The 67,603-nt window shown below is 47.9% G+C and overlaps 2 protein-coding genes and 2 long non-coding RNA genes across 11 annotated transcripts in view; 2 read left to right on the top strand and 2 right to left on the bottom strand.

The window, feature by feature from the left end:
* Positions 1-760, bottom strand: part of PRDM10 (PR/SET domain 10) — a 40,861-nt gene extending 40,101 nt beyond the window's left edge. The window contains exon 1 of one of the 3 annotated variants that reach the window (XM_021376251.1): positions 680-760. The gene's annotated coding sequence lies outside the window, so the exon portion shown is untranslated. Of the gene's footprint in view, positions 1-181; positions 270-596 lie in introns of those variants that run through there. The other 2 variants (XM_021376249.1, XM_021376256.1) reach the window with 2 other exon arrangements.
* On the top strand, positions 6,276-17,033 carry LOC110387748. Its single transcript, XR_002432701.1, has 3 exons — positions 6,276-14,574; positions 15,242-15,405; positions 15,867-17,033. It is a non-coding gene; the product is annotated as an uncharacterized LOC110387748 (long non-coding RNA).
* On the top strand, positions 19,452-62,943 carry APLP2 (amyloid beta precursor like protein 2). Of its 6 annotated transcripts, none has more exons than XM_021376276.1 (18): positions 19,452-19,630; positions 40,453-40,626; positions 41,787-41,916; positions 44,732-44,844; positions 46,349-46,524; positions 47,041-47,258; positions 48,905-49,072; positions 51,122-51,237; positions 51,451-51,525; positions 52,719-52,877; positions 53,287-53,415; positions 54,748-54,847; positions 55,406-55,576; positions 56,174-56,209; positions 59,022-59,101; positions 59,923-59,997; positions 60,440-60,595; positions 61,389-62,943. In XM_021376276.1, the coding sequence occupies exons 1-18, from the start codon at positions 19,550-19,552 to the stop codon at positions 61,488-61,490; spliced, it is 2,259 nt and encodes a 752-aa protein (XP_021231951.1). In that variant the 5' UTR covers positions 19,452-19,549; the 3' UTR covers positions 61,491-62,943. The 6 variants fall into 6 exon arrangements, with proteins under 6 accessions (XP_021231951.1, XP_021231950.1, XP_021231955.1 ...); XM_021376275.1 differs by having other exon boundaries at positions 59,022-59,104; XM_021376279.1 differs by lacking the exon at positions 19,452-19,630 and adding an exon at positions 31,728-31,748 and having other exon boundaries at positions 59,022-59,104.
* On the bottom strand, positions 21,031-26,907 carry LOC110387749. The gene is made up of 2 exons (XR_002432702.1): positions 24,922-26,907; positions 21,031-24,767 (listed from the first exon to the last, which is right to left on the bottom strand). It is a non-coding gene; the product is annotated as an uncharacterized LOC110387749 (long non-coding RNA).

Here is a 67,603-nt window from a genome sequence, read left to right as displayed (position 1 = left end):
CCCACCTGCCCCGCCGGGGCGCACAACGCGCGCTCAGCCCCAACCACTGAGGCACCGGGGGGAGGCAGGGGCTGCGGCGAAAGGCCGCGCCGAGCGGGCAGAGGAGAGCAGATGGGAAGGCCAGGTGCCTGAGGGACGGGAGCTGAGGCTAAGCACGGGGCGAGGGAAGCGAGCGGCGCACCGTAACGGGGGGCTCAGCGCCCACGGTGCTGGGGGGGGAACAAGATGGCTGCAGCGCACACCCCCCCACCCCCGCCCGTAGTGAGGTGCCGGGGTCCGGACTGTACCATCCGGAGGGGGGGGGCAGCAGTGGGGGCAGCCCCTTTCCCTCCAGCTGGGGCGGGTGGGGGATCCCGGCTGGGGCGGGGAGCGGACCGTACCTCTCCCGCGGGGTGGGGGGGGGAGGGGAGCGATCGCGCCCTTCTCCCCCCCCCCCACTCGCGGGAGTGAACGGTTTATCCCGGCCGCAGCGCTCAGCAGCCGCCAGCTCCGGGCGCCATCTTGGGTGCGACTAAAACAACGCGGCCGAAACCCCCGGCGCGGCCCCGCGGCGCCCCCGCACCGCGCTGCCCTCCCGGACCGTCCCATCGCGTTACCTGAGGGGGTCCCGTGCGGCTGCCGCGTCCCGGCCGCCGCCGCCGGCCCCGCTGCGGCCCCAAACCCCCCCACCTGTCCTCACCTCACAATGGTAGCTGCAGAGCGGGAGGGGGGGCGGCCGCCCAGACCTCATTACCATAATCTGCCTGGCAACAGTCCGCGGCGGCGCGCGCTGATTGGCTGAAACGCCTCCGCCCGCGAAGATGGGGCACAAAAGTCGTCAAGAAAAGACTCAGGAGGCGGCCAGGTCAGGGGGCCGGGGAGCAAAGAGGGGGGGGAGAGGGGGCCGATCCACGGGGAGGGGGGAGACCACTGCCCAGGCCTTCACCGCCCCCCTCTCCCCCCATACCCGCCACCAATCAACGCGCCGCTCTCATCCACACACCGCTCCGCAGAGGTCCTTCCCGCCAATCCGAGCCCTCTTCTTATCGCGGCGCTCCGCCCCCTGCTGGGGAAGGCGGTGTGGGGGAGGCGAGCAGCGCCCCCTGCTGGGAGGGCGGGGGAGGGCGGAGGCGGGCGGGGCGCCCTCTGGCGGCAGGGAGGAGTCGCGCTGACTGACCGCTCTTCGCAGTCGCAGCCCCGTTTCGGTTGTAGAGCTCGAAGGTCGTCAGGCCCAGCCGTTAACCCAGCACCGCCAAACTACCGCTAAAGCACCTCCTCAAGCACCGCTTCTCCACAATACCTCCAGGGATGGCGATTCCCCCACTTCCCTGCGCACTGGAATGCTCCACAACCCTGCCAGGAAATTCTTCCTGATACCCAAGCTAAACCTCCCCCCGGTGCAACGTGAGGCCATTTCCTCTTGTTATTTAAGGGAAGAGACCAAGCAAACCTCACCGCCAGCTCCTCTGAGAGAGCTGGGGAGCGATGAGGCCTCCCCTGAGCCTCCCTTCCCGGGGCTGAACAACAGCAGCTCCCTCAGCCGCTCCCCATAGGAGCTGGTCTCTAGAACAGAGCCAGCTGGCGAGGAAATGCACCCAAAGGCTGCAGGGCCCCGCTCACAGAAGGGCAACAGTCCCCACTGCTGGGGAATTTAGCTCATTGGTCATTCCGGAGGGGTTTATGGCCATGCTTTTGTTGCTGCTCTTCTTCAAGAGGTGTTTGTGTTATGGCGGCATGGAAAAAAATACAGCTTCGTTTAGTCCATGTTTGCAATTAGCATACACTCAGCAAGCTGTCTGAGCTAGCGGCTTAGCAGAGATTTCCTAAATAAGACGATCTGGTGTAGTACCCTTTAGCTTATTCCAGATTGCTCCACACACTGTGTTTTTGCACCAGCACACACACAAACTTGGGGTGTCACGGCCAAGTGACCTGTACCAGAGCAAGGGTAGATTTTGGATAAGGATGAATCACGGCTTCTCCTCATCCTCTGCCTTAGGAGAATGCAGCAGGCGATGCTCTCTGTGCAAGTAAGCCACTTCTCTACAGTCTCTCATCAAGCCCTTTAAACTGAGGCACAGGTGTATGCTGAAACCACCTCCTGTTGCACTGACCTGTCCCTTCCAGGGGCAATTAAGTTAAAAAAAAGTCAGAGACAGAAATTTTCTAACTCACACTCAGTGACTTAAATTGTTAAACAAGAAACATTTTCAGAACTGAAGTGAGCTGAATTACTTACCCAATTTGCTTATATTTTTTCCCTCTCGACTCCTCTGGGCAGCTCCCTCAACATGAAATACAGTAGTTATGGAGTCAGTTTCTTCCCCTATCCTATAAAAACGGTTTCAATTTCATTATACCATGCTGAAATGCTGGGATAACAAATAGCACAGGGAAATACATGACACCAAATAAAATTGCTTTATTTCCCATATTTCTCAACAGCTATCTGTTTCCATTTTAGAAAAATCAAAGCGTTTTCAAGTTGTCCTATTTTATTTGGGATTTCTGAGAGTCTCCCTAACATTTTGAGGGCTTGAAACGTTTTAGCACTGACTCTCGCATACAAGCATGCTATTGTGTCATGTTTCCATGCAACCCTACAGTTGTGCAGCTGAGCACAGAAAAGCGTAGGACGACTTCAGGGCCGTGCTTTCCTGGTACGTGGGTCATGTTCTGAAAGTTCTTCATGGGTATTTTCTTCCCTTAGCTTAGAAAGACCGATTCAGGGCAGGCACAGTGGACGTAACAAGCTGCCAGATGCAGAAAAGGCATGCTGCTCTGATTCATCATCTGCCATATCTGGAATCTGATGTAATGCCCATTGTATTCCCCACATTTAATGCATTCTTTCTGATGCTCCAGGACAGGCTTTGTTTTTCCAATGGCCTCACGCTGTCAGAGTGAGAAAAGCCTTCGTTAGGTTAATTTATTTCTAGTCTTCATAGATAGTCTAAATAATTTCCCTATCTGCCTGTATCATCTGGAAGCCGTTCCCTCCACTGAATCCTCCCTCCTTTCATCTCATGGCCCATCAGGTCTGCATCTCCATCTCTGCACCGTCACATCTGTACACTGCTGTTCCAGCACCGCCTCAGCTGTGCACACTGTCCTGCCTTCCTGCTGTGTCCTCCCCACAGCCACTGCAAGGCGTGTTCTCCTGGACCACAGCAGCAAGAGCTGTGCTCTCCTCCCTGCATCCAGAAGAGGAGCCTGCAGCCCCACCCCATCTCATCTACTCACCCTCCCTGACCCAAGTTACTCTCGACCATCCCCATCCATTCCCTTTGCCCGGTAAAGGCACTGTCACAAGTTTTTGCCTTAGAAGGGAAACCTCCTGCTACCTGGGCCGCTTCTCCCTGAAGCCGCTCGCAACCCCCATCTCCTTCCAGCCTCCTTCAAAGCTTTTCTGAAGATTTGCTTCAGTCTGCATCTCCTGGTCGCTGGTTTTGTTGGGGTTATTTGATTTCTCGTGACGTCCCATTCTGAGAGGCATGTAGATTGAAGTGAGACAAAGAAAAATGCTCGAGTGCTGTAAACTCATTTGAGTTATGTAAGCAGACCGTGCCTCGATGGCCCCATTGACCTCTCCCAACTACATCTGTGCATGATAAGTAGGCACTCACATCCAGATCTGCAAATTAAACTGTGCATGGAATTGGGCTGTGCATTGTAGTATCCACTGAACTTCCCCCTGTGCAAACCTGATTTAAAATACCAATCTAGAAGATGGAGAAAATGTTTGTTAGAACCTTCTGAATTACAATGGGGCTGAAATGTGATTACTTTGCATTCTGCATGGAGAATATGAAACATGGTGAAGGTAACAATATGAGGTTACTGATTTAGAGCAAGCCATGGTAAATGCAATTAAGATTGCCTCACGCAAGACATACAAATATAACGTACAAGTGTAACAAAGTGCTCCTATTGTCATTCCCTTCAGAATGAAAGTTTCTTTCTTTAAATAAACTGAATTATTCTTCGCATTCAGCAAGGAAAAGTTCCACCAAACAAGCTGGGCCGTTCTAATAGCATCTACCTAATAATCTCCACATTGCTTTGACTTCAAAGGTAAATTAAATTTGCACTGTTAAAGAAAGCATTTCATCACATGCATTCACTTGGGCTACCTTGTCTGATCTGTACCCACAGTAACGCCATTCATTCCCCAACATTTAATAAATGCAGGCAGAAAACTAAATCACAAAACAATGTACATGCTCCGTAATATACTTCACTGCGCATTTAGTAGAAATGTGCACTGACTCTTAGGAAAAGGAAGCTTTTCAGTTCACCACGGAAACCTATGTAACAAAGCCATGCTGTGGTATAGAAATTGGGCAGGGATGTTCTGGCTGCCAGCACTCCAGCAGGAAGAGCACAGCTGCTCTGTGGCAGCGCTGGCCCGGCCCCGCTGTAAGGCTGCAGCCTCCAGCACAGATTTCAGAGCTGAGAGTTGAGCAGAGATCCCCAGCCTGCAGGCTGGGCAGCAGCAAACGCCAACACTCGCAGGCCATGGCGAGTACAGCACACCGATGCAGCAGAGATGTCCTTCACTTTTCAATTACTGGAGCATTTCCCAGAAATCTGTGCTGGACAGGTCGAGTTCAACTTCAAATCCAGGTCAACCCCTTCACCTGGGATTACCGAGTCCCCGCGTCCCTCTTTCCTGAGCAGGCACCAGGTGATCAGCCCCACAATGGGGACAGAACGCACCCAGCCCCGCTGCCTGATGGATTCCTCAGGCTCCGGTGTCACCCCTGCCCACGCCTGGTTACGTTGGTGCACTGTCATTAGCAGCAGATAGTTCTGTGCCCACTGGGAAGCAACCAGCAGCTGCTTTCCTTCCCTCCCCGTTAAGCAGGCTGGGATGACTCAAAGCCATTAGTGATGCTTTTTGATATTTCTGAGTCTGCTAGAAGCGACGCTGAACAGAAATAAAAGTCAAATATTTCCTCTTAGAATTAGTACCATAGCTAGGCATCATAACAAGGTCTTTAGATTAAAGAAGATTTAAAGGACTTCTCTTTTCTAGAACATCTCCCCCTGTCCAGCCCTGGACTTAACACATGTCCATCTTACAGCTGCCTTTTGGAGGAGATGCTGAAAGCAGTCTGAGCCAATTCTGCTGGGAAAGTGGAGGTCCCTTGGAGATAACCCTCCTGTTTCCAGGTGTGTGCAGTTGATTGAAAAGAGGCCAGATGGAGAAAGTGGCTAAGTTGCATTTAATGCTTCCAGAGCAGCCACATTTTTCTGAAAGCCACGTTTGATCATCCAGATCCACGTGCTATTTATCCAGGCTTTTTGTTGAGCAGCAAGGAGAAGCACCATGTCAGGGGAAAATCCACTAATCATTTCAATGCGGGTTGAGATAGAAATATCTGCTGAGCAGTTGTTCTTCCTTAAATGGTCAGAAATGAGGACAGCAGATCCTTCATGAGCATGGGAGCCAGAGGGGTTCCCAGCCACTGAGCAGCACCTGAGCAGGCTTCCCATCCCTTGAAATTGACATTCTTGCTCTTGCAGCCTCAGCTGGGAGACTACAAAGCAGCACTGAGGACAAATAAGGATCATTTTTTCAAGGCTCACTTCTGCTTATGTGTTCTTATGCCAAGATTTCTATGTAGCTTGGATAGGGGACTTCTTTTTTTTCCCCTTCTACTGTTTACTCTCCTCATGTATTTATAGGCAGCAGTCATATCCTCGCCTGTAATTTGTTTTTGTTAGGCTGTGCGCATTCCTTTTATCTCCCCTTGTACAGTATGTTCTCTACTTCATCTTACTAGCCCCTCTGCTAGGATACTATAAGAGGCTATTTGAAAATAAGTTTCCCAGTTACATGATTTCTTCTTTAGAAGCAGTTTCAGAAAGTTCTGTTGAGCTTTAAGAGAAAGAAATCCCCCTGTGAAATCATTAGCTAATATAGAACAGGACACACCCCAGAGCTTGCAGAAACACTCAGCAACCACAGCCCCATCCCAAGGAACCCAGACAAAACAAGTCTAACTGCAGATAGCACCCCAAATCTGGATAACCAGATCAGCAAGCAAGGCCTGAAAAACAAAGCAGGTCAGAGGTACAACCACAAAACAATCCCAGAGGCCACAACAGAGCCTGATAAGGATGATCAAGATTAGACAAAGCACAGCACTCACCACCCAACCCAACCACCACAAACCAGACCCATGCTGCTCCAGGATAACCCAGGTGGGGAGTGGTGTCCCAGGGCTCTGCTTAAATAGAGCACCTGGGCCCGTGGGTGGGTGGGGGCCGGGGGCCGGGTTAGGATGCTTGGATTTATAAGTGGCCCCAGGTGAGGGGCACCCTGTGTGCTTCAGTGTTGTAGGTAAGGCCTTGTTTTTGCAGCAGCTTTGGTTTTACGTTGTATGGGCTGCATTTTGGTACAGTATTTCTGTAAAGTGTAGTATTTTGCAATTTACTGAAAGTTCACAGGGATGTTTTGAAATAACTATTTAAGCTTTCAGAAGCAGTTGTGTGCTTTGCTTGTGTTTATTTATTCTGTGCCCTTAGGCTATGGTTTTCATTTACCACATTTTTCAAGTTTTCCCTCAATCTTTTCTCTCCTGGTCAAACAGTTGGAGCTCTGAGAAGGGAACTGCTGCTCGTGCTTTCCCAGAGGGGTTGGGCATTTTGTTGTTCAGTGCAAGGAAAACAACCTTTCCAACACTGGTGGTGTTGCACTACTATCAGCATCACTGCTCCTTGAGACTGCAGTGTCCTGTTAGAACAACTGACCCTGCAGCTAGAGCTGCACAAGCAGGCACCTGCAGCAGTATGGGGCTGTATTGATTTAGATGTCACTTTGGATTATGTTCAGAATATTCTTGCAGAGCAGTTCTTAGCAGGGGGAGATGTCCTTCAAGAGGAGAGCTGTGGCAGGGGAAGGGAAATGTTTGCTTTGGTGACTGATTAGCGTAAAGGAGGGGATGTTTTGAAGCTGAACTGAGTTTGAAAGGTAAGTGTATTCCACCCACACTACAGGCACATACCTGAGCTTCTTGGAAAACAAGTATATTAGAAGAACAGTAGGAATCAAATGAGGTAAATGTCTAACAAGTGCCAAGATTTGTCAGTGAGTTCAATGCTGCCTTATTTCTGAAGCTGACAAAAGAAAAATGGTATCATCTGGAAGGGCCATTAAGCTCCAAGCTGCAGCCTCTGCCCTGGTGCAGATGGCTACAAATGAAAAACTCCTGCTGCCAGCCAGGCAGGAGAAACAGGGCAATGAGCTGCACAGGGGAAGCACAGAGCTGCCCAGAGCGGGCAGTGCTGGCAGGTCCCGGGGTGTGCTTCAAACAAATGAGATTGCAGGAGGAATTTGGATACTGTGCTCTGCAAAGCGGTAATGTATTAATCTGCTCTCCAGAAATCTTTCAGTGTAGTGAACGGAACATAACCCGATTATTTCAACCCTGATTTTTTTTTTCCCCCTGTGGTTTTCCATTGTAGGAAATGCTCCTGGTTGTCAAAGCTTGTGTGATGTTATTCACGTGCACACAATGGTTGTGTATCCCAGGTGTGCCCAGGCACCTGGCCAAACACCAAGCAGGTATTTTCTTCAAAGCAGTGCGTTTACATGGCAAGGCAAGCATTCATTCTTTCAAACAATTATGACAGTGCTTAGCATTTCTCTGTTATTACAGAATTGTTGAACTGTTGCTTTGAACTCCTATAACCTTAGCCTGCATGCAGTGGAAAAATTCAGGATTTGCTCGCTAGAGCATGATGCTGCAGTTCACAATAAAATATTTGCTGTGCATCCAGCTGAGAGCGCTGATGTGTCCTGCATCATGTTGGGTTTGCTCTGCTTTAATTTTGCAGGAGCCCTCCTGGAAATCTGTATTAAGAGTTTTGCTGTCAGAGTAGCGCTGATATTTCACAGTGCTCTAAAATCCATTTGCTCAGGAAGCTGCCTTTAAAGCCAACCAGCTGTGCAGAGAGCTCAGGATGGATCTGCACTGAAAGTTTCATCAAAGGAACCCAGAGTTTGACCCCTAGTTTTCAAAATGATTTGAAATGCTCTGCCTCGTGAATTTGACTGCATAATAAGAGCACCACAGAAACATCAGGGCTATTTCTTGAAGCAGATTCGGGATCATTTTGATCAAGGGACTTGCCAGCTGCGAGCCCATGCAAAGAGCAGCTAATTTCTAAAGTGAGGCGTCTTTTTTGCCCCCATGGTTAGACTGCCCTGAGAGTTACCATTTAAAGTGCTGAGTTACTTAGGAGGATACAGGACAGGAATGCACCGAAGGTGATTAGGTCACTTTACACTTCTGAGATCAGGCTGATTAGGCTGAATTCATCTCCCAGGTAAGTTCTGTTTCATCCAGGAATATCCTATCAAGCTGGATGAGTTGCTTCACAGTCGTGCTGTCTTCCTCAAATGCAAGAGGTGGTAACAAAATGTGTCTGTCTGTGCTAATTTCTGTAACAAATTGCAGAGCCTGGCTCCCCTTCTGGACACTGTCCTCTGCTCACTATTTCTCTGCGCAGCTTTGAGGAAACCTGCTGGTGCTGCCTGTTTTCATTTCTTCCTACCCAAGTTCCTCAAGCCATCCCACCCTACTTTCAAGTGCTAGAAGCTCCCAGCCCCAAAGCTGTTTGCATGCAGAGTTAAGGCTGTGGCTCTTGCTTTTCCAGCCTGTTGTGTAGGTGCAGATAATCACAAAAGTCCACTGCAGGAACCGAGGAGATGAAGCTTTTCTCAGGCATTGCAGGTGAAGCAGGCTGTCCTGCGCTTGGAAGTCCTTTTTCCCAGCTGAAGCGTTTGAAATGGAGGCTAGCTCTGAGCTCAAAGCTTTTTGTTCTTTTTTTACACGTATTTTTGCTCAATAATCTCTGACTGGGGGGAAGAAGTGATGTGCCAAGCTTTCAGAAACCCTTTCCAGGAGCTGGTGGTGGAAGTGCTGCAGCTGCTGGGCATTGGGGTACCTGGGTGAGAGAGGACTTCTTGCTGTGCACCTGGGCAGGGCTCAAAGGAAAGGGCTGAGGAGGAAGGAGCTGCAGTGGGGAGCAGTGTGCTGGAGGTTGTTGCACGGCTGGTTGTGCTGATCTGGATTAGAAGGCTTTAGTGCAGCCCTGGTATTTTTTTTCTCCTGAGATGAATTCCCCCAGGGCGTCTTATGCTACTTGGGCCCTGCAGGCATTGTAATATTGGGTGAATGATTCTTTGTAGCACTGACTGGGTTTTGAGCTCTTGGTTGTGACCTGGAGATGTTGGATGAGTTTAAGTCTTACTCCGCTGTGAACTCCACCTTTTGACAAAGGAGAAAACAATGCACGCCCCATGCCAACGCCAGTCCTAGGTAAGCAGTGTTACTACTGAAGGAGCATTTTTTGACCATGTAAGCAGCAGAGTAAAACTTCTTGCTGACCTCTAAGTTCAGGCATCTCTCCTGCTAATCTGGTGAATACCTGTGCTAATCACAAAGCAGTATCTCCATGCTGCCCCATAGGCTTCCTGCTCCCAAACTGGCTCTGTTACCTCTGTCTCTCCAGTTTGCTGGGCACGGACACAGAATTACTGCATCCAGCTTGGTAGGTACAGGGGGAGTTGTCTGCGGTGGTCAATGAGAGCAGCCTCAGAGGGACTGGAGGTTATCAGAGGTACCATGAGCAAGGTATCCGTGAGTCATCACAAACCCACTGTTCCTCTGTAGGTTAGAAGCAAACAGGGAACTCGCAATAAATGTGTAAAGATGATGCTTGTTTTTAATTTGGGGTTTCGAACTCCCTTACTTGTCCAGTTTCAGGGTTGGGTTTGACTTCCATCCTCAGAGCAAAGTGAAACAGCACCAACTGTGAAATGGAGAAGCAGTTATTTGCCAACTGGATTTGTGCCTTTGCTTAATCTTTTCCTTTGACTCATTCACTTTCTGTTACAGTGGCGGTAGAAAACGTACAAAAAATATTTCACAAGATACTATTTTCTATAAATAGAGCAACTGCAACCCTGCAAAAACACACTGAAGGTGTCATTAAGACTGAAAGACAATTCAGCATTCTTCTTATGCTCTTGAGGATTTATCCCTGTTTCTAGTCTTTCATCAGGTTTTCTTTAACAGCTGACATATGGGTTGATAAAATAAATACAAAATAAAAGTGAATGAAAGAGCCCTCTACTGTACAGAATGCAGGGCTCTTCCTCAATGAGATGCTCAATAGTGAATCGTGCGATTGTTGCAGTGCTATTGGCAAGCGTCGGAGTCGAAGGCGAAAACCCAGACTCAATGTGTGCACTATTTTTTCCTTCCCGGAATTTAAAGAAACATTTTCCCAATGCAGGAACCTCTAAGGAACAGGACAATGTATGTAGCCATAAACTCGTTGCATTGTTTCTCGTTGCTGTGCTTCCTGGGTTCTTTTTTGGTGAATGGTTTCCTGCCCCACGCCAGATGCTGTTTTCCTTCACAATGAAGTAACAGTTCTTTGTTAGTGATATCACACTATTATACCACAGTCCTTGCTGTGGCTTCTCAAATTTAGCGTACTGAAACGCATGCTTTGTTGGTTGTTTGGGTGCTTTTAGATCTGGGGTTTGATTGAAGTCAGTCTGTGCCAAAAAAGAAGGGACGGAGGCCGGGGAACTTGGACAGTATGCAGAGAAACATGGCAACAAAAGAAGGGCAAAAAGAAAAAAGTTGAATATTTGGTATATCCGGTCTCTCCTTGTGTAGATAGAGGAACAACTTGAAGTAATGCTTGTGTAATTCACTGCTGTAGGCATTGAACTGCTGATCCTGCCCGGGGATCCCTCGTGCCAGTGGGATCGGGCTGGGGGACACGGGGCTGCTCCTTCTCCCCACCTGTATGTATGCTTCCTAGCCTGAAATAAAGCAAGAATAACCACATACAAATAATTTCTAGTTCTTTAACTGGATCACAGGGGCTGACCCTTCTGAACAGAGAGCAGAAACTTTGCTGTTCCCCTTTAGACGTGACCTGTGGGTTTCACCTTGTGATGACACAGTTCCATCCTGTGCCGGTGTAAGGTTTACTAAAACTGGTGTGTGTTTGTGCCAGTGTCCGTGTGCATAGCAGGGAGTTCTTCTGAAGGGTTATGTAAAAGTATATTTTCCAGAAGACAGAACAAATACAAGGAAGCCGGTTTAGTTACTTAAGGCCTGATTGTGCAAGGAGCGGAATGTAAAATTAACCTGGGTTTTAAATGCAGGTTCTGGGATGTCACATCCCGTGGGTTTGTGTCAGCTCGGAGGGGTGTGTCCGTATGTACACATGTATATGTATGTCCTGAAGCATAATGGATATGAGGACCTAATCTCATGTTTATTTTTTCCCCTGGAAAGCTAACTGGGAAGAAGGAAATGATAAGTAACTATTGACTTGAAATCTTTCCTGGGAAGACGCCTTCTGGGGCTGCTTTGGGGCCTTTCTGGCCAGCAAAGGAGCTGGCAAACAGGGCTGTCACCCAGTGACGTTTTCAGGGTGTATGGAGGAGGTCTGGTTAGAGCTGTGGAGCAGGGGAGGTGTTTGTAGGACCTGATAGAATGTCGACATATTGAAATGTGCTGATATGGGAAGTTTTATGAAATAGAAAACGCGGGCAAATTTTGCTCACTGTATTCCGCTGGGGCTGCACCAGGTTGGATGATGAGGCTGAATTTTGTCAGAAACAATTCTGAGGGAAATTATTAACATGCAGATAAATGAACGTGGCTGGCTGACCAGAAGAACCTGTACTCATGTAGCAAATGTTACATTACTCCTACTGCAATGCTTTCTGAAGTAGGTTTTCAAATCATCATTCTCCGTTTTAAATTCAGCTCTTAAATCCCAAAAGGGAATTCACTGGCAGCCATTTGCATTTTAAAGCAAAAACTCAAACCTCAATAGAGTGCTCTGCTTAAGACTCCTTTTATATAACTTGGCCAACGAGCTCTGTCCTCATGGAGGCCTTGGGGAGTCAACCAAAGGGCTGAGACAAGACAGAAACACTTGGGAAAAAGCCTGGTAAATTGCTTTGTGTAATGCAGGCCATGCTGGTATCTGAGCAGAGCTCTCCTGTTGTTCTCATGGCCGTGCCTTTGTCGTTGGGTGAAAGGAAGACCTTCAGCCTTTGGCAAACCCTCTGCCTACATCACCGGCTATTCTCTCTTCCGGTGCACGAGGGGAAATCACAGTAGAACTCTGAGTTCAGATTTTGCAAGATGGGGAACTACAGTGGGAAAGTTACAGGAAAAGCGACGTGTTCTCTTGCAACAAAGATTTCTCAGGGGCTGACTCATCTTCTGAGAGCGTATGATTCAGGAGAGAAACGAAGTAGGCTGCTCTGCCCCTCAGGCCATGGGTTTGCAGGTGGAAGTGGTAGGCGGTCCACTCCTTCCCTTGGAGACACTGGATTCATCTTCTGCACAAATGTCCCACTTCCTTTAGCTGAGTCGTGCTCTCTGTTTTTATTCCACCGTAGCAGACTTCAAATACGTACATGACTTTCTTTCTTATTGCCAAGAGATCCAGTATCCTGGCTGCTTCTTGCTGAAGGCGTTTGAAAGCTTTGAAAGTACTGCTAATTATTTTCTTGGGGTCCTCTGAAGAATTGTACATTTCAAATGTTATTAAAAAAAAGTACAGAGTGTGAAGCCACTATTTTAAATAAGTTTATAAATTGGTAGTACTAGAGAGCACTGTCTCTATTTGGGGCGTTTTAAAAACAAAAAAGTATTTGGCTCCAATTGTAGAGCAAGGTCTGCAAATAGGAATCCCTGTGCCTGGGAATTCCAAATCCCACTGATTTTCAGGCCAGCTCAATTGAAGACTAGGCTTAAATTATCACGAGATCCTTCGGCTCCTTTCCAAAACGTGGTCTGGTGGCAGGAGCTGGAAGGCAGAACTTCTGGGTCTTCACTGTGCTTCGTCGCGCGCAGCTCCCTTGTCTCCAGGTTGCACGTTTCAAGAAAGCAAAGTAAATATTCCTGTGTTGACATAAGAATGACTGGGTAGTTGGGAGCCCTGAAGCTTGTAATGATGATTGCAACAGGAAATGTAGCTTAGTATTTGCTTAAACAGAATGATGCAAACTGCAGCCGTCTGTGCTGATACCGAATTGAAGTCGGGGGGGCTTTTTGGTGGAGTCACTTTGCTGTAATGTGCACAGGAGGGGAAAAAAAAGGATTGCAAGTATTGTGCTGCTGGTGGGAAGAAGTTACTAGCAATAAAGCTTTGCTGTATCAGCCACAAAACGTTTGATAGATGTGAAATGTCTCCCAGACTCCTCAAGATTCTTTATTTTCTGTTCCTGTGTCATGTGTTACTCCTTGACACGCCCTGGTGCTTGCAGACTGAGTAACTGTACAAACAAGTGATGGAGCAGAAAGGAGGTGACTTCAGACTGCCACAGAAGAGCTTGTTAGCACAGGTGACTCCGTGATGCTTGGTGAAACATGCTGAATCAGACCTGATTGCAGAAGGAGGGGGAGATTTCTTGTTGTTGAATTGCACTCATCTTCAAAGCTGCTGCAGATGATTCCACGTTTGTTCAGCAGGACAGAGCCCTGAGGTTTTTATATTCTGTGTTGTTTGGTGCCAGTTGTTAAGATGAGTTGGCTTTTAATCCACCAATGAATACTGAATGAAGAATTCAATCATGAATCAGATCTCTTCTTTTGCTTGCTGGTAATACAAGGCATTTTTATTTTCCATTTCAGATTTCTTTTGCTGTACAGGACAAAAATAAATTATGAGAGGAAAGAAGTCAAAATTGTTCCTCTCAAGCAACCCTCCCGCATCAATGCTTAATCTTTCCATTATGTGTGATATCATTAATCATTCTGCTCTGATATTTGACACACGTTTGTGGGGAAAAAATCAGATCTAATATGAAAGATGCAATAATACTGACTTATGTGGATCTGCAGCTAATTATAACATATTTGAATTTTCATCTTTCATGAAAGACCTCTATAAAATGAAGATCCTTTCACACTGCAATGAGTGTCTGAGTGAAACTGGCAAGCAGACAAGGGGAGAGGAAAGAGATGTCCAAGGACAAGGGGAGAAATCTCAGCATCGTAATGAGCCAAAAACTGCAGAAAATATCCTCAGTTGGTGGTGGATTTCTTCATTGTTTTGGCTTCTTTAAGCTCTCTCCTGTGACTTATCCACAGCAAACTGCGCTTCTCGGGTTACTGAAGTTGGAATGGTTTGGTTGCCCTTTGTGATGTAGAATCACAGAGTTGTTGAGGTTGGAAGAGACCTCCAAAATCACTAAGTCCAACCACCAACCTGGCCCATGAGTCCCATCACCAAACCATGTCCTTAGTGCCATGTCCACACATCTCTTATGAACCTCCAGGGTTGGGGATTCCAGCGCTTCCCTGGGCAGCGTGTTACAGCATTTGACCAATGTATGGGCAACTCATCCTACTGTTTTCAGAGACAAAATGATTTTTTTTGTCATAGGTGGACTAGAAGAGAAAAGACAACAGGAAGCCTTCAGCCCATCATGAGGAGATATGATGTCAAAGGGGAAGAATTACTAAATATTTCTTGCAGTTCAACCTCTCCTTCCTTCCTCCCTCCATCTCTTGTGTTTTGGGTTCCATTTGTCAGGTAGAAGTGTTTGTTATAACTTTTTGAAAACGCATTGGGCATTGATCTGCCTCGAGATCCTGCCAGTGTGCAGAGCCTCAGATCCACCAAGAGACAGAAGCTGAGCAGCACAGTACCCTGTTTGCATCTGATGCAAACTGATGTTGACTGAAAAAGTGGTTAGGCTGTCTTCTAGTTTTGCATTGGGGATCCTAAAGCTGCGTGTAGGCTCATCGTTATATCACATACTAGAGATGATTTCCTTTCCTGGATAGTGAATCCTGCAGATGTAGGAATCTGTTCAAAAAAGGATAGCTTGTTTCTTTCAGCTACTGCTTTTGTCTTGAATAGCCCTCCTCTTCAATAACATAGTCCCGTTCAATTCACCGTGATTGCTGATCTTAGCCTCATCTGAAAAATGAGAAGAGCTCATAGACTTGGCACATCTTCCAGGTGCCAAGATTGACATGCAGAGTACCAAAGGAGCAGTGATGTCCTCTAGCAGCCATCTTCTTGCAGTGCTGGGCTTAAGCATCCTCAGCTGATGTATTTTATGTTTTCCGAGGCACTTTTCTGTGCTGACATGCTTCAACAAAGTAGTCATATTTCCAAACCTGAAAGAGGGCTTATTTTGAATTTTGCCGTTATGGGAAAGTGAGTGTTAACGTTATGATTGTTTCCTTAACAGTCTGTTACGTGCTGTGAGCCAGGATCCTGCTGCTTGAGTATAGCACAGCGCAAGCTGCTGTTTAAATCTCTCCACCATAGAGTACCTGCATGGAGTTGCGATGTGAAAGCCAGATTAATGGCACTGTTTTAGGCGCAGAGCAGTTGGAGAAAGGCCATCAAGAGGTAAGGATTCACTGGTATAATAAAAGGTGCTGCTTCTCCCTTCCCTGTCAAGCCATTTTAAAAATGTGTTTGAGGAGAAACAGGTTTGTTGTCCACCATTATTTACTGTACCACGTTCTTGTCACATATTCCTGTGCTGGTTTTCCTCACGGCTGCAGTCACTCTTCTGTTTTTAAGGTATGACTCTTCTTGCAACGCATCTGTTCTTATTTATTCTTCATCCTTTCATTCTTCTAAATTCCACTGTATTCCTGTAGAAATCAACGTTCTTTAAGCTCCTGTCTCTCAAGGCCTAGAAGGTCTCTGTGTCTTTTCTGTTATCCCCTTTCTGTGGAGTATCTTCTTCATCTGTGTGTACCTTACATTTTTAACTCCATTTCTTTTGGTGTCATTTCCTTTTTTTGCATTACTGCTGGAAGTTCTGTGCCTTGTCCTCCACTTGTTGTCCTTCTGACTTTCAGAGGGAAGATGGAGTTGCAAAACTGCAGGAACCTTGGATTTCCACAAAGGAATGTTGCATCCCAATGTAGATGCCCAGTGCTACAGTAGGTTGGCAACCTTCTGATGTTATTTGTGGTTTTCAGAGAAGTGTTGCTTCCCAAAGGCATTTGTGAAGCTGGATGCTGGATCAAGTGTTAGTTCACTAGTAAAAGTTTTGTATTGCTTTATGGCTCTCAAACAGCCTTGTTCGCAGATAGAGGATTTGTCCTAAGTGCAGTGCAGATGATGATGAGTTGTGGCAATTAACAGTATATCATACTTGCAGGTTAATATATTTTTTTCTTGAAGCACTCTTTAGTGTTTCTTCTTGTGCAGAATTGAGCCTGAATAAGGAGTTCTCTTTCCACTCAAGCACACTTGTGTGCTGTAGTTGTTTTCTAAATTCAGTTTGCGATTTGCCTCCTAAAACCAGGGCTGCCTCAGCTCTACCCTTGCAACCTCAGAGTTGCACATATCTGTCATGTGTAGCTAGTACAAGCAATATGATCTGCCATTTAAATCTTCCATCAAGTTTTTTTAATTAAGAGCTGCATAACATTACCGTTCACGGGCTAGATCAATTTTATGCTTTAATTTGTTGAGTCTAAGAGAATGGTGAAAATATTCAAAGGCTTTCTCACTTCTGTGAACTCATTCTCCGGTACTGGCATGATCTCAGCACATCTGTTTGCTGAAGCCTTTACTGCTGTCAGACATTCCTCACTCACTTCTGCTCACCCTTTATAACAAGAGTTTAGCATGCACCATGTGGGGCACATTTTTATGACCCTAACTCAGCTGTGATCTTGCCAGTGATAATGGAGAGATGCTCACTTGAAATGTTACTTAAGGAATAAGCACATGTACTGGAGGATTCTTCTCTCTAGGCCAGCTAAGGCTGAGCATAAGATTTCCAGTGCATCTTTAGCATAGATGCTAAGCCCTGGAACCAGGCATATAAAATAGGGTTCTTGGAAGGAAATGAAAGCTGCCACCTGCCTAATAGGGTTGGCAATAGGAAAGGTGTTGCAGGGAGTACTGCAGAATTGCAGCAGTTCAGTGGTACTGTTGTCACAGGCAACAGAAAAAAAAAAACTACCTATCAGTTCTAATCTGGAATATATCTACAGAGAAAATGGAGCTGTGATCACTGTGTGTGCCAACGTATCGTGCTGTTAGGACGTTGACTAGAACTCACTTGAAAAACAAGCACCACTAAAACTTGTTGTGATCCCTGGAAGTGGTTTTGTGGTGGTTTTGTTTTGTGTTTTTTTTGTTTTAGCTGCTGGAATCACATTTGCATTTTGCTGTGTAAACATGCTGTTGGGCAGCTCTGGACAACCACCTGCATTATGAGGGAGATTGCTCTGATCCCAGAGCAGCCATCCTCACAGCAGAGCCAAATGATGCTCCACCAGCCCACTGCCTGTGAAATCTGCGCTGTGCATTTCTGCTGCACAGTACAGAAACTCAGCACAGATGTATAGAAAGCTCCAGAAGCAATAACTACTGTGCTAAAAACGAGTAAAGAGGCTCCAGGCAACATAAAGTATGTGAGTTATTTGCACTTTCATAGAACCTTTCACCTGGGAATCTTAAAGGGTTTTATGGACATTAATGTAACCTTCCTGTGCCTCGCTGAGCATATATTAAACACTGCCTCCGCATTAATGCCGAGCAGAATGAGGTAGTCCCAGAATCACTCGTCCAGGATTGTACACAGTGCTTCTGTGGGAGGTGGTGGATCGCTGGTGGGCTTTGGAAGGTACTTGCCAGCCCTCGCTGCAGCCTGATGTTCCACCACCTTGCACTCCTGCTCCACGAGGGCTTTGTGATGGCTGATGGATCATGACAGTGGTAAATCTGTTTACCCTACAATTGCTCCTTTTGCTGTCATACGCACTAGTCATGCAATGGTTTTACAGGTGGTCAAATAGGTTGAAACAGAGGGCTCGGTGTATTCTGGTTGTACCGCTCTGCTGACTTCTCACACAGGTGTCATGTGGCTGTGGGAATTCATGCTCTCATGAGAGCCCTGATGCTTTGCATGTCGCTGTCCTTAGACGTTTGTGACTTTATTTCTGGAGGTACTCAGAAACCTGCAGCCAATTACTTCAGTTTCTACTGTACCCCAAAAATCAAACCTTCACATACCTCAAATTAGGAAGCCCTGTTTTCTGGCAGCCTTTCTGACATCCTCAAAATGCGCTAGCGCAGAGGGGTTATGAATATTAAACATTCACTGAGTGCTATGTAAATATTAAGTATTAAAATTATATTAATTTATATAGCGCTTTAAATGCCGTATGAATTCAACCAGGAATGAAAGCCTCTACCCAAAGATTTGTAACCAGCTTGTACTTCTTGGCCTTGGGAGAAAGAGAAATGCTTCCTTTTATTTAAAAAGGGGACAAGCCTGAGTCTGAATATCCTCGGTTATTTACTCCTGTATTCATATTGCACAATAAAATATTTACATTAAGATGTATCAGTTTTCAAAAAGAACTCATTAACTCCGTATTCCAACTGAAGTTGGCCAAGTTGAAAAGAAAATTATATATCCCGGAGGACTGCAGTAAAAGAGATTTAAAGGTTTTCAAATACTATAAAAAAGAGACCATAATAAGTGACTAGTGGACCAGCCAGCTGTTTTAATTAAAACTGGGCTGCTTATTGATCTATCGTCCAGATTTACCCCCATCTGCAGCGTTTCGGCAATATTCCCTTCAACCCTTTCAGCAAGTAGCACTTAGAAGAGACACTAAGGAATATGGAAGCTGAGAACGCAGATATTTTGTAAAGATGTGACATTTTGTACAGAAATCATTTATCCACTCTGTATTTTCATGCAAAAATGAGTCTATATATCGTGTAGAGCATGACAGGGTGGGTATATGTTGCTGTTGAAGTTTGCAGAGCTCTGCTGTGATGACAGAGCGCGGTGGGATCGCTTCAGGCAGCACCGAGCTCCGCTGTGGGCCCGTGCCCATCGCTGCGGGGCCGTGGGGTGATGCTGTTGTGGGGATGGCTCTTATTAAAGAGGAAAATAAAAGGAAACGTTGCGCAACTGTCTTTTATTGCAAAGAACCAAGGGCTGCGGGCTAACTGCTGATACTGAGGGGCTGAGTGTCTCTGTAAGAGGACGTGGACTGGGCAGAGCTGGCTGCCGCCCAGCCCGGGAAGCCTGCTCGTTCCCCGTGTACCTGGGGAAGCCTCACAACTGCCTTCTGCACCGGGCTCCTTGGCCACGCTGGTGGGGAGCAACCCAGCAGCCCCGAGGGCCCGTTGTCCATGCAGCCCCGCGGAGGCCCTTTTCCACACGTAACGAATTCCCCGAGGGCGGCACTGCTCGGACAGCCCGAACCCGACGCGCGGCTCAGCCCCACAGCCGGCCGCCCCGGACCACGACGGCCGCCATTTCCCGCAGGGCCACAGGGGAACGCGTCCCCGTAGGCGGGACCTCCGCCACGACGGCTCTTCCTCCCATTGGCCGAGAGCGGCGAGGCGGGCGTGGCCCTCGCCCAATCCCCCTCGCTCTCCCGAGTCCCGCCTCCGCCCCGTTCCCATTGGCCAGGGGGCGGGGCTTGGCGAGGCGGCTCCCATCGCGCCGCGCAGGGGGCGCGGGGGCCGCAGTAGCGCTTGGGCGGCGGCGGTGTCGGCAGCGATGGGCTCCGCGCGGCGCTTCCCCCTCCTGCTCCTGCTGGGGCTCGCCGGCCCCGCCGTCACGCTGGCCGGTTACATCGAGGTAGGTGCGCGCGCTCCGCCCGGAGAGCCGGCCGTTGGGGCCGGGTCTTCCCCTCGCTCCGCGCCCTCGCGGGGCCCGGGGGGCTGCGTTCGGCCGAGCCTCCCCCGGCCGAGCTCGGATCCTTGGGGCGGAGGGGCCGGGCGTTGCCGTGGGGGCTCCCTCGCCATCTTCACGCGGGGCTCCCGCTGCCGTGGGAGCGGGGCTCGGCGCGTGTCGGCGGGCCCTGGGCGCGGCTGCTATCCCGAGCGCTTGGTTGCGCCTGGGAGCGGTACTTCGGGCGGCGGAACGGCGTCCGATTAGTGTAGAAATTAGTTCATTGCTGCCATTCGCGTTACGTGGGGCTGCGGCTTTCACGTGTGCGGACGTGTAAGGAGAGGGGGGAAATTCCGGCTTTCTCGCTGGGAATGAACGCTCCGTGCGGCTGGGCGCTTGACACGCCAGGACGCGGCGGAGGAAAGCCCCGCGGTTCGGCCCTGCGCGGTGCAGGAGCTGCGCGCTGCAAATGGAGGCTGCGAACCCGCACCTGGGTGCTGCGGGGTTATTTAGGGATGGACGCGGAGCGGGCTCGTGGCTCGGCTCGGCAGCGTGCGGCGCGGTGCCGGGCCAGGCGGAGCGCTCGCTGCTCTGCGTGCGGGAACCCGAGGCCGCCAGCTGGCAGCGAGCGCGGCCCCGCGCCGTTCCTAAGCCGTTACGTGACACCAGCCCGTGGCTTTCCCTCTGCCTGTTTCTGAAGGCGCAGCGTTCCATCTCCTCCTTATCGTTGTGTTAAATGGATGCAACGCGGCGCTCGTTCTGTTTGGAGAGGCTGGTGCTGAGGATGCTTGCAGCAGGGCTGGCCTGCGGGATGCCAGCCGGGGCTGTGCTGGGGTCACTCGGGGTCCCCGGGGGGGGGCTGCCCTGGGCGGTGGCTGCGTCCGTCGGATCTCGTGCACCTGTTGAGAAGCTCCTCCAGCTGTAGGTCACTTCCTCTGTCACATCCGACACGCGTTCTGGATGCTGTTGTGTTCGTGGACTCGCGTTACGGAGAGCCGACCTCCTCCTCTGGGAGCAGACACGGCCCTCCTTTTATTCTGAGGCCGAAGAAGCTGAGCTCAGCGTTCACCCGCCGGTCGCGGGGTCAGCAGAGGCTTTGGCATCCCTGAGCGCCCTGCGAGGGTGCTGTGAGCACAGCGCAGCCGTGCTGGCCTGGTGGAAGAGAGTTAACCTGCCCGCCTTCCTGCCACGCTCCTCATCCTCTTGCCCTGCTCCCGGGCTGTGGCTTCGCTCCTGAGCTGCAGGTCGGGCGTTGCATGCTGCGATCTGCTCGGCCGTTCCCGCAGCACCATCTGCATCCTGAAGGCGTGACAGCCACCTTAATCTGCTGGCACAAAATGTCAGTTGTCACATTTGACTTCTTGGTGTTTTTTTTTTTTTTGCTGCATTCTCCACCATTGCCTTGTCAGCGGGGAACTGCAGGTCGGTCTTGCTGCCAAATTGTCTCCGGAATTGTGGCTGGATGCAGAGCTTAGGAAGTGAAATGGTGGCTGCTGTTTTTATCATCTTTGCTAGCGGATAGCAGGCAATGTAACGAAAAATATGGGGGTTGATTGATTTTTATTTTTAATAAAGAGGACATTTGAAAGCATTCCAGAGTGAAGGCCAACGCGTAGCGGTGGGCACGTTTATCAGTTCGGTGGAATTGGCACTGTCCCATTAGGTGGATTTTCTCTTGCTTGATTATCTTAGCTAGCAGTCCCTGTCCCCGGAACACCCACTAATCCGCTTATCGACCACAATTTGTTTTTCTTTCTCCCCTGGATGGAGGAAGAGGAGTGGCAGGCTTATTTATTTATTTATTACTGGCATCTGAGCCTTTGAATAGGGCATTCCCCAGGGCTCCTGGCTGGTGTCGGCCCTCCTTTCAGATGGTGTTGCTGCCAGATAACCTCTGACAGTCTCCGTGCAAATGAGTTGGAATATACGAGCTCAGAGAAAACGCGGACGCCCGAATCGTGTTTTTGTCTTTGCGGGGTAACGTGTCCTGGGGTTGTGTCTGAACTGGGGGCTGCTGCGTTCTGCTCGTGAAATCTGAGAGAACTTCAAATAGGACGCAGACGCCGACTGAAAAAAAGGAAATAAATCTATTCTAATTTGATCTGTGTTCCGACGATAAACTGCTCGCGCTGTGTCCCCGGGGCCTTTAAGGATGCAAAGTTTCTTTTTTATCGCTTGACCTTTGTGTGTAATCGAATCTGAGGCAATGCAGACTTGATGCTGCTTTTGGTTTTCATCTTAATAGCGTTTGGTTTTAGTGGCCCTCTTCCAGAGCTCTCCTGAATGCTTCTGTTACCCATCTGTCTCAGGTAACCAAGGTTTGGGGTGAGGAAAACAAGGTTCATTCTTGGATCGGGATTGTGCAGTTTGCGTTGCTGTTGTTTTTGTGTGGTATGCTTAAATTCTCACTAACGAAAATATCAGCCTTGTGCCATTTCTGCAGACCTTAGGGACTTGTAATTGCCTGCTGCATTGAACAAAGAACTCCACCTAGGGGAAATTTCCACTTCTGTGTTCAAGTCCTGAGGAGAAACAGCTCAGGAAAATTCCAGTCCTGAGCGTGGCCTTTGCTTTGCTTTCAGTTCCCAAAGCTTCACTTCCCGGGAAACATTAGGAAAAATGCGTTTGTGTGAAAGCAGTTATTTGCAACGCCTCATCTGAGCCTCTGCACAACCTGTGCTGAAGCAGAGATGTGTATAAGGAAGCAGACAGTGATGGACGCCTGCTGCTGGGAGGCTGTGGGGCTGCGCTGCCTTGGGCTGCTCCGTGGAGGTGAGCTCTGCACTTTGCACAAGGCTGCAGCTCTCCCAAATCTCACCTGTGAGGGCGTGGTGTCTGTGACCTATTCAGTGTTAATTAGGCACTGGTATCTCTCTACCTTGGGTTAGACTTCTTGTTGTTAATCACGTCCATTGCAACGCGAGAGCTATTTGAAATCCATCGTACAGGTGGCTTGGGCTGCATTTGGGCTTTATTATGGCACGTTGCCCCTCTCCAGCGCCGTGTAGTGCAGGAAGAAGCAATTCAGTGTCTGTCCTGTACGTGCTGTGCTTCTCCCTCGACGGTGCTGGTAAAAATTTGGCCATTGCTTTTTCCCATTGTGTGTGTCTTTGGGAGGCGTGAGGACTCAATCTTGGAAACGTAAGTTATTTTGACTGCGGCGTCTGCTTCTACAACTGCGCTTAAACCGTAACCTTGTTCTCCAGTTGGAAACGCGAGGCGTATGCTCTCCCCAAACCCTTTTGTGTTGGGACAAGGCGGCCTTTACATTCGTGCTCTTTGGCATCTCACACTCTTTTTGTTAACTGCTTGAGGTTGTGTCAATTGATGGCGTTTTTCAGCTGCTTGCTCTCGTGCTGCTTACGTGCAGTAAAGCTGAGCGTCATTGATTTCTGTTATTATTTAGCTCATGCAGTCAGCACCTCTGAACCATTGTGAATTTAAGATGATGTTGGCTCTTAATTGGAGAACTTCAATGCTTGCCATGGCCATAAACCATTTGGGTGAGGCTTCTGCATCAGAACTGTGCTTGAACTTGTGAGGTTGCCCCTTTTCTCTCAGAAAGTGTTGTCTGGACTCATAATGGTGTTTCCTATCTCTGGTTTTACCCGTAATGGAGCCTTTAAGGCACGTCGCCTGTATGCATTTAGTATTTCCACTTCTGAATTTCCATTTTCAACGCTTTCCTGTAGGTGCCACTAAATCTCAGGTCTGTGAAGAGTGACAACGGCTTGAAAGCATTGTGTAGAGTCTCCAAGTAACTCTTCCATGTATATATTTACCTAATGAATGGGATAAGTTGTTGGGGGGCTCCTCTTTACTGTGCTTCACCCAGGATGGCACCTATGGAATTGGTCTCGTTCAGGAGATCTGATGGCTCCGTGCTGGGAGCAGTGGGCTGAGAGGTCACTGGGACAGGGCAGGCTGCAGGCTGGAGGGTTGGGGTTGGGGATCTCAGGAGAAATAGCTCATGGTTCTTGTTTTGTTGCACTTGTCATTTATGAATTCCTGCAGAGGTAAATGACCAAATCCGCGTGAAAATCCTGTGTGTGGATAACAATTTTTTTTTTTAACTCATTTGGCAGTAGGCTTGCTGTCCCCTCAGCTGGGACGAGTGTACATTCCTGACCAAATTCCTGAAAAATCCCATAGGAAAGAGATAACAGAAGTGCAGCTGACTTTCTTTCGTGGCTCTGCTGCTTGCTCTGCGGTCTCGTGGGGCTGATCTTTAACTTATCTGCGTTTGCAAAACCTCCGACTTGAGACAAACGATGGAAATCCTAATCTTCTGCAGGCGGTGGTAAGCTGATCTCACCAGCAGCAGAACACAGCCTGGCTTTGCACAGCCAGGTGCCCACCTGACCACAAGCACGTGCCCCTAAGCTGCTTACGGCCCAGCGTTCCGGGGGTGCTCTGTGTCACCAGTGGGGTGAAGAATACTCTCCTTATTTTGGGGGCACTCGCACAGGGTCGTGCCGGGGGGCTGGGGCCATCCCTCACTCCCTACAGAGATGAGCTGTGCAGCACGCTGCCCGCTGGCGAGCCCTCTGCTTTGCAGGGGCTGTGAGGATGCTGTTCCGTGCAGCTTTGGAGGGCTTTACCCAGGAGACGGAATCGATAACAGTTTGGCTTGGATGGCCTCGCTGCGTTTCGAGACTAACTGAAAATCGTTATGAAATGATGACTTGGAGTTTTTTTTGGTTTTTTTTTTTTTTTCCAAGTCGCCAAACACAAAGAGCTTAAAATTTGCCTGCGTCGTTTAAATGCAATGCAAAAAAAAAAAAAATAACAGCAGAGATGATGGAGCCCGTCCTTTGCTGGGTGGCTTGGTGGAGCTCTGTGCACCATAGAAGCTGGGCAGAGCGCGGGCTCGGCTCTTTGCAGCGTGACTCATCATGTAGGCGGAGGTGTGCTGGGGGAGATAACCGCGCTCGGCGCTGGGATTCCAGGCTTTGGCTCCGTGACAGGGATGCATTTAGGTAATTTCATACGGTAAGCTCTCTAACAAAATTACGCCAGTCAGAAGCATGGCCTGATTCAGGTCAAGGACGTGGAGAGAGATGCGCACACAACCGGAGACGACTGGGGCCGTGGTTCCTCCTGCCTGTAACAGAAGATTGCTGCTTAGCGAAGTTTCCATTTAAGAGTTGCTAATTGTCATCATCTTACTGCCTGCTGATCGCATCAAGCAAGCTGACAACCAGCCGTAGCAGACATGTTTAAGTAAAAGTAGTGTTTAACCTTGAAAGTGCCCTTACTCATTTAGGTCTGCTTTTGCAACCAGCAAACGTTGGCTGCTGAGGAGGTGGTTTTGAGAGTGCTGTGTTCGGAGCTGCTGGCCGGTGGGCTTGTCATTCTTGCAGCGGGGAAAGTTGTGTTATTCCGTTCACTCTCTGCTCTCATGGGCTCGTGTTTCCTCACGCAGCTGCTGTGCTTGGTGTGTTCAGTCTGCTGCCTTGAAGCCCTGCTCAGACATCATCTCCTGGTGCTGTTCTTGCAGGGATGGGCAGGAGGTTGGGTGAACTGCTTGGGATTTTCTGGGAGTTGCCCTCCGTTAACTTGGAAACGGAGGTGCTTAAATCAAAAGCCAAACGTTTGCATTTTTAATCTTTGGGCTTCTCTTTAAAGGTTTTTACATTATTTTTAGCCCCTGCTCCCTGCCAAAAAGCCTCATCCCTTTTGTTTTGGATTTTGGGTTGATGAATCCCACTAATTATGATGTCATTGCGTAGTGTGAAGTGACAGCAACAAAAAGAAAAATGTTGCCCGTGCCATCTGTTACAATAAACATGCACTCATGTTAGATTTCAAGAGGATTTGGGGTGCATATTCACAACAGATGCTGGTCTCTGCTTAGACCTATGGTGGCCTCCAGCATAAAGCTTTTAATCACCAAATTCCCTCTATGGTTCTGGACTTGGTGTGGCCCATTGCTGGGTCTTAGCAGATTTTTTTTTTTTATGGGTGTTTAATCTTTTCCCATTCATATTGGGACCCATAACTTGCCAGAAGTGGTCCTAGAGCAGTCGGCGTGAATTACACTAAGTCACTGATGCCAGGCGTTGGGTGCGGGCTGGCTGACTTCTTACCCTGGTCGCCTTACAGTAATTGTGGCCTGAAATAGAGAGGGGCAGATTTGCTTTAATCTGCTAAGTATTCCTCTCAAAAGATTAAATGCAAAACGTTGATTCAAACCTGTGGTTTGAGTTCCCAGTGAGCGTATCGGCATTTGAACGTGGATCTTTCTCTGCATAATTTATCAAAGCTCTCGCTGAAGAAATTGAATTTGATGTCTGGATCGTTTGACGCAGCAAGATCAGACGCGCATTTAGAAAGCCAAAAGAATGGGAAAGCGGAAAGATCCAAAAGTTGGAAAGATCCAACCTAAGCACGTGAGCCAGCAGAACAGCCTTGGCCAAAGATGAACTCTGCAGTGCAGGGTGTGCAGCGGGGCTCACATGTTTGTTCAGTGTCCCACAACATTGTGCTGGAAAAAAGGGAGACAAGTGGTTGAGGGTGCACGTTGTCATGGAAGGCAGTTACTGCTCTGCAGTGGAGCAGGATGCTAGCAGCTCCCACTTGGTCTCTTGGAATAAGACTAAGTGCCTCTAAGTAGGTGGAGCTGCAGGGTTTCATACAACTTCCCGAGTCCTTCAGGAGAGCATCACAGCCTCAGCACGGGAAGCATCGAGCAGTGGAGAAGGTGTTTTCTTGCTGGCCCACCACAAGGGTTTGATTTGTGTTTTGAAACTTGAAGCTTGGCTTCAAGGACACCAACAGAAGCGTTACACCCAGTGCCCCCTCCACTGCTCCTCATAAATGCTGGCTTGTTCCAATTGAATCCGTGCTTGCTCTGCAACAAAGCTGGGCAGTGTGTGGGTATTCTGTTCAGGGCAGCAGCCGCTTTCTCGGAAGCAATTTCCCAATAACAAAGGCAGAAGATGAATGGCCTGCCAGAGCGCAGGCTTGCTGCAGTGTAGTGTTTTGCACTGCCCTGTCCCTGCGCTGTCTGCAGCTGGCTTTGTGCTCTGCAGCACGGCTGTTGGTTTGTTTAGGTCTCCCACCTTCCCCCTATGGGCTCGTGCTCTTATCGTATGCATGTTCAACACGTATTTGTCACGCGATTCACGACAGCTGATGTGGATTACTTATGTTTGAATCCGCGGTACTGCTTTGATGCATGGTGTTTTGGATAATCTATTCCTTCGTTTTCAGTGCTTGCATCTTGCTTCAGAATGTCTTCATTTCTCAGGTTAAGGGACAAACAGATCTCAGCCAGCTGATCCCCTCGCAGTCCTTCTGCCTTCTCTCCCTGCCTGGAGGATCCTTGGCTCAGCAGCGTGTCTCCAAGGAAGCCTGAAGGGAAGAGCTGGATTCTCAATGGAGCAGGGCTGCTCAGACACCAGGAAATCTCCGTTCAGATTTGCCTGACTGTAAAACCCGCAATACCGGCAAAAAGCATTTTGAAGTCTAGGCTGGATCTCCTGGGTTTGGATGGATTTGTTGTGCTCAGTTGTATTAAGCAAGCTTTTGGACCTTGCTCCACATGGGAATTAGCGTGGGGGGGAAGAACACTTTTCAAAGTACAACCACATGGGAGGTTTTCCACAGGGCATCTGTAGCGCGTTAATTCCCTCTTTCATTGTGGAGCATGGACCAGAATGGATCACTGCAGCCCTTTTGTAATTCCTGCTGATGTATTTCAAGGGTATTACAGTTCTGAAAAGGCCAGTGCCATACGTGTTAGTCAGGTGTATGCAAACAGCTGAACTGGTTGCTCCAGAGAAGCATGTTATGAAGATGACCCCAAAATGTGGGGCTGGAAGCTTCATCCGTGTAGTGGAGGAGAAGAAGTGGGCAGCGCTGCCTGCAGAGGCCAAGCAGCCTTTAGCCTCAGGCAGAAGCAACCCCAAGATGACTTCCTTTGCCTCGTTGGCCGTGGTTTTGATTTGACTTCTTGTGTTCCCTGTCACTGTCCTTAAAGATTTTTGCAAGAAGTTAAATTGTTATTCCTTACTGTGTAAGTGGTTGATGGCTTTATTCATGCTGCTCTGTTATTGTATTCAATAGCCTGTGATTATTAAATCTATCTCGATCGTATAACTGAGGACGTAACCAAGATTTAGCTACAGCTGGCAGCAAAGTTAACCACCTAAGGGGGGTTTAATGTGCACAGCTGTCTATAGCTGCACTTCCAGCACCTATTGCTGTGGTGTTAACTTTGAGATGCGTTGCCGCTTCCATAGACTTTTTTTTTCTTCATGCCATAATAGGAGGCTGGTCAGTAATGGCTCTTTATAACAGATAACTCTGAATACTCTAGATCTGTAAAGCAGAGAATTGTGTGTTTTGTAATATTTGCTTTGGAATGACGTCTCTGGTTTAGAATATCTCTTCAGATGCATCTCTGAGCAGCATCTGTAACATCCATGTAACATCACGTGTAAGATGATGTTCTTTAGCAATGGAGTTGCAAAATACACTGTGTGGTATATGAAGCACAAAATAAAGAAGGATACATGCTGAACATCTCAGAGTGGTGCAGTCTGGTGGAACACATCAGGACGTGGACATCTTTAGCTGAATTTCAGATTCCCAATTGCTGGCATATGAACCTGCTGCTGGAACACTCAGCCTGTTGGTGTCTGTACAAACACCTTGCTCTCTTTTTCTCTGCTGTGTATGAATGGATAGTTGGGGTCCCGAGGAAACAGCTGCACTCCTGATGGAGACTTGAAGCTGTGTGCTTGGTTTGGTGGTAGGTTGGTTAGTTGTTGGGACAGGTCCTGCAGTGAGGAGAACTACCCTCAGGAATGAAGAGTGGTCCCAAGGAGGAGGACTGCTCTTAGTATTCCTGCTGCTCTGGAGTCATAGTCCTGTCCCTTTTGTTGGTAGGTGTAACTGTCAAAGTAGAGATGGCCTCTAATGGAATCATTAGTTAGTCCATCCATCATTGCTGTCCAGGTTTTACAGTTGCTTTGCAGCCTCTACACATGAGCTTGCTTTCTTGCCCAGTTTCCTCCTCTTAATCTATTGTGTATTTTCAATCAAGTCCAAAAGCTCTCGGTGCAGGATTCTCACAACCTTCTGAGTATCCCTAGTATCCCTGGCATCCCTAGCTCCTGCCAAATTCATCCCACACTGCCGCCTGCGTTAGCTGGAGGTGGTGCATGGAGGGGCACCCTCAAACTGAGCCTTGCGCTGCTTAGGAACACGTTGGGGCCCTCAAAGTTATTTTTATATATCCATCCAAAATGAGGATATTAGAATGAGACATTCCTGGCTCTCTGGTGCTATTACATCATCAAGCTGTAATTTCAACATGGCTCCTTCTCAAGTGCCGATTTCTTATGATGTGAGGCACCTGAGCACATTCCATAGGGCTAATCCACTGCAGCGATGTGCCAGGTTTTGGTGAGGCTGGTGTCTGCAGCCCTGTGTTACAACAAGCCTTGTTGGGCCACGTCTGGAGTCTGCTAATGAAAAACAAAACCGCCACTCCCTGGCGTGAGAACTTGGTGCAATGTTCTCATCCTTTGACTTTGAGAAAACTATTGGAGCTGCTCAGCCCATGGCTAGGAAAATGGTGAATGGCCTGTTACATCAATATTCCAATCGATCTTCTCTCCCCTCACTCTGTGGTGACGGGGTTTATATGTGAAGTCAGCATTTCCATTGCTGTCCGTATCTGCTTTGTCCAGTCAAGGGAAGTAAAATTGGTTTGTGACAGCTGTGCTGCTGGCCCTCTGCACGGGTAGGCGCGCTCAAGTGTGTGTCACGTTGGGCAAGAGTGTCTGAGCAGGCAAAAAAGTTTCTCCAAGAAAAAATAATCAGTACATTTCATGCTAACAGCCCTTTCCAGGCTGGAAAAATAAAGTGTTGTTTGGAATCTGTATATTCAGAATACATCTTGTAGGTTTTCTTGCTGTTCCTGCCGCTGGAGGATGCAAAGTAGGCCGAAAACAGCTCTGCTGCCGGGATGGCCGGGCTCTATAAGGGATTAAATAATGTATTCCATAAAATCAAAGTAGTGCTGCCTTTCAGAGACATGAGGGGGAATTTCTCTTGAGATGATGGAAGCCCTCGGTGTTCAATGCCTCTTGTTCCTGAAGGCATAACTAGATGGTCTAAAACTGTTCTGCTGGTTCTCTTCCGAAGGGTGCAGCACGGGCGGGTTTTCTCCCAGATTGGTAATAAAGCTTGTGGCTCGTAATGCTTTTGTGCTTCAGAGACCTCACTGCAGTGTCATGCTCCTTAAAAACTGTCTGGGGGCTGGGCAGCAGGAGCGTGCAGCCGCAGAACATTGCCACGCCTGCCACCCAGCTTGTATTTGCCACGAAGCTGGCTGAAAATAGGAAAGAACCGCTCTCTTTAACGCCTACCTTCAAAATTAGCAGAAATTGCTGAAGGAAACTTCTAGGAAATAGGGTATCTGTGTACCGTAAGTCCCTCTTCCCTGAAAGCAGGAAGAAGTTGCTAACAGAAGTGTTTTGTTTTCTTCTGTTTTGTTTTCGTGCAATGCTGTGCAATCTGATAGAGCCTGACAGCCCCCGCAGCTGTAGAACTCAGCGTGTACCATTCAGGTGTGCTTGTGCAGCGTGCAGCGTCGGTTCACTCTCCCAGAACTGCAGCCTTGACGGACCTGACGTTCTGTGCTAGCTTCTGTTGAACTAGTTTTGCTTTCTGGATCAGCAAAATCAGTAAAGGGGATCCGGTCCTAGCCAGCTTGAGTCTATGCTATAAATTACTCCTTAATTTTCTAATAGCATTAAGCAGTTATTCTAAGTAGAGGCCTATCACTTCCCTTAAAGGAGCTGTTTAATACATCCATTAGAGTTTCTTCTGGTTTAGCTACGGTATGACGTGGTGACTATTAAACCCCAGCTGATAAATTAATGCTTCGGAAATAAAATGCTCCTGAATTAGTCAGGATTGCTTTTAAAGAGTAAAAGATGGAAATCCATTAAGCCATTACGAGGTCCTTTCATGGCTTTCCGTGACCCCGCTGCTGACAAAACTCGAGGGGTGCTCAGGCTCTGCCATTGGACCTCTTTCTTCTGGAAGATGCTGAATCTCGGTGGGTGAGCTTTGGGGGATAGGGGGTTCACCTTCTGTACTGTCCTTTGAAAGAAGAAAGTAAGTGGTGAGATCGGGCCAAGTCCTGCTCTTGGTGCTGGGATGCGTCATAGAAATGTTTGGCTGTCGGGCGATGAGCTTAGAAATAAACAAACTTCGGCCATCTGACTCGTGGCGTCCGGGTGTTGCTCCAAGCCGCCTTCCTGCGCTTCAGCCTCTTTGCTCCTTAAGCACTTGCCTTTATTTATTTATAGGTTTCTTCAAAGCTACTGTTGCGTGCTTGCTTGCTCACATCCAGTTGCCAGCATTGGTGGAAGGAAGCTGGCAGCATCTCCTCGGTTTGGTTGCTGTTTGCTGGGATTAAAAATAGCTGCGGTCACAAAAACTGAAGGGCTGTTTTTCTGTGGGAACAGGAGATGGGTTTGCTCTAATTCTTTTGCTTTTTTTCTCTTTTTTTTCTTTTTTCAACCCAGAAGTGGTAGGATCTCTTCCTAACGAGCAGCTTAACTGCAAACTCAACTCTGTTGAGTCTGGATCAGCAGCCACTTGGCAGAGCTTGAGGAGCAGTGGCAGAATGAGAGCAGCGCTGTGTTTTAGCCGTGGCTTTCCTGTGTTCAGAAGATGGTCATTAACGTGGCCTGGAACACCATCAGTTAAAAACCTCCTGGTTTCTCCTTCCCGTGGTGATCTGTGCAGTTTGTATGTCAGGATTACCAGCTCAGGTGTTCTTCAGAAGATCTGAGTTAGGGAATGGAGCGCTGCAGTGCGGTGTGAGCGGTTCCTGTGGAGTTCTTCCCATGTGCTAGAGGAGGTTCATGTGTTGCCCAGGTGCAGGACTTTAAGGTATTCAATCATGTTTCCAAACCGTTGCGGTCTTTGCACATGAACGGCCAACTTTGATACGGAGCAATGTCTTTATTGAGCTCGGGAGTGGCTGAAGGCAAAGCATGCCTGCACTGCAGGCTTTCCACTCGCTATCTTCCCTTTATCTCGCGCGTTTTTTTTCCAGGTATTTTTCCTTGCCGCTTCAAATTCTTGGTGCTCTGTTGAAATACGCTCTTCTGTTTCCTGCTTGCTTTTTGGATAGCGGTGGTGCAGATCAAACCGCAGTCTGTGCAGCCTTTTTATCTTATCGCGTGACATCTGGGCGGTGAGACGCGTGGTTGGGCTGAGAAACCGCGGGTTCCTGCAGCAGCCCCCCCCAGCACAGCTTCTTGTGGAGCTCCCAGCGAGCTTCGCAGGTCTCTAAAACAACAAGATTCTTTTAAATGTATCTCTGGAATGCTAAATCACTTTGAATCAGCAGTTTAAGTGCTCAGGTTCTTTTGCTGGATGATAGGAAATTCTTCTCTCTCTTTTCTTCCGTTTTGGTCCGCTAGGAAGGTGGGAGGGCAAGTGTATGTGTGTGATTTGGGATGAGTTTTGGTCTAGCAGTTGTTTTTGCTTCAGTTAGTTTCAGTTAGCTTTTAGTTGGTTGCTTTTGCTTCAAACAAATCGCTTGGAAGCGATAAAGGTTTTTGTAACCGTGCTTTCCTGTGTATTACAGAATCTCTGTATCCTGGTTACTGCAGTGATTGTATTCAGCAGCTATTATGTAGGCAAAGTGCCTTAAGATGGAAAGGATTCATTGTTGAGCTGCGTGGAAAAGTTACTTAGCAAATAGCGTGTCTGCTCCTCACATGCTGCATTGTGCTGCTAACAGCCATAAATACACGGTTCTGCTTTCAGCCACGTGGTGCATTTCCCAGCGGCTTTTCCTTCACTAGATTTTCAGTGCGCACGAAAACATCGTCTTGCACTGAAGTTTTCCCTTACTGGCAAGATGGCAGGAGATCTTGACTCTCTGTGGTTCAGATGCCCAAATAACTCAAGTGGGAAAGCAGTAATTAGTCTTGCTGTGCAGGGCAGCGTGGTGACACAGATTGGAGTGTGGAGGGGCTGAGGATTAGTCCAGGCTGAGCCTCTGATGCGTGACCTTAGGCACGTCACTTGACTTTGTGCCTTCATTTAGCCCCACAATAAGTAGGTCTGGCCTGTGTGTGCTGTGATGTGACTTAGAAGGGCTCTGTAGAAAGATGCATTGAATAGCCCCGATGCTGTGTTTTGGTGAAGCAGGGCAGCAAGGCCAGCAGCGTGTGTTGGCACCCACCCGCGTGCAGTGGCAGGGGCACTGCTGGCTGTGTGCTGCTGGTCTCTTCTCTCCACCCCGTGGAGCTGCTCTGGTCCCAGCTGTTACACACAAGTTTTGGAAGCTTGGGGCCTGTCAGTGGAGCTGCTTAAAGGGCACAGTTCTGGGTACTGTAACATTTGTTCAGGGAACTTTTAAATTGAGGACGTCTGAACTTTGTCTCTCTGGGGGTAGAGAATTCTGAAGCCAAGCACGTTACACAAGCAGTTTGGGAAGCCCTGGACTGTGGCTTTGCTGAGTCTGTTCCCCACGACTAGCACCAGGGCTGCCAGCAGTGCTGCCTTCCCTGTGTGCATAGTGCAGTCCCCCAGTGCAGATGTCTGACGGGCAGATTATCTGCCCAGTGACTCATGCAGGCTTGGTTTGTGGAGCATGATAGACTAGAGGAGGAGCGGGGAGATAATCCGCTGTGTAATTAGTGCACATTCCAAGGGCAGAGAGGCTGCCTGTGAGCCACAGGTACTGGGAAACCCCCTTCTCTCTGCAGAAAGGCAGAGCAAAGTGCAGGAGCAGAGTGCTCTGGGCATTGGCTTTGTGTTGGTGTTTGTAGGGCTCTGGCTGCTGTTGGCACATCTGAAAGCACACGGGATGTTGTCACCCAACTTCCAAGCATTCAAGGCTGCGCGTTGGCCATGCACGGGGTGGATCTAAATATAAACTGCACTGAGCCAGCAGTGCAGCTCTTGCATCGCTTTCTGGCTTCTGGCTGCTGCACCACCAAAGTCGATAAAGGACGAGGAGATGAGAACGCCGCCCCTTCAGCAACTTCAAGGAAGCCAAAGGCTGCTTTACTGAGATTTCTGCCTTCTAAATTCAACGGCAAACACAGGCTGGTATTATCAGCTCACACCGGATCTGCCTGCAGACAATAATTCTTCCTGTCTTGGAGTCCTGCCCATGTGCATTATTGTAATTATCAGCAATTTAAAAAAAAATAAAGCAGTGGAGCTAGGATGAGCTGCTAGTCTGTAGATTTACTGCCTGCTGTGTCAGACATTCATTAGCCTTCCCGGGTTCAAGCCACCTATCTGCTGAATAAAAGCAGGAAGAGAAGCTAAGGAAAACAAAGCGTGGAGGACCATTGGAAGCACGAATCGAAAGCTCCGCTCGCGTTTAGGAGTTACTAATCCAAATACAGGGGAATCTGAAGTATTCTGTTTAGAAGTTCTTATGTGTAAAAATCCCTTTGCCAACTTCCTTCACTCTTTAATTGAAGCGTTGGTTTCCTGAACCCTAGCTTGCCGTAAACCCCCACGGACAGGTGAGATTTGTGGCCTTGAATGTGAGGTTGAAGGCTGAGCAGTGCCCAGTGACCCGAGCCGGCTCAGCTCAGCTCCATGTGTTCTCCTGCAGAACTCATCAGGCCGCACTGCTGGAGTTTGTGGCTGCCGCATCTCTTCCTGAACTTTTCTTTTAATTTTGCCAAGGACTGGCCTGCCCTATGGAAGGAGAAATCCCCACGTGTGCCTGGAGGTGGCAGAGATGCGGCCTGTGCTCAGAGGCAACGGGGCCCTGCGCAAGTGTGTGTGCCAGTTTGCAGCCCAGGAAGGGGAGGAGAGTCAGGACACTCGCGTTATCTGAAGGCAGCAGCCGTCGAGGGGTGGGTCACAGGAGGATTGATAAAGCAGAAGGACTCGTGTCTGTGTCAGAGGAGCTATTTCAATTCCTTAGTGGTGTTGAAAAAGTCAAATGTATATCCTCTATGAATGCAGTGACTGTGCTGTGTGGAAGGAGCTGCCGTGCTGACACCCGTGTGGCACTGCTGCTGGGGAAAGTATTCTTTTCAATGAAATCCAGAAAAGGCTTGTTTTCTTTTCTTAAATGAAGTAGAGATGGGAATTGTAATTTACCCAGGTAGGATCTGCACATCTGAAGTCGCCTGGTTTGTGCTGAATGTGCATTGTGGTGCAGGGAGCAGTATTTCTTATGAGGGCCTTCACTTTTCACGGCAACGAACAGCACAAGTAATCTTCCACAGCGCGGTGTGGCACAGCTTGTCAGTGGAGCAGCAAGTAGTTGTGGAATATTTAACCCTTCTCAGCAGGAAATCGGCTCCGACCTATGGACAGTCGGACAAAAGGCGTTTTCTTGTGAGGCCAGGACGTCCCCAGCGCGTTCCTGTGTGTTCTCTGCCCACACTCAGTGCTGCTCACACTCCGGGGTCTCTGAGGAATCCCAGAGGCTGAAGGTTCCGTTTTCGGGTGTTGCTTTAGAGGAAGCCTAAATGCAAAGTGAATTTGAAACAAAGGGACTTGTCCGCTGCATTGTCAATTGTGTGACGGAGATTTTTCCGTAATGGTTATTCTTAGATTTTCTTTGTAACCGTATAGTACATGAACCAACTCTTTAGAAATGAGAAGCAAACCTAAGATTTCTTGTTAAGCTCCTGGATGTGCCGGGATAAAGACTCCAGTTCGGGCTCATCTGATCAGGTGAGCAAGGTTGCTGCAACATCTAACCCCCCTGAAAATTCAGCATGAAGTTACTTGTGACGTTTTGCAGATATCTGTGCTATTAAGGAAAGCTCAGAAAAGAAATTCCAGTTGCCTGGACCCCAGCAGGGTGCCAGAAGGCTTTCCTGAGGAGCAACTCATAGCCAGCAGAATAGCCAGCCTGCTCAGTAACGTATGTTGCGATGAGGTTTAACAGATACTAGAAGCTTAAGGCAAGGAAAGTGGTTATTTTTTCACGTTTGTTGCACTGTGGGGTGAAACAGGCGCTGCTGGGTGTCCCCGTAGCCTCTGTTGTTTGTGGCTGGAATGTGGGATGAAGTGTGAGGTTAAAGGACTGCATCAGCTGTGAGCGCTGCGGTGCTCTAGTGAAGGTGCAAACCTTGTGTGAGCTGAAGCAGTCCTTGCAGGCTGCGGTTCCTCCCGGCCTCGTGGATCAGAACAGCTTCCTGGAACCGGTCAAAGCCTTGCTGACAGCAGCGATGCTGCTGAGATGGCATCCTTCTGTGAAACGTAGTCCTTCCTCACTATGTGAGGAAGTGAATTTAAACTGGAACTTGGGCTGTGCCATCTCTTAGTCATTAGCATTTAACAACTGAGAGGAGTTCTCTCCTAAAGGAATGGATGATGAGAGGGAAGGCTTTGAAAGCCTTGAAAGGAGAAAATCAAAAAGATGGGCACGGCAGTCAAAGTGCACCCAGTGTTTCTGAGGAAGTCTTAACTGACTCTGACGTGCCTGATGGGATAACGAGGTGCCTGATGGGATAACTGGAGGCTTCGGCTTTTCCCTGTCTCTGGCCAAAGGAAGCTGGCAAGTTGTCCAGGAGCAGCGGGATAGCTTCTTTCCCACTCCACACACGTCCCCCTTACGTGTCATTGCTCATCTGTGGGGTGAATCACAGAATCTGTCAGGTCTGAGAAGACCTCTCAGACCCCCACCGTGCCCACTGCCCACCTCCCTCAGTGCCACATCCCCACGGCTCTGGAGCACCCCCAGGGACAGTGCCCCCCCCAGCTGGGCAGCTGTGCCAGTGCAGCACTGCTCTTCCACAGAGGAAATTGTTCCTAATCCCCAATGTGAACCTCCCCAGAGCAGCTTGAGGGCATCACCTCTCATCCTAAGGAAGCCAAGACCAATTTGAGTTGAAAATTTCTCTTTCTTTCCCGACTTACTTCTAAATCTTGCATCTCTCTCTTAATATGGGAGATATTTACAGGGCAAAAGGGGAGTGCTCCTTTTCAGGTTGCAGAGCCCATGTTTCTGAGTGGGCAAAACCTGCCTGTGAAACCTGCTGTCTCAAGTTGAAGAATTTAGGAGTAAACGAAGAACTGGATCCTTAGAGAGAACTGCTTCCATCAGAGAAGGTTTTCAGATCCATAAATCAGGCACTGCATGGCAGGGTGAGGAATTTAACTGACATTAAACTGCCCGGAGATTTATGTGTTTATGGAATCCAATGCTTTTTTTGGTCGTGGAAAGCAAACTGGATTACAGAATTATACCAAAAGGCAGAGTGGAAATTATCATGAAACATTTTGTAACTTGAAGTTCTAGCAGGGAAAGCAGTGGTTTATGTAACAGTCTTTTCCCGAATAACATTCAGCTTCTTCTCATGTCACGGGTGTGCATTCATGGGGTGACAGCTGCTGAAATAGCAGTCACAGAGGGTGTGCATGGTTGGGGGGCTGCTCAGGTATGTGCATGCAGCCCCTCGCAGCCTGCTCGTGCAAGGCATTGCTCCCTAGCACCCACTGAGGTGCCTGCTTCCATTTATGGCTGGGAAATTCCCGGGGAGAAATGCGCTTTGTTTCTTCATCCCTCTGCCATGTGGAAAGGGGGAATTCTCTGCAATACCGAACAGCTTAACTAAGGATGTGTTTTTATCCCGAGCTTCCTTCTGGCTTACGTGTTCACCAGCCCTCCTTTTGCAAAATAATGCTTCGGCGTAGGGAAACCAGCTCTTGTGTGAGTGCAGAGTCACAGCCTGCTCACCCCGAGCCTTTCTTTTTGGGACGCTGAAAGTGATTGTGGGGGCAACAGGAAAGCTCTTTGCCCCAAGAGCCCCATGTAGGTGACTTTTTCCACTTGAGGGGACAAGTTAAATGTGTGGCCTCCACTGGGATTCCTTGTGCTGCGTTCTGTTGTTACAGGTAGAACGAGATAAAAATGCCAAGTGAAGTAAGTGATGTGGTTGTTGGCTGGAGTGGATTGCCAGTGGTGAAAAATGGGGCCCGTTACTCACAGGTCTTATCTTGGAGGCCACGGGGTTAAAGATTCAGCTCCTGCACATCACAGTTCATTAACTCACCCAACTGTGCGATTCCAGAGCAGACTTACTCCATTTGATTGAAAGTGATGAAATCAAGCAAGTAATTAGTCTCGTTTGTTCAGCTGCGAATTGGGGTTTAGCATGTTCCTGTAGCTATGGCAACAGCAGCGACTGATATGCAAACTGCTGGAGCAATCCTGGAGGAGGAATGGTACCTTTGCCACCGTGCGAGGTGTCAAGCCGGAGAGGCAGCAGAACTAAACACCAGCTAACATCAGTATGTAAATAGCGGCCGCTCCTGACTTCAGGAGGTTGGTATGTGTTTGAACAGGAGTTTTGCTCCTGCAAGGCAGTTGTGAATGAATTACCAAGGGATGTTTCTGCCTCTGGATGGGAGCTGCACCTCCTCTGCTTACGCACTGACCTTATTTTGCTGCATACTTGCGAGTACTTTTCTTCAAAGCAAGTTTCACAAGCATAGGCTGAGCTGACAATGTCCAAACCACTCAAATGATGCTTTTTTCTTCTTACCGGGGCCAATGCTGTGCACATTCATGATGCATTTCTTTCTGTTCTTTTCAGAGTTCAGCTCAAATCCTGCATGTAGTCGTAGTGTTGTTACAACACAGAGTTTTGTTGTGGATTGCTTCCTCTAGTGTATCTGATTGTTGCTACTGGCATGGTGGCTGTTTTTAGAGAGATGAAAAGGCCCTCTTAGAAAGTTTGCATGTGTGTTTTTGGGGTTGTAAAGGACCGTCCTACACTTGCCTTTCCCTTCTGGCACAGCAGGGCGCTGAGGAAGGCAGTGCAGGAGCCAGGGCTTTGCTGTGCTGTGTCGGTCGGCTCTTGCACAACGTTTGTGTCGTTCTCTTGGTCTGCACCGCTCTGTCTTGGTGTCCAGGAGGCCAACAGACCAGAGAATAGCAAGTGAAGAGTTTGCCCTGTAACTTTTCCCCCCGAGACAGCCAGTGATGGAGACGTGCAGCATGCCTTCCCAAGCCTCTCAAGAAGCAAGCCAGCAAACCTCCCCTCTCTTTTGCATGAGATTCCAGTGTGTTCCTTCTGTGTATTGTAACTTCCGGGCCTTTGGCTTCTGAGATGGCAAGTGAAGTTTGCTGTTTATAGCAAAACAGTTGCTTGACACCGATCTTCTGGGCAGAACTCATGCTCCTGCATTGTCAATGTGTCAGCAAAGGGCTGGAGCCGTTGGGCTGTTGGGTTTGGCACAGAGAAGCGAGCGATGGTTTGAAGTTGGAGGTGTTTTGTTACGGGACATGGATGCTGGTATCTGATATATACGGTTCCGTATTTTGTTCCTTTGTGCTAAAATTTGCTCTCGGGGATGACTGCTGGCTGAGAGGGTTCTAGAGTAGATAAAACCACTTGTACGTGCATGTTTCTCTCAAAGGCGACGTGCTGTTGAATAGCTCTTCAAACTTGAGGGGTCTTTTTCTGGAGGACAGCCTGGCACTGTGCTTTTCTATCTCGGGTTGGTCTTATCCCTGAGCCATAGCTGTGATTCGGTGCCTCAGTGTCTTACCTTCAGGCACTGCTTTTGTGTGAATAAAGGGAAAGCTGGGTAGTTAGAAGGGAGTCATTTTTCCCCCTAGTATCTAAAAAGCAGGAGCTGTGCTTGCAGTTGACCAGTTGAATTCCTCTCTTGATCGCTTTTTACTTGCTGTGAGTGTATGCGTGTCGATTGAAGTTGGTGGGGATCTGCAGGCAGTGGGGAATGAACAGTGCCTGCAGAAACATATGCATTTTTCAGTGCTTGAAAGGTTAAATATGAAGGCAGGATTGGTGGCCTGGGGTAATGCTGCCTGCCAGGAAAACAGAGCCTTGGGGCAGCGCTGCTCTGGAGCTGTGTCTTGCTGTTTCTCATCTGCCTTATCTGAAGCAGTTGAAATGGATTTCACTCCCCCAAAACCACTTTGAAGAGCTTTTGATTTGGGAGTTCTTAGGGTGGGTTGCTTTGTTGTTGTTCTTAGGGTTGGCTTTTAGTTACACAGGGAGAGGACGGCCAACTCCTAGCCCTTCCGTAAAAACCCAGCTCTGCAGTTTAATTTAATCCCGTTTTTCTTTTGTTCAGCCAGCAGGATTTCAGGAAGGGAAGCTGGCCTTGTTTCCAGTGCTCGCTCTGCAGTTTGACCCGGATGTGCCTTTGTGTTGTCAGGCTTTTGTCTGCTGGTGCACGGCGCTGGCGGCAGAACCTGGCAGGGCAGCACCTCTGGGACTGCATGGGGAGAGGGATGCTGGCTCTGGGGGGCTGCCTCAGCAGGAGCCATCCTTACTTGGGCATTTGGTAAGCTAGGTGTCTCTGTCCCAGATGTGTGAATGGGCAAGCACCAGACTTGAATCTCTGAGCCAGCCTCGTGCAGTGGGAAGCGATTAGTTTATTAGCGTTAGCAACACTGGGAGCTGCACAAAGGAGTTTCTGCCAGGGGTTAATGATACTAGTTATTTGTCCCCAAATACTGGGGATGGAGAGCAGCTCTTTCAAGTTCTTCAGACATCTGTTTTAGCTTTTGTGGGCACAACCTTCAAGTGTGAATTACCCTTTGGTTTCAGTAAGCTGTTGTTGCCAAAATAAAAACAGAGTTTGGAAAAACAAATGCGTTGCTGGTGAAAACCCCGAGCGGGGGCCATTGGCTTTAAGGAATATGGCTACAAAATGCGTGTGCGAGATTTTGCTGATGGAAGTGGGAGCTCTCTGTGGAGATGCCAGAGCCTTTCTGGAGCTTCGAGTAGTTCTGCTTTCTGTCAGATAAAGCAATCAACTTGGGTTGTTTTTCTTTGTCTTCACAGGCACTCGCAGCCAATGCTGGGACAGGGTTTGCGGTGGCAGAGCCTCAAATTGCCATGTTCTGTGGGAAGCTAAATATGCATGTGAATATCCAGACCGGGAAATGGGAACCTGACACTACTGGGACCAAGAGCTGCTTTGGAACGAAGGAAGAGATTCTGCACTACTGCCAGGAGGTGAGGATTGCTGTGGGATCTGGCTCTTCACTGCTGCGAAGGAATTGGATTTGAATTTAGCCAGTCAGTAGTGAAATAACCCTGCAGGAGAGCTGTGTTTGACTGTCTAGCTTCCCTGAACGGGGATGCTGCAGTGGGATTCAGGAGTTACCTCTATTTTTTATCAGCTCACGCTGCCACAGGAAGGCCCTCGGTCTGTCGGTCAGGGCGGTATCGCTGTTTTCAGGGTTTGGCTAGTTAGCCCAGCATCTGCACAGCCACAGGGAACCTGACACCTATTTCAGTTGGAATGTCGTTGTGTTGTTAGCAGTGACATGTACAGATCAGCCAGAATATTAGCAAAATATTTTCATCAAAACGTTGGCTCTACTTTTAGGTTCTTCATGCTTTGTTGTAAAGCCTTAATCTCCTTTCAGTGTGCTCCAGATACTGCAACGTATTGGCCTTGAAGAGTGTCTTTAATTATTCTGTGGAGGTGATGGGTGTGTAAAATACCAGAAAGAATGTTGGTTTAATGGGAAGGTGATAGAGCACACTGTGTCTGGACTGGAAAACTTTTAATACTGTTTTACAAGGCTGATGTAACTGGGGCTACATTTGGTTCACGTAGCGGAAACCTAAATATAAATCAGTGTCTGCACTTGAGAACTTGAGCAGAGCACGGGGATTGTGTTAATAGGTTAAAAATGGAGCAGGCATAAGGAAACCTGAGGAGTTAGGTGCATATTAGCTTGACAAATGATGGGACAGTCTGAAGATGTTATTAGTCCTAGTTACTGGTGCTTGCCCTCTTCCGGAGGGTATCACGCTGTCAGTGTGCCAGCCAAAATGGAACGAGTAAAAATACTCCTCCTCCACCTCCATGCAAAGCCAGAGGCCTCAGCTCTGTGCCCAGCTCTTGCCCCTAACCTGGCTTTCTCCTGCCACGTGTAAAGAAGTGGTGACACATTCTGTTGCTGATGCCCCGTGTGATAAACAGCTGGGGGCTTTTTTATGTCTTCAGCTGTTGGAAGCTTGATCCAGAAGAGGATGTGTATCCATGTACAAATTTGAACTTACTCTTGTTTAGAGAATTGGCCTTGCTTCTTCTGGCTGAGAGCCATTTTATGCATTCCTTGTCCTTTCTGGAAACAAATTTATCTGTGGTTCTTTTTAAACAGATGTATCCAGACCTTCAGATCACAAATGTCGTGGAAGCCAATCAGCCTGTCAGTATTGACAGCTGGTGCAAGAAGGGGAAGAAGCAGTGCAAGGACCACACTCATATCGTCGTGCCCTACAAGTGCCTGGGTGAGTACGTGACGTGCTTCCCTGCATTCTTGTGGGCAGGGGGTGAAGAATTGCCTCCTGGCTTCTTAGAGAGAGAACATCTGAGTTCATAAAACTTCTCTCATATCAGGTTGCCATTTCCACATCCAACTTCCACTCAGATGGTTTTATTTCCACAAGATGGAACTCTGCCTTTCTCCAACAGATCGACAGCTTGATAACAGCTGCGCTGGAATAATGGTGCCTGGCGTGAAAAAGAAATCCCCATTCTCTCCTCAACTGCCATAAAAACCTGAAGGCTATTGTATTTGAATATCACAAAGACACTGGGATTTAATGCTCTGATCTTATTTTTGTGGAGCTTTAATATTTTGTTGCCTTGGAAACTTAAACTCTCTGCCTGTTCAGGCTTCCTGCTTCGGTCTTGGCAAGAGATCTCTATTCTATTTCAATGCCTATATTTAAACTTAGCTGCTTCAAAAAGGCTCTGCTTCTTGCAGCTGTATCCCTCGTCCCCAGTTTTGAACTGTGAAAGATATTAGATAAACTGTCACGGATTTCACTGCGCTTTCCAGGGTCTGTCCACCCACTGGAATCAGGCAGCACTTATTTACCGTGCAGCTTTTGACCTGTAGGTTGTGATTGGCACTGCTGTGCTGGTTTTCTTAATTAGTGCACGTATCTCCGGTTAGCATGTGGGAAATTCCATAAGTCTGTGTAGGTACTGTTCTCCTGTATGTAATAGCTTCCACAAAGCACTTAGTAATGTTACATTGTGGGGGAAAGATGCATCTCCCTGTAGGTCTGGAAACTCAGTTGGAAAAGCAACCAAACCTGACTGATTGGACTGAGCGCTGCTAATGGGTATAAGGATGAAAACAAGGTCTCTGGGTTTATAAGGAGTCACCTGTTTCAAAAATAATCCTCTCCCAAGCGTGTTCTTCAGCTGGAAATTAACCTGATTTTGTGACACAACCTAAAATTGGAGAAGTATGAAGCTGTCAGTTAAAGGCTGTCACGAGTGTCATCTGCTGCGGTGCTACAGGCTTGTGAGGCCCAGCCTGTCAGCTCTTTGGTTTTTAGATCTGAGTTGCGAGTCATAAAATACATTTTCCTGGTCTTTCTCAGTTTGCAAACCGCTTGTTGTAAATGGACGATGAGCGCCTCTGGAGTATGCAGGGTGTTTTTATTGTAGTCCTACTGCATGTTTTGCTCCTGTTGCTGCATGTGTCTCCCTTGCTGCATTAAGGAGCTGACTTTCTTGAGATAGGATCTTGCTGTCCTACCGTGTTTAACCTCTCCTGCCTCTCCCCTGGCAATGAAAGCTCTTTTGTATTTCAAAGGTGAGGAGGGCCCTTAGCACTGGCACCCAGCTGTAAAATAGAGGTAACAATAGGATGGTGGGAGTGGGGCCGAACTGGTGAGGTGTGAAAAGGCAAACTGCTGGCAGTGCTGGCTGAGCCGCCAGGTGCCATGGGAACACCTCTTCTGGCTGCTCTCATTTGGAAAGGGGGAGGATGTTTTTTTATTAGTAGGGGTCATCAGAAGAAGGTGTCCCATTAATGTGCTGCGCATCGTGGTTTTCCTGAAGTGAGAGAACTTCCCATGTCTTTCATACCTGTGTTAGAAACGGTTTCTGTGGCAGCTGTTTATTAATGCTTGTTATTTCTGATCAGTTTGAGTCTTCTGGCCCCAAAGCCACGGCCTCTTGACTTGAAAGTTGAGTCAGTTTGAAAGGAAAGGAGGGAACTGCCCATCAGGAGTGCAAGTATGCTGCTTTGAAACGTCGGACTGACGATCTTTCCTTACCCTTTTTGGGGTATCTAGATACTTTCTTATTTAAAAATTACTGGAATTGGCATTTAAATCTGCAAAGAGAAATCTCATCTCTGAGAAAACATAATTTTTTGCATTACAGTGCCATTGTTTGTTAGGACTTTGGACTAAGAGCAGGAAGTAAAGCCTGTGTAGTTCGGATACGGATCCGACATGTGTTGGTACTAAACTGCATTGTGGTGGATGTTTAAGTTAAACAGTTAAATTCCACGGATGCAAAACCTGCAGGGCAAACTAATATCTTTGTCCCCTTTCTTCCTCAAAAGCAAAGAGTCTGGCCTTGTGGCTGTGCCAAAACCTCGTCGCGCTGGTGAGGCTGTGGTTATCTGAATGCTGGAATGCAGTGTGTTTGCTGAGTCTGGTTTTACTCTGTTTTTGGGGCTGTACGGATTTATTTTTCCGATCCTCTGTTTTGGTTAGGGCTGTCCGAGCTGGGGAATGTGCTGCAGCTGATCCTGAGCTAAGCCATCTGGAAACTTGAAAAACAAAACAAACAAGACTTAATCAGATACCCAGATACTGAAAACATAGATAACGCTTATGGCACATAAAAATGTTCAGGCTGTTACAGCAACAGGCAGCTTGAACTAGCCTCGGTATGATACAGCTCATTTAGGGATTGATGATTAAGTGCTTTGAAAGCTTCCGTATGCAGATGCAGTGTTCTCGAAGATTTGCATGAAATTGCTCCAACAGTTTATTGACTGACTGCCATTGTCAATGCATTGCCTTCAGTTCAGCCTTAGGCTGTGCGTAGTGCTCAGCCATCGGCCCGTGCTCCCGTTTTTATCTTGGGAATTCCAAGGCTGTGGTTTCTCACTGCATTAGCACAGATAGCTGCTGTGCCATAAATGTGCCCGACCAGACCTTAAAGGCACTTACAACAGAGCGTGCTCTGGGGACACCTGGTGCTGCCTTTGCCTCCTGTACGAAGCTGGGTGTTTGTGTTGGGATGGGTGGACCCTTGTTCACTGCCTTGTGGCCATCTCTTGTTTTTTAGTGGGCGAGTTCGTGAGCGATGTGCTGCTGGTCCCGGAGAAGTGCCGGTTCTTCCACAAGGAGAGGATGGATGTGTGTGAAAGCCATCAGCACTGGCACACGGCAGCAAAAGAGGTAACTGAGATGCCGTGCCATAAATGTTTACTCTGGATACGTGCTGGCTGTAGAGTTGGAGTGTAACAGTGTTCATCTCTGGGCTCTCTTATTCCCATGTTGCAGCGTGTGGCCTGAGGTGGAGAGCAATGAAAAAATGTTTAAAAGTGCTCGAGTGTCGCTGGTCGAGTTATTTTCCAGTCTTGCAGGACTGTCCTAAGTAGCTTCCCAAGGTCATAGCCTGGGATGGGGCTGGGAATTGAGATCGTGTCCCTGGGGTCTGTCACCCTCGCTGGTGGCTCGTCCTTCTTCCCCTGGTGCAGAGAGTCCCAGTGGTCGGAGGATGTTTGGGATTTTTCTTGCCCATTTTCCATTAACGTTGGTGCTGCCGCCGGGGGATTTGGTTTGGAGTGCAGTGTGAGTTCTGTTGTGACTGATTAGTGAGGTTTTACATAAGAGATGGATTATCTTCTCAGAATAGATCTAGACCGTGGGGGCTTTGGGTGGTTTTTTTTTTATGTATGTTGGTTTGAGTTTTTTAAATCTGCCCAGCAAAAATGTTGCAAATTCTCTGCACGCCCATTTCAGCTGCGAGTAATTAAGTAAAATATCACGGTTAAATGTACACGTTTTAAATTCTGTAGAACCAATAACACAACATTTAATTGTGACAGTGTTAGTAAATAAGAGGTTAAGGATGTACCAATTAAGCTTCTATTTCTTTAATTTCCTGGGAGAAAAACCTGTCTTAACGAAGCTGTGCTGGAGGAATTGCTTTTTAATTGAGGACAAACTTTATGTACAGAAAATATAGGGATCACTTGCTTTCAACATGTTTGTTCTCCAGAAATATTTGGCTCATTTTGTATCCGTGCTGTTACAAAGCAAAACAGAAAAGAGTTCTGCTCTACATAATAAAGCCTTTCTTACTGCATTTTTGTTGGTGACACCACAAAACGATACGTTTCCGTAGTTCAAGGGAAGTGTGTAGACATGATGTCTAATCGCTGCTGGGACTGGGCTTTCTCTTGAATTACCCAATTGATTTTCATCTACAGCACGTTAAAATAATCTTGACGCAAAGTGCAGCTGAGCAATTACTCACTTACTCATGTAAAGTTTAACAGATAAAGTTTAATGAAATGGCCAGCCCAGGAAAGCAAACAGCAGTGCCCTTTCTTCCAAGTGCTCTCTCCCTTGAGTTGGCACAGAGCACCTGATTATTTCTGCAGAACTGTGCCGGGCTGTGACAAATCGGTGGTTGATAGGGGCAGGGTGGGGGGGTTGTGCTTTAGCACCAGGAAGCGCTGCGTGGCTCTGGATCTAAGACTTCTCTGGGGATTTTGCTTATGCTCCAAGTTTCAAATCCCTTTGCTTTTAGTGTTCAAACGTAGGTCGTACGTTGCTATTGTGTTTTTGCTGTGAAATTTAGACTGTTGTTCCCATCGTTGGGACCTCTGATAGGCAAACGTTATCCAAAGTAAGGGCACGATCCTCATCTGCCACCTGTGGGCTCCTCTTCCAGGCCTGTCTGACAGAAGGGATGATCCTGCACAGTTACGGCATGCTGCTGCCCTGCGGAGTAGACCAGTTCCATGGAACAGAGTATGTATGTTGTCCCCAGACAAAAGTTGTGGATGAGGCTCTGTCCAAAGAGGAAGAGGATGAAGATGAGGATGAAGACTATGACACTTACAAAAGGTGAGGTTCTTCCTGCTCGCATGGGTGTTAACAGCCCTGTATGTGAAGCTGCCGTCACCTGTCTCACCTAGGTGGTGAGGTTTAAGAGGAGAATTTCTGTGCTTTTGAGTTTCCTGAAGGAGAGCCCTGAGCACGAGCACACCTTGCAGGAGGATGAGTGACTTTTCAGTACTCCTTTCAGTACTTTCCATCCTTAGCCAGTCAAAAAGACTGATAGCTGCAATAGGTATTTCCCCCCAAGTATTGCAGACTTGAACTGAATGAAAAGAAACTGCTAAAGAAACATTAGGAGCCCCCCGCTGAGCCCGAGGCACAGAGTAACTCTGCCTGTAATAGCTGGCCTGTCTGTAACGAGAGAAATCCTGTTGCTGGGGCTGATCAACCTTCGATACACTTATTTGATCATCTTTTGTTTTCCTAGAACAGATGAAAAGAGTCATTATTCTGTTATGCCAAAGGCTGGCTGCAAAGGGGCTGGCTTTACCTTAACTCCCTAACTTAACTGTATCCCTTCAGTGAGTTCCCTACAGAGGCAGGTGTAGAAGACTTCACGGGAACAGCTGTGGAGGAAGATGAGGATGAAGAAGACGAAGGGGAGGAAGAAGAGGATGTGGTGGAGGATCATGATTACTATTACGATAGCTACAAAGTAGATGATTACAATGAGGAGACCACTACAGAGCCCACCAGTGACAAGGCTGTTCCTGAAAAAGAAGTTAGCAGTGATATGAAATGTAAGTCACGTTCTGGCCTCCAGGCCTCTTCCTTCCTTGTACTCGTGTTGGCTGTCAGTTGGTGATGGATTTTTGATCAAGTCAGTAAATGCCACTTGGAAGTTTTTATTTGCCAGATAAGTTAGCAAACAGAGGAAAGCTGATGATGCTTGTGTTTCAAGTGTTGAAATTAACTCTCTGGAGCATGGGCCATATGTTTCCAGATAAACAGCAGAACTGCTGGCAGAAATCCCAGTGTTTGGCACGCTGAGCAAGCACCTCCATGAAGGTGCAGCGTTGAGTCAGAAAATAATATCGGCATAGGCTGATTATGGAAAATCTGAGAGGCGTTTAGGGTACACCTTGAATTCCTGATTTTGGGTGGGTACCTCGGATTTTGTGTTCTATACCCAGATTATAAAAAGGAAGCTTAAAGTGGCGGGGCATGCTCCACAGAGGTGGTGTTGAAGGTGCCCTTTGAGGCTGAGGGTGATTCTTGGTGCCCCCTTTCCAGTCTCCATGTCAAACAGTAATAGCCTTTGCATAAACCCTTCTCTTTCACAAAAGAGAGAAAATGGGCACAATTGGCCCACTTGCATTACATAAGTATTTGCAGTAGCTGCTGTTGAGTGGTCAGTGCCATTCAGAGGGCATCTGCTGACTGTGTGGAGCCTCAGTGTTAGAGTGTCCTATCCTGCGCGTGTCCAAGTGTCTGCAGAGAGGAGGAGGAGCAAAGAGGGATTGAAATTCAATTAGCTACAGATCACTGAATCATTGCCAGCAGTTCTTGCATCTTGCTGGTAAAATGCCAGCGTGCTGCAGATAATTTTCCTTGCTGAAACGAGGCTTGGATCATGCATGTACAGAACCATTACGGATCTGCAGACGTTGAAGCGGATTTGGAACAATTTGACTGGAGTGTCTGTTTTGGGGGTACACAGTCCAGTTTCTTGAAGCACCATGTGCAATTGCTGACCTACGCAGCGTATCTGTTCTCTTGCCTCACAATAACCCATCAGCTTACGTTGCCTGCTTATTGTGAAGCAGTCCACGTGCCGTGGCTATCTGGACTTTCGGTATCTAGTGCATAGCCTTAAAAATCTAACAGCTCTAATTGCCACAGCGATCATGTTCTGTGTGCTTAGCCTGCCTTTTCACTTGCTTTTACACCTCACTTGTAAGGCGCTGAGCATCTGTCCAGGCAGAGTGCAGTGGAACAGGATGTCGCTGAATGCGTTAAGCAGCCCTAATGGGTTTTCTCTCCATCATGCTGGTTTTATACAGCAGAGGCCCTACCATTGGGATACCCAAGACGTAAGTCTGGCATCAGCAAAATAGATCCTTGCTGTTCCTAGCTCTAGCTAATGTGAAATTTCTCTTGCAGATGAGAGCTGCATGTCGAGACTGTGGCTTGGGTAGCCCGCTGCTACACATTTGCTGCAAAGCAGCATGTCTGGGCCTTTCCCTTGCAATCCCTGTGGTGAACACTTGTCGCATGTTAAGAATCCCCCTCAAACTGACAGAAGCCCTTTGATGAAGGGCTGACGTAGCGATGCCGAGCCCATGTATCTAGAAGGAGGTGTGAACCAGAGCCACCACTGCGTTGTACGTTGCTCGTCACGGCCTGTGTTCCTCACCAGCTCACGTTCTACCCCGTCTCCACACAGCTGTCTGCTCCCAGGAGGCGATGACAGGGCCCTGCCGGGCTGTGATGCCTCGTTGGTACTTCGACTCTAACAAGAGAAAATGCATTCGCTTTATATATGGAGGCTGCGGAGGCAACAGGAACAATTTTGAGTCAGAGGAGTATTGTATGGCTGTGTGTAAAAAGATGAGTAAGTCCTGCCTCCCACTGGCCCTTTTGCAGCTAGCCACTGTCTGTCTGGCGTTTGGTGTCCCCTCCTCCTTGCCTAGGTCAAGAGAGGATCCGTGTGTAGCCCATCCTTTTGGTTCTGGTGTCTGTCCTTTTGCAGCAGTCTCCTCTTGTCTCTGCTTCTCGAGGTCTTTAGGTTTAACTTTCATGGGGAAAAGTGGTTCTGGTCGTGTGCTGTCTGTGCTCACCATTGGTCTGCGGCTCTTCCCAAGGGCTTGGTTCTCTTCTGGATCTATAGCAGGAACCAGGGGCTGTCTCTCACCTCTTGTTATGAAAACACCTATCTTGCCTATTTGCATAAGGGCTTTTTTTCCAAATACGTGGAAGAAAGCGCTCGCTTTCCCCAGTCACATTGCTGTGCATGTGTTTGACTAGTCAGTCCTGAAGAGCAAGCTGCTACTCGCCGTTCTCCTGGAGGTAGGCGTTTTCTTGCTATTACATTTTCAGAAAGCATCACTGAAGTAGTATAGAATTCAGATTCCCACTTTCAGCTCAGTTTGAAACGTGAATCACGATTCAATCCCTGCATTTTTTTTGAGAGCTTGAGGTTTTTGGCACCAATTTCAACTGGCTTTTATGTCAGATGATAAAACTACCAAAAACATTTTAACCTCCTTATTAATCTTATTGTTGAACTCCAGCACTTCCACTTCAGCTACCATTAAAGCCTTTTGAAAGGCTTTTTGTGTTATCTGGGGCTTGGCAGTCTGACTATACAGCCATAATCCTGTTTACAAAATGGGCTTCATGCAAGTGCTTTAGATTGGGCTGATCTAACTGAAGTGGTGAAATAAAAGATGTGGATGTCAGGAGCTTTTTATACAAAAGTTTGTCCTGTTACAGAGGGATTTGGGGCTGGAAAGAGAGTCAAAGCCTGGTTCAGAAATGCCATGAGCAGGCCCAGAGCGCAGTGCTGCTCTGGCATTGTCCTTGCACACAGCGATAATGCCTATGTTGTATGTTGCCATTCTTTCATGCAGTAATTCTTCCCCTTCTCCCCTCCTCCCTCCCTACTTAGGGGAGGGGTCTGTGGAGTCCAGTGCCTGCTAAACTCATCCCCTTCATTCATACTAAAGCACGAGGTGACTTCTGCTCAGAAGCATGCTGTCTTCCAATGAGGCGCTGGAGGTTTTATCTGGCCATGTTAACAAAATGGTTGGAGGGTTACCGTAACTTTCCCTTCCTGCTCTCTGTCTGTTAAAGGGCAGTGACAGAGCCCGTCCTGTTTACCGTAGGCCCTTTCAGAAAGTGCTCTGGGATGTGGTATGTCTAAAACTGTAGCACAGAAACCTGGCTCAGTGTTTCCTCAACTGCGGCGTGTGGAGCACAGAGCTCCCATTGTGGATTTTGCAGGCGCCTGAGACTGTCAGTTCCGAAATCTTATTTCTCCCCTTGTTGGATTTGAATGTCATAAAGATGCAAATCGTCCCGGTTATTGGACAAGTCAGTTTGTCTCACTGAGCCTCCTTCTGTTGCTGTCTTGTCTAATATCATTGCCTGTTAGTCCTGTATGGTGCATCTGCTACGGAAGGTAGGTTTGAAGTGTTAAAATACCGCGTAGTGTTTTGTGCAGATTCATTGTCGAGCTCCTTAATCATACCAGTGATATCTGGAGCCTGCTTGTCAGTGAGCAGCTAATGCACAAAATGTCATTTAAACTATCCAGAGCCGATGGGAAAGGGAAAAGAACACAAGTTCTTTATTCTGCAATGCAAGTCACTCTGTTCCTGGAGCTGAATAGTGCTGGTCTCAGAACTAACGAGGAGACCAAACAGGTGCTGGTTGTCACAGTGCATTACTGTGTGTTTGGGATGACGTAACTAACTGATGTTGTGCAGTAAATTGGCAGCTTAGAGATAGAAAAATGGACTCCTGCTAGGTGGTGGTTCAGCAGGCTCCGCCTGCCGGAGTGTTGATTCTGCAGGCATGGAGATTTCTCCCCCTGCCTGTCTTTTGCAGTCCAGGATCACGGTTTTCTGAACCTCCACTTATCCCTACCCTCTCTTTGCAGTGCCAACTGATGATGTGGATGTGTATTTCGAAACCCCCGCTGATGACAATGAACATGCCCGCTTCCAGAAGGCGAAGGAGCAGCTGGAGGTCAGGCACCACAACCGCATGGATCGGGTGAGCATCTAGCTTTGGCCTTCTGCACTGCACTGCGTGGCTGCTGCCCCTGTGCTTCTGAGCAAACCGATGGCAGGCTGACTTGCTTTCCTGTCACCAGCTTTTGTGAGTTTCTTACAACGTGGCCGCAGTGTGGCAGTTAGATTTTCTCTTCTCTGAAGATCAGATGTAAATTTCTCTCTTGTTGATGTGTTCTGTCCTTTTCTTGTCTAGGTGAAAAAGGAATGGGAGGAAGCAGAGCACCAAGCTGTAAATCTCCCCAAGGCAGAAAGACAGACTCTCATTCAGGTAAGAGTTGAAGGGCCTAAAGAAGAAAGGCACTGGTGCTTAGCCTTCATCTTGTCAATAAACTGAGAGGTACTAATATTCAAAGCCAGAAAATGACTGAAATGGAAGAACAGCTTTCCTGTTCTGTCAGCAGTTGCCTTTTAGAGGAGATTTGATTCAATTGCGTGTTTTGTTCTAGAAGCTGGAGATGATCCGACATCGTGCCAGGTCCTTTCCTAAGCCAAGTAGGAGGAAGCTATCTCACCCCCAGAGCAGAGCCGCAGCAGAGCCAAATTGTAACTTCAGCCCTTCGGCCTGCTTTGCACTAAGCAGCGGCCTCACAGCCCGGTTCAGATTGGCCCTGGTGCTCTGGGCACACATTTCCTGTTTGGGCAGACTTAGTGAAAACCACTTAGACAGCAGATAAAGCTGGTTTGCTGCCAAAATGCCAATCTTCTGCCTTATGAGTAGAGTTCAGTTACATGATGAAGTTAATCAGGAATATGCTTTGTATGGGATTGTTAGAGGCAGACTGTCCTGGCAGTGGGAAATAGATGAAGTTCCCTCAAACCAGAATACAGGTAAGTGACTGACTGGATTATAAGCCCAATTTGGATTTATCCAGGAACACAGGTCTCTCTCCACATTATATATAATGAGCCACTGTTTGAAATCTGTGCAAGTCCAAAAGGGTTTCTGCTGTCTCTGATGAAAAGTAACAACGCTAGTGAACGTTTCTGGTTCATCTGGAGATACTGGTTCTGACCTTTCTACCAGAATATGCAGAGATTTGATCTGAAGGCGTGCTGATGAAAACTCCCTTATGCAATACCTTAGACTTGTGCAAATTCAAATTAATGACTCTAGGCTGAAGGGATCAATCTTGTTGCTGTAGTACAAGATTGAGAGAAAGAGTTAATGTTAACTCATTTGTTCAGCGTAGTCTTGGTCTCTCAACTCCGAAATAATCTTTATCTGCAAGGCCATGAGCCCTCTTCAGACCTTTGAAACGGGTTGTGTAGGAAGTTTGGAAGGTAAATTGTCACTAGTTAACTCACAAATCCAAAATCTATGTCAACATCTGTCAGTTCCCCCCTCTCCTGCTGTAAATGTCTAGGGCAGTGTGACAGGCTCTGTTTATTCTGAGGAGTTATGTGAGTGAGAGAGATCCTGAAGCATACAGCACTTCATAGAGACTCTGTTCTTTGTTCCAGCACTTCCAGGCAATGGTTAAATCTCTGGAGAAAGAGGCAGCAAGTGAGAAGCAGCAGCTTGTGGAGACTCACCTGGCTCGTGTGGAAGCCATACTGAACGATCGCCGTCGGATTGCTCTGGAGAACTACCTGGCTGCCCTGCAAGCTGTCCCACCACGAGTGAGTTCCTTTGCAGTGATATTTTACAATGGGGTAGTGCTGGGTGGAGTGAAAGGTGGGAATGGCTTGGTGAGGAGGCTGTGACCTGCTGGCTCAGGAGCTGGGAAGGGGTTCTCAGTAAAGCTTTCTCCATCGTGGCTGTTCCTGCTGAAGACCTAGCTGTGAGTCTCCTAAGTGACTCACTCTATTTTCTATCTATTTAAAATCACTCTATTTTGTTTAGTGCTTGTAAGGCACAGCGTTCTGAATCAAACAGGCGCAGGGTAAAAAGATGTCGTAGAAGAGATTTGTACAGATCTGTCCAGTAGCAAAGCAGGCTCACATCTCAAGTGCTGTACTTCAGTAGCGATTTTTATCTGAATCAAGCGGATTTGAACTCTTCCCTCCCACCGTCCCCAAAATCCTACAGCCCCACCGCATCGTGCAAGCTCTGAAGCGCTACGTTCGTGCTGAGAACAAGGACCGGCTGCACACCATCCGCCATTACCAGCACGTCCTGGCAGTTGACCCAGAAAAGGCTGCACAGATGAAATCTCAGGTATAAGAGTGTTTCTATCAAGGGAGGCATTGTTGCCCTGCAGTGGCTGTCAGAGCTCTAGGAGTCATGCGTCAAGTCCTCATGCTAGTTTGCTGGGTACTGTAGCAACTTGATAGGCTTGTGTGGAGATCTCCCGTTCTGTATGCATGCTGCCTGTCATCAGATACTCTGTACAGTTTTCTTCAGTGCATGACTCAGTGTTAAAACATTGAGGATTGAGGTTCCGCTGCCTTGGAACATCTGGTTTTAACCATCGATTATTGCTGCTCACAGTCACAAGTGATTAGGGCTGGTTTGGAGTCTTGCTTTCTTCTTGAGCTACGCGTCCTCGGAAAGACTGATAACAATTGTGGTGTTTACAAACTGTTATTTGGCTTGTGATAAAGAATATGCAGTAGCATTCTCAGAGAGAACTTAGCATATCAAACGCAGTCTGTCCTGACCCTTTGTTCTGAAGCTGCCAAAGCCCAAGAGGGAGTGTGTGAACTGTATTCTTAAGCTGAAACCTAAACAGTCCTTAATTCATTCTGAAGGCTGCAGTGTCAACAAATCGACATGTGAGGGATGTGGGTGGTACAGTTCAATTTCCATTCGCTTTACTTTTCAGATGCACTTTAAGCTCCTCAATCGATTCCGTTGACTGACAAGCTGCCACATGTAAAATTAAATTGCTTTCATCCTTGCTCTAAAAGGTCAGGTACACGTTAGACTGTAAAAGAGGTCCATTCAACTCCTTAGCTTTCCGCAACATTTGGCCATCTGTATTAATGTGTTTCTTGGTCTGCATGATCCCTGATTATGCAGCACCCTCTGCAGGTCAGGCTTGACTTCACCAGTGAATTTAATACGCCAGGGAAATGTGATTTGAGGTTGAATTTATTTCTCAAATGGAGGGAGAAAGCTGTTCCCAACGAATGGGTGTAGTGGGTACAAGAAACGTGTAATGTATCTGGTGTTCTGAAAACGGGATAAATAGTATTGTATGCTCCCTTTGCACGAATCTTTTCTAGGAGTTGGGAATGATAATCCATTTAATGAGGCACTTACTTGTAGCTAGCTGCAGCATGAAATGAATTATGACCGTATCTAGGATATGGAAAACAACCATCTTCAGTGCTTCCAGTGGAGAGCTGGTAGCAGTGAAAGTCAGCTGAATCCCCTCTCTCTCTCTCTCTCTCTCTGGATTAGATGGACCAACAGAATGGTCCCATTTTGCTGTCTGTCATGGCAAATCCGCTAGTAGTAGGTATTTTATGAAATGAGTGGAGTATTGGTACCAGTAGAGTGACAGGCAGTCTTTGCCTACTCCAACGCGTTCTTGTATGTTTGCAGGTGATGACACATCTCCGTGTGATCGAGGAGCGGATGAACCAGAGCTTGTCTCTGCTCTACAAGGTGCCATATGTGGCTGAGGAAATCCAGGATGAGATTGGTGAGTGTCTCTGCGCCAGCTCCCTTGCCGCTGCGTTAGGCTAGGATCTCTGCCTTGAAGTGAAGTGGACTGCAAAAAGATTGCTAGCTCCCTTGAGGATGCCATAAACAACAGGCATGTGGGTGTAGACACAGCTGCTGCAGGACAGATATTCCCTGGGTTTTGCAGCACGGCAGATCAGAGTAGCTTGTCCTAAGAATTTTCACGATCTGTGTCAAAGTCATCAACAGCCAGAATAGCAAAGCTGTCATTCAAAGGTAGATGAAAAAAGGAGCATAAAAATAAGCAGAGGCTTTCTTGTTTTATAGGGTTTTAATCCCCTCTTGCCAAAACCTCTGGTCACATCAAGCCTCTGGGCTCTTATTTGCATGTTTTTCTGGCGGGTGCCTTTAGTGAGCATTCCAGATGAGACCTCGGTGTATACAAGATAAGATAACCTGGCAGCCCAGAGAAGTGTTTGCCTTGCAGCCCTGCATCAGCTAGTTCAAACCATCTGCCCCTTTCTGTTCTTGCCAGGCTTCATGCAGTTTGTCTAAGATTGCCTCTTGTTCCTTTTAGATGAATTGCTTCAGGAGCAACGTGCAGACATGGATCAGTTCACATCCTCCATTTCTGAATCCCAGGTGGATGTCAGAGTGAGCTCTGAGGAAAGCGAAGAAATTCCCCTGGAGGGCAAACCTTTCCGTCCGTTCCAGGTGAAAACATTCCCAGCCCTGCCTGAAAACGAAGGTAGGTAGAGCTGAAAACTTGGGTTCACCTCCTTTCCAGAGCATAGGCACTGCTTTCTTAACTGCTAGGTCAGCTCAGTGGCACGGGATCCTCCATCCCTTGTGGTCACTGAAGAGGAAAGCAATTCTCCCAGCCCGTGTACCCTCAGACTGTGTCCATTTGGAAGAAGTAGTGCTGCTAGAAATTTGCACTGAGCTGCACTCTTGATTTCCCAATTCTGCTCGTTGCAAAACCGTTTTCTATCTTTCCATTTTTGCAGGAAGTGTTAAATTTTTACCGTCTAGCTTGATTCTGGAATTCATTGCCAGTCTTTAACCAAAAAGTTCTCGTGCAAGTCTTTGTGCCATGACCTGCTGAAGGGCCACAAGAATTTTTTTTTTCTTTTAATATTTGTCTATTTTTTTTATCAGTAGGTGTTGACATCTGGTGTGTGTGTATTTATTTTAAAAATGCTTGAAGAGAGTCCTGAGCTTAAAGAAAGCTGTAGACTAAAAGCTTTTCCCAGGGTCTGAGTCAGAAATCACGCGCAAGCCTTTTTTCCTTTCTCTCTTAATCTCCTTTCTCTGCTATTTTTGTTTTTGTTTTCCCTCCTGCTAGATCCTCAGCCGGATTTGTACCATCCAATGAAAAAAGGTTGGTTCTAAGCTGCTCCCTCACAGTGCTTTCTATCACTCTCCTACCTTCTCTGTGTGCTCGGTAGCTTCATTTTAGTTTCATACTCACCTTTATTTTCATTTCCCTGCCCTCATTTAGTTCAGTAACTTTGTTTTGCTTGTTTAGGCCTAGTGTTATAAAGAAATAAGCTAGTCTGAGTATCCAGTTGGTTCTGTGTGTTCCTTTCTGATGGGCTCGCAGGTGTCTAATACATAGATTAGCTTCTTTGCCCTCAAGAAATGTGGGCTTAGCAGTCTGTCTGAAGCCATGCAGTACTTTATATCTCATCCGTTGTACTCAGATACTCAGCACTTATCAAACAAAACCAGGCAGTGCTGGTGGTAAATAGTCTGAAGGCTGTTCTGCACCTGACACCAGCACTGAACTAGGGATCCGAGTGCCACAGCAGACACAGGCTGTATTTCCCAGCTAAACGCCCTCCTAGGCATTACAAGGGATGTGATCAGGAGCAGGTAAAGTAGGAGGTTCCCTCGTTGTGTTTGTCTTCCCTGCATCCCTCTTTCGTAAGTAGCATCTCTCCATACGAGCGAAGTCCTGTGTGGTTATCTGTTTCTCCTTGAGCTCGTTATTGATTCTGTAGTAACAGTGTCTGGCTAAAAAGAGGCTGACTGGGCTCTAAGAGGGGCATAGAAATATTGATGCTCAATTACATTCTGTGTCAGAGATACAGTCTCAGGTAACGATCACGCCCAGCTGACCTACTAGCTGAGCCAGTTCCCAAAGTAGCAGTGGAAGGCTGATTGTCAGAATGCTCATGCAGAGCAGGGGCACGCTAAGCAGTCGTTTTATTCTGCCTTCGGTTCCAAATTCTGTGGTGCAGAATTTCAAAGCCAAGGATTTTGCTAATAGCCATCTAGTGTGAGCACAGATAACTTCGTAACGTGGTAAAGACCCGACAGCTAGCAATTGTTTTCATTGCCAGTATTTCTTCTACGAAACTCACCTTCATCATTGTGGAGCAATGCACAACTAAATCAGTGCACTGAGCACTCTGGAAAGAGTTATGGCAGCCTTTAGTTTGATTCTTGGTTGATGTGTTGTCTTAAAGATGGTAAGTATAGGCTGGTCTTCTCCCCAGTTAGGTAAATGGAAGTTTCTGATGATGTGGGGACAAAGGTTATGTCCTACATTTACCCCTTCTTCCTCTTTTCATTGAATTTCTCAAGGGCTGCCAGGGAGATCTGCTTATTTTGTGTGTGTGGTTATTGTGGGTTGTTTTGTTTTTTTTTTTTCCTAGGAAGTACATAATCTAAACTGCACCTTAGAGCTCTGTAGAACTGAGTCTGTTATTGGGTACAGCACTGTGTGACAAATAGCAAAGCTCAGTGCAGCAGCTAAGCTCCCAGCTCTGGAGACTATTTTGTGCCAGCTCCTGAGAATTGAACGAAGCAGCCATAGGCCAAAAGCTGGCACAGTAGTTCTCTTAAAAAGTATTTGTGTCTAGTCTGTCCAGAAAACCCAAATCACTGACTTTCACAATAACACGACCTGCTTCAGCGGCCGTGGGAAGTCAGGCTGGCAGCCTTGGCCGTGCTTGGAATCTGATTACTGTCTCCAAAGAACTGTGAAGGGAAAGGGGATGCAGTGGAAGTCTAGATGTTCCTTTTGGGAAGAGCTGGAGCGAAACGTTGGTTTCCTTGGCGTTTTTGTGCAGTAAAAAGCTGGTCAGGGTAAAAACTTGCCACAGAGCCAACTGTCCTTTCCTTTGCATCCTGTCAAAGAACGTGTGCCAATTTCAGCACTGGTTGACATCATGTCTCAGGCAACCTGCAAGCTCAGCAGCTTGTGAAGAGGTGCACACAGTCACCTGCAAAGTGTTAAGTGCTGTTGTATTTCCCCCACGTCATGCTCCTCCTCGGAGGGACCTGCTTGTAGGGCTGACACTTCCCTGCCTCCTGCTTTGCTTTAGGGAGGCGTGGATGTTGTGAAGGACATCACGCTGCGCATACCGGCAGTGGAAAACTTGCAGTCTCCTAACTTGTTACGTGACACTGGGTCGGAGTATCTTGCATCAGATTGTCGCTGATCGGATCTATTTATAAATGCTTGAGATCACAACAGTTTATGCAGAGCAGCCTTCTGTTAACTGATATTCTTTTCCTCCGGCATATAGCAGTTCTAGCCTAGAAATGGGTGAGCGATGTTCTGGTACAAAGACTAGTGTAGTACTTTACTCCTCCTTTGCCCTGGGATTTATTGCTTCTGGGCTCATGCCAGCTTTGGGGCAGCAGCTCATTACAGAGCTGTCCTGGGTGACCTTGAGATTCTCATTCCTGAGGCGCTTGCTGATGTGCTTGATTCCAAAAGAATGGGTGATGCTGGCCGTGCGATTGAAAGCGCTCCCTGTGTGCCGGCTGCCAGCAGAGAGGAGACGTGCACTTCCATCACGGGTCACATTGAGGTGGTGGTGACCCTGGGTGACACTTGCAGAAAGGAACTGCACGCTCACAGTTTGTGTTATATGTTGCCTTGGAACTTCTAACAGCGGTACTTAACAGTACGGTGTGTCTGAATTTACACTTCAGCCTGTTTTGGTGAGTCCTGTCTGCTTCTCTCATTGCCACCTCATTTCCCTTCATTAACAGAACCTCCCGATCACTTGTCACTGTAGCATAGCTTATGAGCTCCCCTTCTGACACAACAGCATGAAGACAGCTTAATAATCAGCGGTTAAATGCACTAGCCCTGGCAGCTCTGCAGAGAGTAGGTGATCCTTCCTGCGTGGTGCTAAGGGCTGACTGATGGTCCCTGCCTTCCTCTTTTGGTGCAGGTTCTGGAATGACTGAGTTGGATGGGCTGATTGGCGCCGAAGAAAAAGTGATTAACAGCAAGAACAAAGTGGATGAAAATGTGGTGAGCCCTCCACCTTTATTTTATAAAGCAAAGCCTGCCGTGGACACTAATTAATGGCAGTGGCTTGTTTTCATTCCTCCTTCCTGCTAACAGAATGCCAGTGTATTCACTGTCCATATGGTGTGGGGGAGTCGGTTTTCTGACTATTGTAGGCTCTTAATACTGATTAGCATCAGAAGGGTGGGAGGGTGAGGGAAGGAGAGAGATCTGGATCTTTGGCAGTCTGAGCTGGTGAAGTGTCTGATTTAGTAATTGCCTTCCCAGGCAGAGACCCTTTGATATACCTTTGCTTTAGCTAGGTAGCTTTCTGTCTGAGTACACTGCAGTGCTGTTGTATTCCACCTGTTTTCCCACACGTATTTCATGGCAAGACGTCCTTCACCTTCTTCTATAGATAGGTGATCCAGTAGGCATAGCTCTATCTGCAGCATAACAAATTCAGTAGGTCACAGCGACAGCTGCCTTACAGCTGTTGCCTGGCTTAAAAAAGAAAAAGAAGAAGTTGATTTTGGGGAGCTTTCCTTCAAAATTGTTCTGTAGCCACGTGTTAGATCTTAAATGACAGGAGTGCTGTGTGCAAGACAATTTACTTCAGGCCTTCAGCTTGAGGTAGTCTAGACTTCCAAATGGATGCAGTTATTATCTCGGTTGGCTCTAAAAGTTGGAGAAGATCCCACACTTGGGAGAACAGGGTAGAATGGTAGGTGGTTCTGAGTCCTTGCAAGTATTCACCAGAAGTCTCTTGTCCGGCTTCGTGTTCCTTCTCCCACCTGTTTCTTACAGCTCCTTTCATAAAACGCTTTTGTGACTGTTTTCAGGTAATTGATGAAACCCTGGATGTGAAGGAGATGATTTTCAATGCGGAGCGCGTTGGAGGGCTGGTGGATGAGCCGGTACGTACAGGGCTACTGAGTCGAGCGATCGCTGACTTCCTAACACTGCATTTCAGTTCCTGCGTGTTACCAAATTCCAGGGGTTCCATGTGTTGACAGTGCTCTGGGAAGTCATGCAGAGTATAACGCAGTGTGGCACTTCTGCATAAAGATAACAGTAAAAACATTAGATGCTGACTCGACTCTTCTGTTGCAAAAGTGCTTTGTGGGGTATGAAAACAGCATGGGTCAGTGCTTGTCCGGAATGCCTAAATGGGGAAACAATTTTGTGTTCATTGTCCTTCCGACAGAATGGGATGAAATGTGTACACTGCCACGGGTCATGTCTTGATACCACAGCTGGTTGGGGACCTTGTTGGTGGCCTCCTTTTAGGTTTGCATTTAGCGTTGCAGCTCTCACATTGCTCCTGCTCTGCCTGACCCATTGCTGTCTTCCTTGCAGGATAATGACAACTCGCTTCGTGATGACTTCAGTTTCAGCAGCAGTGCCCTTATTGGTCTGTTGGTGATTGCCGTTGCCATAGCTACTGTGATAGTCATCAGCTTGGTGATGCTGAGGAAGAGGCAGTATGGAACCATCAGCCATGGGATTGTGGAGGTGAGAAACCACTCCTGCTCCATGACTGAGGATGAAAATAGTCAGCACGGAATCACATGCTGTGTGTAGGGGGCGAAGATGGCAGCGGCTGCCAAACCATCAGCTGCTCTGCTCTCGGCTGGATGGGGTTCCACTCTGCCCATGCTGCCATCTTTGTTGCTTATATATTAGCATGCAGGTAGCACTTGTCAGCGTGCCATGCTGGGGCCTGTCACTTCACGGCTGTATTCGCTTATCACAAGGAATTCAATTAGGCGTCCCTGTCTGGCTCAGGATAGGATTTACCAGCAAATGAGCTTTTCAGGCGATATCTTTAGCAGGGGAGTCAGTCAGTCAATCTGTAGTAATTTGTCCTCCCAACCAATATAGCAACTATTAAGAGCGTGATCAGCAGAACACTGAGAAGCAGTTTTTTCCTAATCCTTCAGCTCCCAATATGCACATTGCTAATGGCAGCTTAATGGAGTCTGGAGAAAGCTGCTCTTCCCCTTTGCTCAGCTGATGAGGGAAGTGATAATGACCACTTTAATGAGGGAAGTGGATCCCAAATTTGTCGTGTTAGCTAACGTATTAGAAATCTGGGGAGAACGTCCCCAAAGAAGCAGGGTCACGCAGAAGGCAGTCACACCAGACAAAGGAATTCTGTTAAGCAATTAATTTTTGTGGTTTTCCTTTTTTTGTGTTTCCTGCTTGGCGTGGTATTTATCCAGCATTCGTGTATTAGCTATCTTGCTGTGAAGTAAGGCCTTCTGACAGCCTCCTTTGATCAGTAATCATCCGGTCTTTCCTAAAGGTTGACCCGATGCTTACCCCAGAAGAGCGGCATCTGAGCAAGATGCAAAACCATGGCTACGAGAACCCCACTTACAAATACCTGGAGCAGATGCAGATATAAAAGAGATGAAGATACAACAGCCCTGATCAGAAAAGGAGCAGGGCAGAAGGGCCAAAGTGGTCCAGCGTTTTGGATCAACTACTGACCAACCGTTGCTTCAAGAGGACTTCATCTTACATTCAGAACTCCTGGATCATTAAGACTATAATTACTACTGTAGAGTTGCAATTTCCATTCTTTTAAATGGGTGAAGAAATGATAATATAACAATATGATATATAAATCTCCTTAAATGGGAAAAATGGATCTATTGCAGATATTTGACTGAGATGTAGGTTTTTTTTTTTTTTAATAATCTGAAAAATACCAGTTCTGTTGTACTGTTGTCTGATACAAGCTCTATATATATAAAATGGGAAATGTTGATTTTTATTTCTGATAGACCACCTGTATATTGAAGGTCATTTGTACCAGCCCGCCTTGTAAAAAGGAGACAGTTGTGGCTCTTCATTCTGGCTTTTATATATAAAGCAGTATTTTTTTCTTTTTTTTCTTTTTTTTTTTTCTTTTTTTAAGAGAATTTTGCTGGAAGTTGCAAAGAGATTATTTTAGGGATAGGAACTATGACAGCATAAGCAAGGAAGCAATTTGGAATGGTAACGAACAAAAATCCTTATAATGAGGAGAAAAAAAAAAAAAAAAGAAAAAAAAAAAAAGAAAAAACCCATCCTCATACGCCAGTGATGTGCACCCTGCTGCTTAGCAGCTCGGGCTCTAGGAATCAAGACTCCCTGGAGGCAAGGAGTTAAAAGGCTTCTAGCATCTCTGTTTATAGTTATTCTAGTGGAATGTTAGAACATGGTTTGTGCATACTGGGGTCTGCACATTCCCCTTTCAGATTCAGTTCTGCTCTAGAGTTGGAAGTTCCTGGTATTGAATTTAAGTCCTCTGTTCTCAACCAGTGTCCTTCAGTACTCACCTGGCATTAACAGCCTCCTTTTGCTACTACTTTCTAATTTTCCCCAGCTCTCCTGCCTCACCGACATGGTAAGTAGTGAAAGAGGCGCAGTGTTTTGAGCCTTTGCATCTCTTCCAGCAATGCTGGGCCGTAGGCACGGCTTTGGGTCTTTGCCCAGAATGACAAATCACTGCGATAGTCAGCACCCTGGGAGCTGATGAACGAGGGGAGAGGAGAGAGGGATGAGTCGGGGAAGGGATACTGCCTGCTTTAAGGGAAATTGGATGCAAGGCCCCGAGAAGAACAAAAGGGGTATCGTTCCGCTCACCATCTTGTCTTTGTAATGCTTGTATAGTTGGTGTTAATGCTCACGGCTTTTTTAAATCTGGAGGTTCTGGTAACCTGTGGTGTATTTTTTCTATTTTTCCTGTGACTTTACTTTCTTTTCCCTTCCATGTCTCTTCCCACTATGCACAGATTTACCTGCAAACTCCTTAGTGTGGTCTGTGGGGAATGTACAAAGTTTAAACACATCAATAAACACTTTAACTTCCAGATGGTTTCTTCTCTTTATTCACGGGCTTGCCTCCCACTTGGCCCTTGCCAAACCTGGGGAGACCTTTTCCCACCTCCTTGTCCACCTCTCCTTCACTTCCCATCTTTGGAGAAATGTGCTGATATTGAGATTGACTATCCTGCCTTGCCCAAACTCTTCTGTGGTGCTTCCAGATCCTGCTGGCCTTCTCAGAGAGGAGGAGAGAGTCGGGGGAAAGGAAGACTTCCCCTTGGTGGAGGAGGACCTACCTGCTTAGAGATCATCTGGGCAACCTCAACGCACACAAATCCATGGGCCCCAATGGGATGCTGAGGGAGCTGGCAGAAGTGATGGCCAAGCTGCACTCTATCATTTTTGAAAAGTCATGGAGAAATGGAGAGGTGCCTGAGGGCTGGAGGAGAGCTGGTGTCACTCCAGTCTTCAAAAAGGGCGAGGAGGAGGAGCCGGGAAACTGCAGGTCGGTCAGCCTCACCTCCATCCCTGGGAAAGTGATGGAGCTGCTTGTTCTGGATGTCATCTCCGAGCAACTGGAAGAAAAGAAGGTTATCAGGACTAGCTGACATGGATTCACCAAGGGAGAATCATGCTTGACCAATCTGGTAGCCTTCTGTGATGCCATGGTGGCTGGGTGAATGGGAGGAGAGCAGGGGGTGTTGTGTACCTTGACTTCAGCAAGGCTTTTGACTCCGTCTCCCAGAACATCCCTGGGGGTAAGCTGAGGAGGTGTGGGATGATGGATGAGTGAGCAGTGAGGTGGGTTGAGGACTGGTGGCTGGCAGAGCTCAGCATCGTGGGATGCTTTCCCAGGCAGCCTATGGCAGGGATCCTGCTTTAGCAGAGGGGTTGGGCTAGGTGATAGAATTTCATTGTGCACTTCTTGTTGATGGCCAGATCTGAAATACTTTGAAGATGTGAAGAGCCCGTGGCAGCAATTTGCTAATTGTAATTGGCGTTTACCGTATCACTTTTAATGGTTTTGTTTTAGGAAGGGAACTTGAGCATTTGGTTTAACTTTCTATTCCAGAACACCTAAAACTAACAGCCTGTAAAGCTCACAGCTGTCCCTGCTTCTGTCTGTCGTTTCTCTTCCGTTCTCCCTCTTTGAAGTGTGACCTCGAGCACAAATTCTTCCTCTCTCACATCTCACAGAAATAACTGAAGAGTCACTGCTGTTTGAGCACTGGTTTTGGGGACCAGGAGGCAGACTTGGCCTTCCTTTGTGTTGACCTGAGCAGTTCCCAATGGGTCTGAACAGAGAGGGGCGAGGAGGCAGGAGGACTCACGAAGCTCTAGCAGCTTTCAGAAGGAAACGATTGCGTGTCCTGCTTCTCCTTCAACGTGGGCTCTTGAGTTCTACTGGAACTCCCGTATTCTGGCTGAATTATTCAGACTGCAGGAATGAACAGATGCTGTCCTAGAAAACGCCGTCTGTTGGCTTGTCACAACTACTCAGGAAAGAGTTTTGATTTTTAACTGTAAATTTCATTTAAACGACACCGGAGCAATTCTCAGATCCAAAGCTGTTTCTTGGATTGTGCCCTCAGGTAGGATGACTGAAGAAGAAACAAATTGCAGAGTCTGTAGATTGAATTCTAGAATTGAATTTGGGTGTTAGATTGTTTCCTTCAATAAATTCTATTAGTCCTCCTGTAGTGGAAATGCTAAGTCACAGCTTGAAGCAGTGATGGAGCACCTGGTGGGAAGGCAGGGCCAGCCCAGGGGAGCTCAGGTGTGTGCAATGCACCTGAGTGACTGGAAGGGGAGGAGCCAGGATCCACCCCTTCCCAGCCCTCATTGAAGGGTTGGCAGTGGACGTGAGGGCATCTCCCTTGCCTACCTGAGGCCTTCTGAAGGTAAGCAGCTTCTTTCCTTTGTTTCTGTGTCCATGGCTGCTGCATTTTGGCTTATCCTCACTTGCTGCAGCCTTGGACTTGGCCACCCTGGTGTTTGCTGTACATGGTGTGTCTTTGGGAGCTGGGAATGAAGCGGGGGAGGAAGTGTGGGATCGCTTTGTCTCTCTGCTCATTAATAATTGCTCTTCTGAGGGTGTGCAGTGGGATAATGTATATGGAAACCATTCAGTGCACAATGGTAGGTGGATGTAATGTGGGCAGATTTATTTTGCCAACCTCCTTTGTCCTTACAGCGACGGTGGCTTAGCACTGAGCATCGATGCTTCATTGGAGCAAGCTGCAGATCTCAAGGTTAGTGCAGAGGCTGAGGTTGGCGTCAGCAGGCAGGAACCTCTTTCTGTCTGGGTGTCTCCAGAGCAGTCGTAACTCGTCATTTGGCATCTGCACTCTGTTGAGATGGCAGAGGCTTCAGTGCGTGCACAGTGAAGGTCAAACAGCGAAAGCAGATGAGCTGGGAAAAAGCCTGTTTTTATAGGACATAGTAACTTGTTGGCAAGCAGAATGATGAAGAGTGAGGCAGGGAAATTGAGGGCAAGTGGTGCTTAATGCTGAAGCTAGGTATTCTGGAAAGCGTGAAAGTAGTTGAGCCTTGGAGAAATGGCAGCGGCTGGAGATGAGCGTTGATCCCAGTGGTAGGTGGGCTGGGGAGGGGCCGTGTAATTGCACTTTCTGGGTGCACCGAGGGCCCCCTGCCCACACAGCAGCTCTGCAGTGATTTCTGGTCTCAAGCCCCAGTGGGACCCTGTGCCAATCAGCTGGCTGTGAGCCTTAGTGCAGCACGGGATGGAGCCCAGGGGAGCTGGAAGTGCTGCAGTGTGTGAAGTCAGGACGTCCTTAACCCATGCAGTGCCTGAGCTGCCTCTGCTCAAGCTTCCCCAGAGATCCCATAAGAGCCAACAGCATGGCTGCTGGGGAGCTCTGCCCAGTGCGAGGAGTTAATGTGGGATTTGGTTCTGCAGGAAGGAAAAGGTTAAAAATGCCAAGAGTTTTGTTGTATTTACCAGTGACCCGCAAGGAGCCTGTGCTTTGTTGCAGGAGCACTTAACCTCTGGCCTGTGGGCTATCTGTGCGGTCTGCCAGGACAGCTTAATTCAGACTGTTCTGTTTCCAGCAGCAATCCTTTCTGAGAGCAGGCTGGAGGCTGAAGGAGGGGCTGGGGAGACGTGTCAGGAGGCCTCTGGATGGCAGCTGGGAGGTTCTGGCGTGGAACTGAAGGTAAGGGGAAAGGCTGGGGGCTAAGGGAAGTGGTCCCATCTCCCATAGAGGTTTTCCTGATGCTTGTCTGTAGGAGGGGGTAAAGAATCTGTGATAGCAGAGCTAAGAGGTGAGGATGTGGTTGAGCACTGTCCAGGAAGCTTAACATCCTCTTCCAAAATTGCTAGCTGTAACTGGAACAACTCGGGGCTATTCCTGTTTTCCAGACTTGGGATTCCCCTCCTCCGGCTTCATGGGGCTGGGAGTGTTGTGGCAAACATGACTTAGCCTGTGATGTCTGTCACGCCTTTCCCACAGCGTCCCTTTGTTCTCCATCCGAGAGCAGGAGGGGCAGGGCAGCCGGCTCCACCTGGGAATTCACTCTGGAGCATCCATCCTCCTGGTCCCTGCTGTCTCCATGGCAACAGGAGTGGTCCAGCCCTCCCTCTGTGCCTGGGCTCCCTCTGGGCTCTTCTCCCAGTGCTCTGCTTGCATCTGAGAGCAAGGGTTCCTTGGGATGGCGGCACCAAGTGAAGCGCAGTGGCTTTGCTCTTTGCTCTGAACCCATTGCTCATGTGCGTGTCTTGCTGCTTCTTCCAGGTCTCTGTCCTTGGAAGGAGGGGATTCCTGCTGCTGTGCCTCCCTGCAGCTCGCAGTGGGTTTTACCAGGAGCTCCAGCCTTTCTTCTGGCCAAGAAGAGGTCACGTTTCCTGCGAGGAAGGGAGCTGCTCACAAAAGGAAAGGTAATGTACCGAGCCTTGCACGCCACGGGGATTATGGGAACAGCTGTAAAGCCACGGGTGGCATCTCCGGTGCTGCAGCTTTGAGCAGGTCCTGTTCTCACAGCATCTGTGCACCCCGAGCACTGAGAATCACAGTCACAGAGTTATTCCCAGTTGGAAGGGACCTGTAAGGATCACAGAGTCCAACCCAGCCCCTGCACCGGAGCGCGGTGTCCCAGTGCTGGGTGGTAGAGCCGCGCTGTGGCTTAAGGTGATAACCCCTTCTGAAAATAATGGTGTGTTCTGGGAGGTTTTCTTACTGCTGTCTTCTTCTTTTGAAGGATGAATATCGGAACAGCACAGTGCTGTGAAGATGACTGCTCCGGGTGACACCCATCATTGCTCACAATGCCCTGCCAGGACCTGCCAGCCTGGGGAGAGGAGAACCTGCACGTCCTTGCGTTGCTACGTACAGGCCTGTTTGCTTCAGTTTCTTTTGACAAATAGAGAACACTTCAATTTCTCATGGACTGGAATCATTGGTGGAGGTGCCTCTTCCCCAGGTATTGGACGTGGTGTCCAGCCGAGCTGCAGCAGCTCCTGGCTGAGGTGGCTGGCTCTGCACAACTTGTCCTGCACTCTCTGTTCATCTCTTGAAGAACTCCATCTCCCGTCCCAGGAGCGTAGAAGTGATCTAGAAGGTAGGAGCAGCTTGTATTTTTAGAATGTACGCAGGCATTGGCTTATTTCAGAGGTATTCAAGTGTTCTCTGTACAGTCAGTGTGGGGCACAGCACAGCGCCCATCTCGTGCTGCAGTGCTGAACACAAG

The sequence above is a fragment of the Numida meleagris genome, chromosome 23 (assembly GCF_002078875.1).
Source record: "Numida meleagris isolate 19003 breed g44 Domestic line chromosome 23, NumMel1.0, whole genome shotgun sequence".
Classification (NCBI taxonomy): domain Eukaryota; kingdom Metazoa; phylum Chordata; class Aves; order Galliformes; family Numididae; genus Numida; species Numida meleagris.
This window is presented reverse-complemented; position numbering and strand designations above follow the sequence as displayed.

Coding starts and splice junctions, on each gene's coding strand:
- APLP2 (XM_021376275.1), top strand. CDS start 19,550: ATGGGCTCCGCGCGGCGCTTCCCCCTCCTGCTCCTGCTGGGGCTCGCC. Junction 44,845..46,348: donor GGCACACGGCAGCAAAAGAG/GTAACTGAGATG, acceptor CTCCTCTTCCAG/GCCTGTCTGACAGAAGGGAT. Junction 52,878..53,286: donor TGCAAGCTGTCCCACCACGA/GTGAGTTCCTTT, acceptor AAAATCCTACAG/CCCCACCGCATCGTGCAAGC.